This window comes from Perognathus longimembris, chromosome 21 (genome assembly GCF_023159225.1).
Source record: "Perognathus longimembris pacificus isolate PPM17 chromosome 21, ASM2315922v1, whole genome shotgun sequence".
NCBI lineage: Eukaryota > Metazoa > Chordata > Mammalia > Rodentia > Heteromyidae > Perognathus > Perognathus longimembris.
The window spans coordinates 31,009,052-31,080,434 of NC_063181.1; the positions used below are offsets into that span (position 1 = coordinate 31,009,052).

The window sequence follows — 71,383 nt, forward strand, 5'->3', positions numbered from 1 at the left end:
AGGATGTGGGGACATTTCTTCCTTCAGAAGGAACAGTTATTCTGGGGTTCAGATGACAATGATAATCACAATAAAAGTAAACACAGGAGATGGTGGTGAGGATTATGCCAAGATTTAGAGAGCAGCCGGTTATGCATTTATGGACTCAAATGGCTACAAACCCCTTTATACCAGAGGAGCTAATGCAGAACTTGGAAAGCAGTCCAGGACTGAGTGGCTCTTTTTGGGAAATTGTTATTTATGGAGCTTTCTAGTGTGTATTAAGCAATTTGGTGGTCTAGACTACAGTTAAAGAAAGAACAAAAGAGGCTTGAAGGACAAATTATGCTTTTCCGGTGTGTGTGTGTGTGGGGGGGGTGGGGATGGCTTACTTGTAACAGTCTAAGTGTTAGAAGCATTTGGTAAAAGGCCCCATTTGTGCTGAGAGATATTCAATCTGATAGAGTGTGAGGGTGCTGGACCGGTACCCATACTTCTAGACACACAGCGTCTGTGTTTTACACATGGGGAAGAAAGCCCTGTCTGTTGGGTTTCTGGCGGCTGCAGCCAGCCTCCGAGCAGCCTTCTTGCCCTTCTTGTGTGACACCCCAGTGGCTGCCTCCTTAACAAAGTTGCCGGTTTGCTGAATCTTGTTTTTATTTATTTATTTACTTACTTATTTTTGTGGTACTGGGGGTTGAACTCAGTCTTGTGCTTGCTAGTCTATTACTTAAGCCAAACTTCTAGCCCTTTTTGCTTTACCCTATTTTTCAATAGAACCTCAAATTGTTTCCTTTAGAGCTGGTTTCCCACCATGATCCTCCTACCTCTGCCTTCTCTTATAGTTGGGATTGTAGACATGCATTGCCATGCCTAGCTTGGTCTTTGAGATAGGGTTGTATGGATCCTTGGATGTGCTGGCCTTGAATCTTGATCTTACTATCTCTACCTTCCTTTGTCCATTCTTTCTGCCTGAGAACTTGATTTCATTGGTTGTTGGGGTGCTCCATGCTTAGGGAGAGTGATGGACTGCTTTGTAACTCAGTTTCCTATTCTGAAGAGTGAGGGCTAATAGAACCCTCTTCACAGTGGGATGCTAAATAAAGGGGTATATGTAATGACACAGCCAGTGACACTTGGAAATAATATCATGGATGGAAATCAAAGGTGGCTATACAAACCTCCAGGCCCAGGGAAGTTTCCCAGGGGACAATTCTTTTTTTTCCCTCAGTCCTTCTTTTATTTTGTTATTTTTCACATAAGGTATCATTTTTTATTGTCAGGATGATGTACAGAGGGGTTACAGTTACCTGCTTGAGGTAGCGAATACATACACATTTCTTGTCATACCAATTATCCCCCTCCTCATTTTTCTCCCTCTTTTCCTCCCCCCAGCCCCTCACCCCACCCCTTTGCTTTCTTAATTACTTTTTCACAAACCAAAATATAAAGTAAAATAAACAGAGATCTTATCCTTAATGTCCACTGTCACTCTAGTCTACAATGCTTATGTCCTCTATGATTAGTAACTGTAAAACAATTCCTTCCAGATCGGGTGATATATACATATAGATTTCTTTTCTTTTGCTTCATGTAATCTGTTCCTTCTGTTTCTCTAATTTTCCCCCCTCCCTTCTGCCCTTGAGTTGCTTAGTTTGTTCTCCTTAGTGCCTGTTGCAGCTGTTTGGCGCTTTCTACTGTAACCCCCCCCCCCCCCATTTTCCATTCATTCTGTGTCCTCTTTCCAGCTACTTTCAGATGTGTACCTGTGTAGGGTACAATTCTTGATCTTAAAGAAGGAAAGAAGTCCATCGGGAATCTCATCAGAATGAAAATTAGAATTCAGCAGGTCTGGAATAGAACCGGTGAGTCTGCACTTTGCTGGTATGCTGGTGTGGAAACCTCATCCGGAGTAGCAAAGTCCTGGGAGATGCTAGACATTGAATCTTCAGTGCTTGACAATGGTCCCGGGAGGTGATACACACTGGATCCTCAGTGCCTGACAGCGGTCCCGGGAGGTGATACACACTGGCTCCTCAGTGCTTGACAGCGGTCCCGGGGGGTGATACACACTGGATCCTCAGTGCTTGACAGCGGTCCCGGGGGGTGATGCACACTGGCTCCTCAGTGCTTGACAGTGGTCCCGGGAGGTGATACACACTGGCTCCTCAGTGCTTGACAGCGGTCCCGGGGGGTGATACACACTGGATCCTCAGTGCCTGACAGCGGTCCCGGGAGGTGATACACACTGGATCCTCAGTGCCTGACAGTGGTCCCGGGAGGTGATACACACTGGCTTCTCAGTGCTTGACAGCGGTCCCGGGAGGTGATACACACTGGATCCTCAGTGCTTGACAGCGGTCCCAGGGGGTGATACACACTGGCTCCTCAGTGCTTGACAGCGGTCCCTGGGGGTGATACACACCGGATCCTCAGTGCCTGACAGCAGTCAGAGGCTGCTGTAAGAGCCTCTATATGGGAGATCAACCATTTGCATTGGTTACTCACTTCTTGAAAGAACATTCCACTGAGAGTGCCAGAGAGTATAGATCGTGCCTAAGAAGAACTTGGGGTGGGCAGCTCAGGACTGGTAACCAGATTCCTTTTGAGCTAGGCTCTTTCTAGCTTTCTCTTTCATCATCCTTGTGCATGGGCCACACATACTGTGCTACAAGACAGCTACTGTATCTGAAAGTCACGTCTGATTTTCAGGCAGGAAGAAAAGGGAAGAGTCATGCTTTCTGTCATCTAAAGATATCTATTTTGAAACATGTTTTTGCTTACAACCGCTATCCGTTCTCACTGGTCAGAGGGGGGCCATAGGCCAACTTCAAGAAAGTGACTCATTCAGTCAGTGCTCAACTATTGTGCATCTATGTCTCTGACAGGGGCTGGGAAAGCAAAAGATAAAAGTGACATGATATATTTTCTCAAGAAAGTTCTCCAGACATTTAACAAAGGCAGTTTAACAAAGGCAATCAGGTCTTTTGCAAAGTCAACAGGATTTAGCACCCCAGATCTGTGTTACTGACCTGAGACTGGCATCCTCCCAGTGCTTTGCTAACAGGGGTGCTAAGGTCTCACCACTCTGAACCTGTCTTCTGTCAGACAGAGATACTGAAACTCTGCTCCTTCAGAGGCTGTTTATGAGGCTCAATTGTGGTATTGCACAGAGTGCAAGCCAGAAATGACTGCAGATTGGCAGTTGGTTACTGGACAGGACATGATGGAATTCTGTGCCTTAAACTAGGTGAATGATACTTCTCCGCGGCACAAGGTGGATGCATTATTCAATTATTCAGGCAGAAGCATGCGTGTGCATGTGTGCGTGTGTGTGCACATGCGTGCGTGTGATGTGTGTATGTGTATGTATTAGTGTGCTAGTACTGGGGCTTAAACTCAAGGCCTAGGCATTGTCCCCTGGCTTTTTCACTCAAGGCTGGTACTCTATCACTTGAGTCACAGCTCTACTTCCAGATTTTTGGTGATTAATTGGAGATAAGAATCTCACAGGCTTTCCTGCTCAGGCTGGCTTTGAACACATGCTCCTCAGATCTCACCCTCCTGAGTAGCTAGGATTAAAGGCTTGTGCTAGTAGCCCAGATAGTGAAATGGTGAGGGAGAGTGTGTTCACAGCTGGAGCCAGGAGGAGGAGGAGGAGATGAAGATGGGTACTCTGCTCCCCGCTCTTGCTATCCCCTCATTCATATCCCAGTTGTGCTCTAATTGAACCCCAGAGGAGGGCAGTCCACCTGATATGCCCAATGAAGGCTTAGACAAGCACAAGCATCCTGATGCTGATTGCCCAGGCCTGAAGCAGTGGTGGTGGATTTATGGGCCTCCCATCACTAAAGCATGTCCCATTTCACTCTCGTTGCTTGGAGACAACCAGAGAGAAGGGGCTTCCCACAGGCCCATGTCTGCTGCTCTGTGGCATGAGAGTGAAGCTTTGAACTCTAAAGACAGAATGTAGAGCCAGGGGTCATGTTGTAGACTCTCCTTTGTCCATTCTTGCTTCTCTATTTGCCAGCAGAGGCTTTTGAGACCCTCTAAGCATCAGTTTCAGCTTTGCTTTCCTCCCAGAACTGCCTCTGCATTCACCCACTAGCCTCCCATGCTCTACCAAAGAACCTACTCCAGGGCGGCCCTGGGGTCCAGGCTGCCTTGGGCATGGCCGCTGTCCAGAGGCTTGGCTCCATGATGGGAAGAGAGGCAATCTGATTGCCCTATACTCTACAGTCCTCATATCAGGCCCCCATGGCCTGAACTAAGCAAAAACCAAGAGAACTAGGAGTTTTTCATGCCTTGGTTCACAGAAAACTCAGTGCAAAATCAGCATCCAAGTACAGTTCTCAACAAGCCAGGGGTTTCACACATTTTCCTCCCTCTGCCACAGACTTCCCCATTTCCTGGGGTAGAAGGCTGATTGGACATTCAGCATGTGCCTGGCACTGTACTAAAGGCTGGGGTTACAGGGATATGTTAGAAAAAACAAGTACAGGTCTTTGCTCTTCTAACACTCATGGGTATATAACATTTATCCCAAAGCCAGCAGGTTTAAACAATAGACATGAGTGCTATGATGATTGTGCCAGTACCCCGAGCACAGGGAGAAGCTCGTCAATCAGACCAGGGATGGAGGAGTGAAGTGATGGGCAGCGAGACACTCAGGTATGACTGCCTGGAGGAGGCGATGCTTTGAGGAATCAATGGGTTTGCCAGATAAAATACAGGACACCTGGTAAATGTGAATTTCAGAAAAATATTTTTTAGTGTAACTATATCCCAAATAGTATGTGGGATATACTTAGGCAATCCATTTTTTCTCATTGCCTATCTGCAATTCACATTTTACTGGGCATCCTATATTATTTGCTAAATCAGAAAACTGTGTGAGTGGGGTTTATATAAAGGCAGTGGAGGGCATCATAGAGAAAACCACAGGTAAAGGTGGACAGCAAACAGGTGAGCGGGGCTGGGAAAACGTAAGCATTTCCCTGAGACTGAAGCCTGGCGTTGTGAGAGATGAAACCAGTGGGGCTTCGTGTGACAAGGCCTTGACTTCCTCCTGCAGCATGGGCTCCAAACGGCAGGCACCCAAGGTGTGAAGGTCTGAATCAGAAATACCGTCCTCCTTTCTTTCTTTTTTTTTTTTTTTTGGCCTGTCCTGGGCCTTGGACTCAGGGCCTGAGCACTGTCCCTGGCTTCCTTTTGCTCAAGGCTAGCACTCTGCCACTTGAGCCACAGCGCCACTTCTGGCCGTTTTCTGTATATGTGGTGCTGGGGAATCGAACCCAGGGCCTCATGTATACGAGGCAAGCTCTCTTGCCACTAGGCCATATCCCCAGCCCCCGTCCTCCTTTCTTGAAGATAGTAACGTACTCACAGTGTATGTGCTTATAAATAAATGATATTCATGAATAAATAAAACTTCCTTTTTTTTTTTTTTTGGCCAGTCCTGGGCCTTGGACTCAGGGCCTGAGCACTGTCCCTGGCTTCTTCCCGCTCAAGGCTAGCACTCTGCCACTTGAGCAACAGCGCCGCTTCTGGCCATTTTCTGTATATGTGGTGCTGGGGAATCGAACCTAGGGCCTCGTGTATCCGAGGCAGGCACTCTTGCCACTAGGCTATATCCCCAGCCCTAAATAAAACTTCTTAATTCCAGTTTAACAAAGCCTCCTCTGAGGAGTGAGGTAGCTGTGCCCATTTGGGCAGAGAGGCAGAGCCGTTGGCCATAACTCGCTATCCAGGGTGTGAGGAATGCCGCTTTTGAGAGGTCACTGCTGCGGGTAACTAAGGGGAGGCACTCATTTTGGGCAGATACTTTGAGCCATGAGAGAGCCCTCCTCAGGAAGTGTAGAACATTCTAGTGGATTGCCTCACTGAGGAAATAGGAGAAGCAGAAGGGTCCCATGGCGGCAATGGGGGTGACCAGCCATGCCACATCAAGAATGGCACGGAAGGGCATGTGCTTGGGGAGGAGGTAGGGTGGGGCTTGGCCTTCTATTCTAATTGCTAAAGATTCTTTCCTGCCCTTTTCAAATAAGGCTAAATTTTAAGAGCCAAGGGCTTGAGATTGATGGCTCATGCGTAGATGTGGATAGGAACTTCATCAGAGCAAGAACCTCACTTCAGGGTATCTGCATCGGATAGTGTTTGAAGATTTCAGTGTGCCCTTAGATGCTGGGAATTTATGCTTTATTTCAGAGGGGAAGCAAAATAAGTGATGCGAGTTCTCCTTTAGAGATGAAACCTGAAGGGAGCGCAGTGGAATGAGTTCCTTGGGAGCCCCCGCCTGTTAGGCTGGAACCGAGGCTGGGTCTGTGTTTTCTGACTTTTTGTCAGGAGGCTTTTCTCTGCCTTGTACCGGATCCACCACTGGCCAGCCCTGCGCAGGCGTCCCTCCAGTCTTCTCAGGGCTGCTGGAGGACGGAGAGAAAGCTAAGTGTGTCTTTGGAGAGTGTCCTAAAAACCCTGGCACAGGGGAAGGGCATGGGCTGGGAGGGAGGGGAGCTCCTTCTCTCCCAGGTTTAAACTCTGTGTGTGGGACAAGCCCACCAGGTAGGCACCTGGGAGGCCCCTCAGTGACCCTGCTTGGCCTGGCAGTCAGCTTTGAGCATGGGGAGACTGACTAATGCCTCCTTAAGCTAGTGCTATGAAGCAACAGGGAATGCATTTCCAATTTTCATGTACAGGCATCTGGAGGTGTGAGGAAATCAAGAACTTCTTTGAAATGAGGAATGATTTAAATCTTTATGTCTCCTATGTTCATTTAAACCACTGGAGCTAGGAGGGAGTCACAGGCTTCTCCTGGCCCAGAATTCTCCTAGTCAGGCACTCTAGTTTCTGGGAGTGTGGGAGGGTAATAGCAAGCTAAAAGAGCCTTTGTTCTAGAGCATTCTCCTGTGCGCATACACACATTCACACACATACACACACACACACACACACTTGCCATCACAGAAATGGAGATTGGAATTCGATCTAAAAGGACTGGACAACATGAGAAAGGACACAGTATGTCTTTTGCATCTCTGAAACAGAAAGAAGATTCCAGTTGCTCAGCAGTGTGTAAAGTGAACTGCAGTGAGTCTCCAGCCTTCCCCATGTGGATGGACATCTATCAGTGAAAGGAGACTCAAGATCTTCCTTGCTAGCTGAGCCTTGGAAGGAGTCAAAAATGTAGTGGGTTTAGGACTTTGGGGTATACTAATACTGACACTTTCTATTTGACTTGGAGCAACTCTGTAGCAGGGTGGCTACTGGGAGGAATGTAGTGTGGATTGGGTATTTGGGGTGACCATAATCAATGTGGATGACCAGACATAAACAAAATTCTCCCACAAGTGGATATTGTGAGGTTGGCTCCTCATGAGCAGAATTTTATTAGTGACCCAAGTCCTGAATACGGATCCAAGTCTTCCTGTCATTTGTGACAAATGTACAAACATGAGTGAGGTTTTAGCTAAGTATGGATTTCAAGTTGAGACGATGTTATCTACAAACATGGAATCTCCAATCAGTGAGTAAACAGACACATTTGGCTTGGGACTTAGGGCAGGCCAGAGGAGAGAGAAGGACCCCCTACCAACAGCATTTTCCCCTAAATGACCTTTGAATTCAAACTCAGTTGCCTGATCTCTTGCTGTCTAGGCTCTGTGGGGAATGTATACCTTAGCTCCCCAGGCTGAGCATTGTCAGCTGCTATGGGATTAACCCTTGGCCATCCAAGCCTTGCTCTACCTTCTTGTTTCCTCATCCTGCCTCCTTGGCTTCGGGCAGCTTTTATTGGTCTGGAAAGGAGAGAGCATTGGGTGACCTGAAGATGCCTCCTACATTGCTCTGTGAACTTGTAACCTCATGTGGCCACACAGCTTTAAAAAAGTAACCCCGAGTTGGGTGTGGGTGGCTCACCCCTGTAGGCTCAGCTGCCCAGGAGGTTGAGAGCTGGAGATTGTGGTTCAAAGCCAGCTCAAGCAGAGAGTCTGTGAGACATTTTTCTCTAATCAACTAGCAAAAAAACTTAGAGTAGTCATGTGACTCAAGTGGTAGAGCATTAGTCTTGAGCAAAAATAGTGCAGGGACAGTGACCAGGCCCTGAGATCAAGCCCTAGTACCAGTGCGCATGCGCACGCACACATACGCGCGCGCGCACACACACACACCCCCCTCAGAGAGTCCTGGTTCTTCACAAACTAGGAAGTTTTATTTGGAATCTGTCCATCAAAAAATTAGGCCTGCAGAGTCTAAAGCAAGCTTCTCTAGTGCTTTTAAAACAAGCTGGCCCAGTAAGACAGTACTTCCTAGAGTCCAAGGCTGTGGTCCTGTTGCCAAATGGGTGACAGCACATTGCTCAGATGGGAATTTAGCATCCTTGGCATGGCTTCACCCACACTTAAGGACCCAGGGAACATGACTGCTTGTTGTCTCATGCCCACGCGCCTCACTCTCTGGAACTTAGTCCACCTTCTCCATAATAGTTGAAACATATAAAGATTTCTCGGGATCTGGGAGGTTGTAGGTGACAATTAGACTTCTCTTCCTGGATGCTAACTGAAACTGGTGAGCTAGTGCAATACTAGTGTGAAACTAGTGAACTAGGGTGATGCTGCTCATGAGGGACCTGTGATTTTGACTTGAGGTTCTTGGACTGGGTCTGAATGTGGCACATGTGCTTGAGCAATGGCCTTCATATTCACAGAGGCCATGCTGATAAGTTTCCACATGTTTTTAATATTTCAGCTTTCTGCACCATAGGCACGTCAATGTGTATTACGCATGTGCACAGCTAGACGTGCTGTTGGTCAGCCAGGACTTGAGTGGTCTTTTAAATTTTTATTAAAAAAATTAATCTCTCCTCCCCAAAGTAAAACTTTTTATTGTGTGTGCTAGTACCTGGGCTTGAGCTTAGAGCCTAGGTATCTTTTAATGTTTTCACTCAATGTCTCCACCATCTAAGCCAAGAAGTTTCTGGCTTTTGTGTGTGTGTGTGTATGGTTAATTGGCAATGAGTCTCATGGAATTTCCTGTTCAGGCTGACTTCAAACTGCTATTGTCATATCTCAGCCTCCAGAGTAGATAGGATTACAGGAGTGAGCCACCTGTGCCTGGTTCTTAACGCAACTGAGGTCACACTGGTGCACAGCTTCTAAGGTTAACACAGTCATGAGCAACATTTCCTATAAGGAGCCACTTTGACCTAGTGCCTAGGTGGCATTAAGGACCACCTTTGTGCCACTTGGATACAAACTGCAGTGTGGACACCACAAACAAACCCAAGTACCACCTTCCTGACCACTGTGTAGTTCCTAGTGAGCTCGAGAGCCATCAGTTATTACCCATTAGCACACAGAACAGAACCATGGGGAGGGGGGCGGCTAGTCTGGTGTGTTGTTGCTTGAAATTAGGGGGGGAAAAAAGAAAAAAAAGTCAGTTGGGCACTGATGGCTCACACCTGTAATCCTAGGCCACTCAGGAAGCAAAGCCACTCAGACCTTTATCTCAAATGAACCAGGAAAAAGTTGAAAGTGGAGCCGTGGGTCCGAAGGCCAGCCTTGAGTGGAAAGGCTACGGGACTGAGCCAAGGCCCTGAATTCAAGTTCCTACCCTCCCTCACCGACACCCCCCCCCCCCGTCCTCATAATTTCGTGAAATCTGTTCCTTGCTTTCTTTCAAATTGGCCCGAATTAGCTACAGTGTCAAACCTTCTCTTTCTCTGTTCCACACGTCTGGCCACTCCTCCACCGCGTCTTTCCTTCGTGTTAATTTCTTTCTTGGTTTTCTTTATTTACTTGTTATTATTGCTTTTTAAGGGGTGTTGACCTGTGTCTAGCTCAGTAAACCAAACCCCCTCGTCCAGGGAGGCGATTGGTTAATTGCGGGGCTGACTGACCGGGTAATGACTGTGGCTCGCGGCAGGCGGGAGCTGATTGGCTGCGCGGGCGGCTCCGCGGCTCGGCCACCCGAGCACCGCGCACTCCAATCCGGCTACGTCGGGAGTAGGAGCCGCGCGCTCGCCCGCAGCCCGCCGCCGCGCCTCCGCCAGCGGACGGCACCGGGGCCCCGCGCCTCGCCCCGCTCCAGCGCGAGCTCCCTCGGCGGCTCCCGGGCAGGCCGTGGGCTGCCACTCGCGGGAGACCGAGCCGCAGCGCGCGGTCGCGGAGCCCGACCGGGCCGGGGGGCTGCGCCTTTTGTCCCTTGGAGATTGCTGGAGTTGGCGGCGGGACGCGGGCGTGAGGGCAGCGCAGGCAGCCCCGACGTCGCGGGAGCGAGTGCGGGGAGCCGGCATGAGCGGCGGGCGCAGCGCGGGGGGCCGCCCCGGGGCCGCCGGGGGGCTGCTGCTGGCGCTGGCCGCCGGGCTCCTGGCCGGGGCTTCGGCCAGCGAGTACGACTACGTGAGCTTCCAGTCGGACATCGGCTCGTACCAGAGCGGGCGCTTCTACACCAAGCCGCCGCAGTGCGTGGACATCCCGGCCGACCTGAGGCTGTGCCACAACGTGGGCTACAAGAAGATGGTGCTGCCCAACCTGCTGGAGCACGAGACCATGGCCGAGGTGAAGCAGCAGGCCAGCAGCTGGGTGCCCCTGCTCAACAAGAACTGCCACATGGGCACGCAGGTCTTCCTCTGCTCGCTCTTCGCGCCCGTCTGCCTGGACCGGCCCATCTACCCGTGCCGCTGGCTCTGCGAGGCCGTGCGCGACTCCTGCGAGCCCGTCATGCAGTTCTTCGGCTTCTACTGGCCCGAGATGCTCAAGTGCGACAAGTTCCCCGAGGGGGACGTCTGCATCGCCATGACGCCGCCCAACGCCACCGAGGCGTCCCGGCCCCAAGGTAAGGAACGGGGGACCCACGCGCGCTCCCTCCCCGCTCTGCGCGAGCGCCCGGGCTTCCACGCCCCAAGGTAAGGAACGGGGGACCCACGCGCGCTCCCTCCCCGCTCTGCGCGCGGGGACCGGGCCAGTGCCCGGGTTTCCACGCCCCAAGGTAAGGAACGGGGGACCCACGCGCGCTCCCTCCCCGCTCTGCGCCCGGTCCGCGGGCCGCTCGCGACCACCGCGGGCACCGGGCGAGCGCCCGGGCGACCACAACCCCGTCTCGTCCCGCGCGGCAGGGCAGAAGCGCTGCCAGACGTGGCCCGCAAGGTGTGTGGACGATGGAAAGTCCCCCGTGTGCTCTGCGCCTCTCGCGCCCCCGGCGCCCCGCGATGGTGCGTGGAAGCGGCTGGGCGCCCCCGCTGGGGCGCAGGCCCGGGCCGCTCCCGGGAGCTGCGCTTCCAGGGGTCCAGGCTCGCCTTTCCCACACCTGAAACAAAGTCCCGCGCGTAAAGAAAAGGTGCGTTCTCCTTGCTGGATTTGTTTAGCACCGCACTGAGAGATTCCCATAGGAAACCCCAGAAAACCAAGCGAAGAGCACGCCCACAGGGGAGCAGGCTGTGCCCGTCGACTTGTTGTTGTTGTTGTTTGTTTGTTTTCAATACCTCTAGGTCGAGCGGCGGCTGCAGAACTGGCTGCGGGAATAAAAAGTTTACAAACGGCGGACATGTGTATTTTTTGAACTCACAGTTGTGAGATCGGGAGATTTGGGGGGTGGAAAATCTCCGCACTGTATCTTTGCATGCCCCTCCCCTCGCTCATTCACACAAATCCGCAGGTAATTAGAAAGATAAAAATGTAATTAGCGTTTTGTTTATCTCTTCCAGTGGGGGTAGCAACCTGCAAATTGGACTTTGCAAATTTCTAATAGCCCTGGACTGGAGGTGCCTCTTCAGGCCCCTCCTATTTAAGAGGCAATTAAAGAGTGAGGAGGGAAGAAAAGCTGGAAACCAGAAAACTCACCACCAGCTCAGTCTGGTAGCTTGCTTTTATAGGAGTGAATTCAGCCTTGAGTTCTTCCAAAGCCGGGATAGGGCCCAGAGACATGCAGGGAATCTGGGCAGGAGGCTGTGATCCAGGTTTTCTGCAGTGGTGTGTGTGTGTGTGTGTGTGTGTGTGTGTGTGTGTGTGTGTGTGTCTGTGTGTCTGTGTGTGTGTGTCTGTGTGTGTGTGTGTGAGAGAGAGAGAGACAGAGAGAGATAGAGAGACACAGAGAGACAGAGAGAGAGACAGAGAGAGGGGGTTTACCCCTTTTCTTTAATTTGTTGATGGTCAAAAGAGGGCTGGGCAGTCACTTGCCCTTGCCCCATCCAAGTGACCATGGAGGTACTTGTGGGCATCAGGGAGCTCTCTGGATACCCCTGCTTACATTAGGGGGAACACCAGTCTCTGGGACCCACACTGCATGGCCTGTCTAGGCCTTGGGTGGTTTGTGGCAGTAGCCTTCTATTTGCAGTGTTCCTTGGCTCTCAGAATGCACTTCCCTGAAGCTGCTGTGCTTTGGGAGGGAGAGGGGTGCATTCACTCCCCCGAGGTGATCCCGTGGTGTAGTGCAGGTGTGGCGCCATCTCCTCAGTCTTCCTTCTCTTGGTCCTGGCTGCTGGTCAGCCAGGCTCTGCCCAGAGGCCATATCCAATCTTCTTTGTACCGGGGCCACTCTTGAGGGTCTGTCACTGTTCCCCTTTTCTGGGACCATTCATTGGTTGGCATAAAGAGGAGATCTCTGGGGAAACAGTCTTATGGTAAGTTGGTGCCCCAGGGGACCCTGCAAGGCTCTACCTGCCCACTGTGTGAGAGAGAGAGTGTGTGTGTGTGTGTGTGTGTGTGTGTGTGTGTGTGTTTAGGGGGCAGGCAGAGACATATCAGGCCACGGGTCCTCGGAAGCTTACGGCCAGTACTTTAGGATACTTCTTATTACATATATTACTCTTACTTGCTTTTCCTCTATCCTTTGCATTCTTCGGCATTAAAACCAAGCTTTCAAAACAATGTCAATCTTTGCATACACTAAGTAGTTTCTTTTATTTTTTCTCAAATTTTTATTATCAAACTGATGGACAGAGAGAGTAGTTTCTGTTCATGTTTGGGCACCTTGAATTTGAAGCATATTGGGCAGCCCTTATAGGCTTCATAGTGAGAAACGAGTCAAAAGCCATTTCCCCAAAGGCAGATGCCTGGGCTACAGGGGCTTCTGTTACAGGAGAGGCAGTCACTTCTTTTCCAGGAAAGTGATTTCTAAATCTTGCTTCTACATTAGACCAGTCCAAGAAATTGTTTTTCCCCTTTCTTGCCAGGTTTAATGATGGGAGTGGTAGGAACAAGCCTGTGTAGTGTTTAGTGCAGTTGTGTGGTTAGTCATGTTGTGTTTTAAACTTGCCTGGATGTTTTGGGTACCGCTTGCAGAGGCCATCATGCCCCCCCTATTTCTCCTAGCTCCTTCTGTAGGGTCCCTCTCTGCTACTCAGTGGTCTGGCCAGGGAAGATCTGGTGATCTGGTGTGTGTGTGTGTGTGTGTGTGTGTGTGTGTGTATTAAATGTTTGTATGCATATATTAGAAAGAAACCTTGTGTGTGAGACAGATTTTGTATATATGTGGGAGAGATCATGTGTGTGAGCGATCTTGTATATGTATGTATGAGATCTTTGTGTGTGAGATCTTGTACATGAGAGAAAGACCTTGTGTGTGTAGGTGTGTGTGCGAGTTCTTGTGTGGGGGAGAGATCTCACATATATGGGCGAGAGACATTTGTGTGTGAGAAAGATCTAATGGTGTAAAACAGATACTGCTTGTGAGAGAGAGCTCTCATGTATGTGTGTGTGAGAAATATCTGTGTGTGAGAGAGGAGAGAAGGGATGTGTGTTTGTTATGTGTTAGTTTTGAGTGGGTTAAAGGTCTTGTGTGCATGTGTATGTATACTCATACAATAATTATACTCATACAATAATACTCATGCAATAATTTTAAAAAACTTTTAAAAAGTAACATAATCCTGATTCAAATCTTTGCTTTCTCCTCTACTCTCCTTTAAATATTTGTAAAATATGAATATTAACATTATCCCAAGCTTTTTAGCTTTTGTTCATATACTCTAAGCATTGTTGAGAATATACCTCACAACTGTAGATTTGTTCCCTTCTCAGAGGAGCTAGGCTGGATGTCCCTGGCACAGCAGCCTGTGGGGGCCCCCCACCCACACAGGAGCACAGATAAATACTGCCTTACACATTCTACTTCCTTTTTCCAGCTAATACTTCTCAGAGCTGGGTCTGGCTGGGAGAAGATGGAGGCTAGGAAGAGCCATGTTGAAGTCTCATAGCTCCCAGTAGGGAGTTCTTGCTACAGAGCGTCCTTAACATCCAGAGGAAATCCATGCCCCTAAGAAAAACCTTTATGGGGCTGCCAACAGGATCCGAAGGAGATGTAGTGAGTGTGTATGGAAGGTTCCTAGGATGCTTGGCTTTATATTCACATGGCTCTGACTTGGGCCAATCTTATATTCCTAGAACCTTGAGGTGTGATAACTTCTACTTACAAAAACAAAAGCAAACACAAAACCAAGGAAACAAAGAAAACCTGAAAGCACACTTCACTCTCCAGGTGGCGGTCAGGTGATCCTTTCCATGTTGCAGCATTTCTTGCCCCCTTTTCTCTCCTTGGAAACAAGGACTGTGATGGAAAATTCTAGGTAAGGGTTTTCTTTGGTCATAAAAGTTCTGGGTGCAAAGTATAGTCCCAACATTCAGCCTAAAGGCAGTCATGCCAACCTCTGGAGTGCGGTTCTTGCTGCCCCAAGAATCTGAAAGGTGTTTGGATCTGGATACACTGTAAAAGTGACAGCTAAATCTGTGAGGCCAGGGGCAGGGCCTCTGCTAGGCCTTACAGGAGAAGGTCTGGGGAGAGGGTCTATCCTGAGTGGGGCAGTGTCCTGGGTGGGCGGTGCAGCTCTCTCCTTTCCTACCTTGGCGAAGAGCCATAGAGGAGTTCATGGGGAGGGAAAGGATGTTAAGTTAGAACCACAGGAAGAAGAAGAGGATAAACAAGAGGTGCTTAGCTCACCAAACTTGGTTGGGTCTGTCCTGCCTTCTAGCCCCTTGGTGTGCATCTTAGGCAATTGTCCTGTGCTCTTTTGTTGCAGCCCAGCTCAGCCTCCTCTGTGTGTGTGTGTGTGTGTGTGTGTGTGTGTGTGTGTGTATGTGTGTCTACTTTTTAAAGAGTATGTGGGGCTTTTCTGGGTCCTTGATGAGCACCAACTTTAACAGATGAGTAGAAGGAAGAAGAGGTGGTGGTGGTGGAGGGGGAGGAGGAGGCCAGCCATGACAAGACACTTCCATTGGCCCCGGAGGACTCTAGCCACATGTGCTCTCTGCCCTTCTGTACGAAAGGAGGACCTCTTACCCCCTCCCCCAGCTCCAGCAGCACTTTAGCTTGTGGGAGGCCCCTGGTTCTGGCTTCAGATGTCTCCTCCCCTGGGGCCTAGCCACCTCCCAGTGGCCTGCCTGCCTGTCTGCAGTCACCTCTTCAAAGCCCCTCCCAGTCCCTTCTGAAAGAGCCTTTAAGGCCCCCTCCCCTTCCAGCTCTGTCCTCCCATTTGGTGGCCCATCCCACACCCCCACTGGGATGCTGGCTTTCTGCTCCATCAGGCCACTGCTGCCATGGGCCTTGAGGGCTCTGGGGCTGAAACGGATGAGTCTGCTTTTCTCCTGGCTTCTAGAAAGCTTGTCAGATGATGAGCCAATTGCTTAGTTGTCTGCAGGTGGGAAGGGGGGCAGGAATGGGACACAGTTATTTAAAAAAAAGGGGGGGAAGGACAGGAAAGAAAGATGAATTGTTGTTTATAAGCCAGCTTTTACTAGGGACTCACGGCAGCCTTGACTGCATCTACTTTTTGCAGTGGTAGTTCAATTAACTGTGCTGTATTCAGCATCGCTAGATCAATACTTTTCTTTTCTTTTTTTTTTTTTTACAACAAATAATCTAATTTCTTTATTGTTGTTTTAGAGGTGATATACAGGGGGTTACCTTTACATACATCAGGTAATATATAAACTCCCTTCCTTGTGCGTCGTATCATCTTTTCCCTCGTTCTCCTCTATTCCCTCCTGCCATCTCGGCCCACGAGTGGCACTGTTCACTTTCATCAATTCCAGTGCAGCCGGGGGGCTCTGCTGCTGCACCTTTTCACTCATTCTCCATTGATTCTGTGCCCTCCCCCCACCTTCCCTCAGATGTGCACGTGTATAGAATACAGTCATCAGAAAATGAGACAAATTAAGGAAAGATCCTCTGTTTCCTTATCTTTGGAGTTCATTTCACTGTGTATATTATTTTACATACCTATGAAGAGGTGCTTGGGCATCACAACTTGGTGATTTTTCACTGAAGACTAAACTCTTTTGGTCTCATTATATGTGAGTGTCTAGAATCCTGTATAATTTGTCATATCCTAAATTGGACTTCTGCATATCAGGGAGAACATGTGCTGTTTTAGACCAATGCTTTTCAAGGAGCCATTCCCCTACTTTGGACCCTGGGTTTAAGGACCCTTCTTTCTTGATTTGCAGGACATCCTCCAGAAATTCTAGAAGACCTGTAGCTACTTTGCCTGGTCCTCAAGCCAGTTTCTTCCCTAGTGCTCTCCAGCCCCATAATTTACAACTTCTGCTTCTTTCTCTTTTTCTTCTTAGGTACAACCGTGTGTCCCCCGTGTGACAACGAATTGAAATCTGAAGCGATCATTGAGCATCTTTGTGCCAGCGAGTTTGGTAAGTCTGCATTCTTGGCCACTTCTGGGGCCTTCCCTGGGGTGTGTCTCCAGCGAAACACAGTGCGCCTCAATGGAGCTTTTCCTTCTCTGCCTCCTTCTTCTCCAGTTTCTGCTTTGCTCAGGCAGATGGAAGGCTCTGGACAGGTAGAGAGTAGACCAGTATGGGTCACTGTACATATTTTGGGGAACCCTCTTGTGTGGTGAACAGAGACAGATTTAGAGACAGGAAGCAGGAAACTCACCAAGTCTTCAGAACCCCTTCTCAGTGCTCCAGTGAAGCCTTGGTGGGCTCTTTCCTTGGGGTTCACTTTCACATTCACCCCTAGGAATCAGCCCTGCTCTACCCAGGGTGTCCTCTTAATAGGGGAGATTTCCATGCTTGGGATTTAAAGATGGGTGGGGGCAGTCAAGTTCTCCTAGGCAAAAGACATTGGCATCCCAAGAGTGGAATTTTCCTCCCTTCTCAGGGTTGAAAGAATTCCCATCAACACCTGCAGCTCCAGCAGCAGAGCTGGTCCAGGTCTGGGGGCCAGATCCAGGCATAGTCCTGCATAGGGACATTTGGAAGACCTAGTTCCAAACACCTTGGCATCTCTCCTCTGGGAAAAACAAACATGAATGGCATCATCTTGGAGGGCCAGCTTCTTCCTGCTGTCTCTGCTTTTCATGGATGCAGAGAAACAGCCCAGGACAGGGGAAGTTTACCAAAGGACAAGTTCAGCATGATGCTGAACAACACATTCCTCCTAATTTCTTCATTGTGTCCCTGAGGTAGGATTTCTTACAAAATTCTTACTAGGACAAACATAAAGGTAGGTAATGGGAGTCCTCAATCAGATGTGATAAAGTACAAGAAAGAGTACTAGTAAAGTCCCATGTCTGGGTGAGTCACATACATGTGGGAGCACACATGAGACAGAGGACATTGTACACCATGGCATGCACACACCCAGTGTTTGCAACAGAATGTAAGGTTGGAGAATTCAGATTGAGAGCTGACATCACAAAATGGAGTTTCTCTCCCTTCTCCCTCATTGCTCTGGGTTGAAAGAAAATTCCCATCAGCACCCACAACTCCAGAGAGCCTCAGGGGATTGTACCTTGGTTGTGGCTTTTATTTTGACATTAGGTGTCCCTGCCTGCCCCTTGGGTCTTGGAGGAGGATAATACCTCCAGGAAAAAGTTGGTCCCCAGCGCATTCTACTGCTGAGATTTGAGTCACACCCTTTCCTTGCTGACATTCCTTATTTTATTTTAAAAATAATTAATTATGTTTTTGAGACTTGCTCTGTTTTCCAGAGTGGCCTTGAACTTGTGGTTCTCCTGCTGTAGCCTACGGAGAGCTAGGATTACAGGTGTACACTACCGTGCCTGACTTATTAACATTCAAAATGAACTCAGAGTTGAAGACATCTGCAGTGATACATGTAGTCTGATTGTCCTTTCATGTAACTAATGGTCCTACCATTTCATTTACTTATCTTTCTTTCTGTGGTGTGTGTGGAATGGGGACGGGGGTCTGTGTATTGGTACTAGGGCTTGAACTCAGGACCTTGGTGCTATCCCTGAGCTTTTTCACTTATGGTTAGTACTTTACCACTTGAACGAGAGTTCCAGTTCTGGATTTTTGTTGGTTACTTGGTGATTAGAGTCTCATGGGCTTTGCTGCCTAGACTGTCCTCAAATTTTGATCCTCAGATCTTAGCCTCCTGAGTAGCTATGATTATAGGCATGAACATGAACCACTGGTACCTGGCTTAACATTTTCTTCATAATGTTCACACTTTTGTTGCATTGGGCTTCCCCAAACCGGGCTGAGTCAGGCAGGGCTCCTGCTCAATAGTCCGTGGGCACACAGTTGCATACTATCTCAGCAATAAGCTTTTCATCTATCAAGGTATAGTGGCTTCTTTCCCAAGCATACATTTGAACGTAGAGGAAACAAAGCCACAAATATATCTCTCCAGTATCCTGGCAAGAAGCCTTTTGTTACATGACTATGGCAGGAGAGTGAGCCCAGTTATGGATGAGATCCCAAAGGATAACTGAAGGACAAGTAAAGGGCTGCTCTTTGAATTTCATTCATCTTCAAACATGGCAAATCATAGCACTCACATTTAGAACTTGGCCCCCTGACATTTTCAAAATCCAGGAATCATATTTCTAGGGAAATTGGGAGGTCATGAATGCATTAGTGGGTGCTGCTTTGTGTTCATGTAACTTAATCAGGTTCAGCTCATTGGGGAGGAGTGACAGAGGCCCCTGGAAGCCAGTGTATGGAGGTGACTGGCAGGTGATGAATTTCCTGTCAGGAAACTCAAAATCCCATGTGTCTGATCATTTCTATGCATATATCCCTTTACTCAACATTTTTTGAGTACAAAACATGCCTCAATGCTATGGTCCCCAAATGCCTAGCTACAAGTTAAATTTTAAGTTTTTTAAAGTCTTTTAAGTCTTAACCAAACAGTAATCAGGGACTTGCTAGGTATTTATGACAGTTCATAACCCAGGCTGCAGATAGGGTTGTGGGAACTTAAGGCCAAAATTGGTGTTCTGAAGCTGAGCAAAGGTGCTCCATGAACTAGGTACTGGTGGTTCATTCCTAATCTGGAGGACTGCATGTAGAAGAGAGCCTGGGCTGAAAAACCTGGGAGACCATCTCTGGCATAACCAGCAAAAAGTTGAGCTGCAGGCATGGATCAAGTGGTAGAATACCAGCACCCACTGAGCCTAGCAAGGGTAAGGCTCTGAGTTCAAACTCTAGGACCTGACCAAAAAAGAAAAAAAGAAAAAGGAAAAAGAGAAGAAAAAAAGACCACCAGATCTTTAAGCTCAGAATCTTTGTCTGGAACTTACCAACTTACCAAGCCCAGTTGTCATCAAGTCTCCCTGTCTACCGAGGGTTTGTGACAGTTAAAATAGATACATTTCGTAGATCTTGGCTGAAGAGCTTGAATGCGTTTGACTTAGAATTTAGGGTAGTAGGCTAAAGAGGGCTCTGCTAACTCACCTGGGATGATGGACAATCTTCCTTTCCTCTTGCTGGGGAGCTACCAGGTACTGCGAACCAGAATGGTTAATGTGTGTGGTTAGCTCTGGACTGTGTCCAGAGCATTATTTCCTTCTTTAGCCCAGGCATTATTTCCTTCCTGGGGTCATAAGGTTCTCTGGGATCTTGGGACCATCCTATCAAGTCCTCTTTTTTGGTAAGTGAGGAGTCTGACATTTACCTAGAGTTTTTTCACTCACCTTGGGACTGCCTTTCCCGCCTCTGAGGCGATGAATGTGCTGAGAACTCACCATTGATGTATTTCCTCTGCAGAATGGGAAGATTGGGTGTGCTAGGCTGCTTTGATAGACACAAACTCTCTTAGGTTTGTGCTTGGGAGATTCTTTTCTGTGTATGTGCTAGTACTGCAGCTTGAACTCAGGGCCTTGTGCAGTTGCTTGGCGTTTTTGCTCAAGGATGATACTCTACTACTTGAGCTACACCTCTACTTCTTCCAGCTTTTTTCCCCTTTCTGGTTAATGGGAGATAAGAGTCAGATTTATCTGCCCAGATTGGCTTTGAACTGTGACCCTCAGATCTCAGCCTCCTGAGTAGCTGGGATTACAGGCATGAACCACCAGTGCTTGGCTTCTTATGAAAGTCTTAAAAAAAAACAGCACTTTGAATTCCCCTTCCCCCTCCCAGTTTCTCATCCCTTCTTAGGGGTTGAGCTTAGTGGTGTCTTTCTTAGGACCCTAGAGAAGGCAGCCTTCATTTTAAGTAAGCAAGGTAGTCAGCCACACGGGTGAGATTCAGTTAGGAAACACTGATATTTGGAAATAGAGACACAACAGAGAAGAACAAGAATGTTTGACCCCCCCGCAGCAGTGGCCTTGCAGGGGTTGGGGGGGGCATGGGTTACTGGAAGGCACTCTGTGAGCTCCAGAAAGAGGGAAGTGTGTTCCTTAGGGGTCGGCATGCATACCAGCCAGCACATTCTCAGATTTTCACAGTCGCTGTGTGGTGTGGGCATGCCCAGCCCATTTACTTTCTCCCTGGGCAGTGTGATTTTTCAGCCCTTTGGCAGGATTGTCTGGCCATTTGTCTTCTCTCTACCCCTGCGCTCTCTCTACCCCTCTGTTCAGGGCACATTTCTTTTCCCCAGCAGAGGAAAACAGCAGCAGCAGAGCCTGTGCACTGATGCTCAGAATGCAGCTGGATCAGCTTGGACCAAACACCCGATGTGGAAAGCCAAAAGTTAGATGGCGCAGTCTCGGGATTCAACATGGTGTCCAGCCTCCTGCTGTGCTTCAGTCAGGGTGCACAACTCTGCTTTTTGTTCTCTGCTTTTTCCTGCTATAGGGCAGCAGGGTTCCCTGTTGGCTTCTTGAACAGAATTTGCAAGCTGCCACACTAATCATCTTGCTGTTAACAGCTCCGTGCCCACAGCCCCCTTCACTGCCTCCTTCCAGCCTCCCAGGTTCGCTGACCTTAGGGATATGAAGATCAGATCTATAACTGCTTTGAGGTTAGAATCCTGCCACCAGCCACGTTCTGGAGCTGCTTCTCCAGTTCCTGTAGCCCCCGAAGCTTTCCTGGTAGACATTTTCTTGATGAAATATAGTGCTTTTGCTAAGGGAGACCGGCCCCTTTAGTTTTTTGAGCTCGAAAACTCATATGGTAACTTCCATAGTCCAGTATTTTCTTGCTGTGGAAAAGATTTCTTTGCCCCCAGACATTTTCCTTGCCTTCTGGAAGGACTTTCTTTTTATATATTCTATATATTTCCTCATCAAGAGAAAAAAAGAGCTGTACTTTGCATCTTAAAATTAGTCAAATAGGAAAGAAAAAAATCCACTTTAACAGCCAGCATTTGGGAGCATTTCCTAGCAGACATGTCCACTGGGGTCCTAGCACCTCCGCGCGCCTGTCTTCACTCTGCCTCACAGGTCTCTCAGGATACTTGGCTTAGCTGCTGTGTGAAAGACAGAGCCTCACTCTGCAGAGCAGCGTAACCTGCTCTCTTGCAAAAAGTAGGCTCAGGCTTTCCAAACCAAACCTTGCATTTCCTCTCAGGGACGAGGAGCTCCACTGCCAGCTCAGTAACTGAAGCTGCTGTAAGTTACTTGAGAACAAGCTCTGTGTCTCATGCTATATTTTACCTGATGGTAGATGCTGGAAAACTGTGAGATGCAGGATTTGATTTGCACCACTGACAAAGAAAACATACTTAATGCTAAATGTGAAGCAAATCTGAGTCTTATGGTGAACAAAACAAGGCTTATTTGTACCTAAATAGGCCCTGGCACAGTGTCTCATATGTGATAGGTATAAAATAAATTTGTCACAAGGGCATGTGAAGGACAGGACATGGCAGGGACTTGGACATTGGACTTCCTTGTTTGTAAAGGAGAGAACTCCTTTCCCAGTGAATATTGCATTTGTTTGTTAATTTCAAGGAAAACTGACTGCCCTGTTTGGGGTATTTCAGCGCTATGTGTATATATGAAAAACAGCCCTGACATCTAGCAATCTAGTTAGGTCAAAGTAAAATGAAATAGATAGGGAAGAAGGAATTACCACCCTGCCGTAGAGATGGTAGACTGCAAACAGTTGGGTCTTACAGTCTCTGAAGATCTATAAAATAACTGAGTACCATTGGCTTCTGCCTGCAAACTTAGCTAACTCCACAGGCTTGAGGATCACGATTCGAAGCCAGTCTGAGCAAGAAAGTTTTTAGGACTCTTATTTTCAATTAACTACCCAAAATCTGGAAGTAGAGTTGTGGCTCAAGTGGTAGTACACTAGCCTTGAGCAAAAGAAGCTCAGGGACAGTGCCTAGGCCCCAAGTTCAAGCCCCAGAACTGGCACACACAATTAAAAACACATACCCCTCCCATTAATCTGTGAATGTCTGGGCAGTTGTTATGGTGTTGTCTGTATGAGAAAACATGAGGTTGGCAACTGGAGATGGAATCTGTGGTCCAGGTTGAACAGCTTGTTCTAAATGGGCACCGAGTGTGGAGACAGTGCGAAGACTCTAAACTCCTCAAAGCTTTCAAGTGGGCAGGATGTTTGGAAGGTTAGTTTCCTGCCCACCTAGGGGCTCAGATTTCATAGTGGGCCCCAAACCTGGGGTCCAGCCCAAGGAACAGATCCCTGGGCTGTTTTTGCTAAAGTCACACATAAAGGAACCACAAGGGAAAGCATAGAGAGCCAACCAAATGCCCTTCTCTGGTGAGCCTAGGGCATTCTTCCTCCATCACTGGTCTGCCACTAGCTCCTGAATCTAACTGGTTCAATGAGCATTTCTTTGTTTTACTAGCATCTTTAAAATGAGTGGGAGTGTAGTGAAGGGTAAGAAAGGACATAGCATCCAGGACCCATGGATGGGCTATTGCATCTTCTGGAACTAAGTTCCATTTTCTTTGGCTTCCTTCCAAGAGGAATCTGCATGCCTACCACAATGCAAACCTCTTTATACTCGATTTCCCACAGTGAGATGGTAGCAGACGCCCAGGTGGGGATTGCTGTAGGGGCCGATAAGATGACGTAGTACCTCACAGGCTGAACCCAGAGCCCTGGAAATGGAAGTAAGTGACCCGAAGTCTGTTCTGGCAGATGAGGTCTCCTTCATGGGTTTCACCAAAAGAATGAGGGGCAAGTTTTAGAAGTATTGTCCTCTGTGGTCAGCATTTCCACTCAATTCTCTTTTCACTCCCAGCATCATGCTGGAATGAAGGCTTCTCTGTGTCCCAAGACAGAGTTAGGGATCTTGTGATCAGCGGACACCTGCCTCCTACTGTCTGTGGCTAAGTCCAGGTCTGATAAAGTTGTTTCTTGGGATGGATAGTTGCCAAGTAGTATGGTCTAGGTGTCTTTGGAAGGTTCGCCATCCTGCCGTTCTGTGATTCTCTGGTCATGAGTAGTCCTGATTCACTGCATACATAGCCTGGGCCTCTCTCCCTCCCTGCTTCCCTCCCCTCCTCCCACACTCACTTCCTGCTTTTCTTGATGGTAACATATCTAAAATGTACAATTTTGACCATTTTTAAGTGTTCAGTCAGTAGCATTAAGTTCATTCACATTATGGAACAACCATCTCCACCATCAGTCTCTGGATTTCTTATCATCAAGACTGAAACTCTGTAACCATTCAACATTAGCATTGCCCTTCTCCCCAGCAGCCTCTGTTTCTGCCTCCTACTACTCTCAAGAACCTCATGGGGATACAGTCATACAGTAATTTTCCTTGCATTTTTGGCTTATTTTACCAAGCTGATCTCTTGATGTGTCCACTAGCTCTCATGGAGAAAAACAGTAATATGAAGCATTTACCCCCATGTACACCTTTCTCTTCTGAAGCTTTTCTGCTGAGGGTGAGAAGGCTAAGGAGCTGGTCACAGCCCAGGCTTGCTGCCTACGTCTTTGGTCAGTGTTGTTTATCTGTAGCAGCTTGTCACTGCAGGGACAGGCTGAGTTGAATAAGACCTCGAAGATCATCCAGTTCATGCTCTCCTGTACGGACAGAAGGGTAGGATGAAGGAGGTAGTCCTTTGGTTGACCAAGGCTGCTCCACCTGGACCTCTGGCAGCTTTTCCTCCTACAGCACTGCCCTGCAGTTAGGCCAGATCTCAAACCCTCTCACCTTCCTGTGCTCTCATGCATGGCACTTCCTGCCCTGCCAGGAGTGGGGAAGTCGCTCCTAGTCAAGGGGCATTTGCTCTCTGAGTGTGGAATTTAAAAGGACTGATGCCTGTGTCTCACACACTGAAGGAACTCAGCCATCGTTGGATTTCTTCTTGGTAGAGAGGCAGGCAGGCTCTGGGCCAGACAGACTTGGATCAAATCCCAGTCCTTCAAGCTGAGCGACCCACCAGAAAGTCTCTTAGCCTCCCTGGGCCTGGTTTCACCATTTGCAAAGTTTGGATGGCAATTCCAATGTTACTATGTTAATTAATTAATTAATTCCAGTTCCTGGAATATGGCTGCTATTCAATTCGTAATAATGATCTCTTAGTGAAAAGAACTATTTCAAGATGAAACCTAGCTAAGGAAGACGGAGAATAAGCGCTCATGGAATCAGCTTGGAGGGGGGGGGGGCACTGAGGTGGATTAAGAATTGGAATGGAATGTTCTGGTTAATTCCATGGTCAGAAGAAGATTAAACTGAAGGTCCTTTAAAAGACCCCTTTGGAAAACATTTTTAAATTTCATGCAGCTTTAAGGTACTGTAGTTAACAAAAACAAACACCAAAACACAAATCCTGCCCCCACGCCAGGCTGCCCTTTTCTCCCCTGCACAGCTGGATGCGAAGGAGGTCTGATTTTAGTTAGATGACACTCTTAAATCACCCTACAACTTAGAAACCATTAGACAATTAGGCCAGAACCTATACCAGTTCCAGGACACGCCCCCTGAAGTTTTCTTTGTGTTTTTGTGTGCTTTTAAGAAATCTTAGACCTAATATATTTCCCTCATAATTTATTGGGGTCTGTTTCATGGAGGGTTTAGAGTCCTTTTGTGTTGCTGTGCCTCTCTCTCCCTCCCCTTTTTCTCAAGCAATACCTTGGGGGCAGATTTCCTTTTCTTTTTCAACAGCTGCTTTTTGATATTCAACCCCCACCCCCCAAATAGACTATATTCAGAAGCAAAGGAGCATTTAAATTTTGGTAGTTTTCATCCAGTTTTGCAAAAATGAGCCAGAAGCTCCAATCTGAACTTTTTTTTTTTCCCAAGGAGAACAAATGGCTAAAGAAATGTCAGGCCCTTGCCCTGCCCCAGCCTGCTCGAGCAGCCAATTAAACATGCATTAGCTTTGGAAGGCTTCTCAAAGGCCTATGGATTTGTGCTTCAAATCTTTGTTTAGTCTTTCAGGAACACTGTCACACGGATGATTTATCAAAGAAAGTTGTTTATCTGGCAGTAAAATAAACTCTGGGCCTGTTCAGACTAAGATTCCCCGTGAATTTCTACCAAGGTAAACACTAGTGACTGACAGGTTGCAAATTCCGTGTGAAAGCCAGACACATACAATAAATATTTGAACTACAGCTTCGCCATGTAAGAGGCACTGTCTGTCACTAGAGCTGTCATTCCCAACGTGGCTTCCTGGGCAGACTGGCACAGTCGACCCTGGCAGGAGCTGTTCCTACGGCGTGGGCCTTCCTGAGGCTGAGGGCCACTTAGTGCTGGCCTCTGGGGCTTCCTGGTTCCGAGGGGGGCTGGGCCTCCAGACCGTCTCTGCAGCAACACAGCCAGGCTGTGATGTGGTTTGAGAGAAGTGAACCAGAAGTAGCCAGCTTAGGTTTCTTTGAAAACAGACATTTGTTGAATGAAATTGGCAGGGGGTCGGGCCTGCTGAGTGATTTGGAAGGTGGGGCCTGGGCACAGGGACTGAGAATGAAATCACCTGCATTCTGCTGAGTTTGAATTCTAATGGCAAAAAGCCCTGTAGGTATGGGTGGCTCACATCTATAATCCTAGTTACTCTGAGGCTAAGATCTGAGGATAGCAGTGTGTGGCCAGCCAGGAGTGGAAAGTCTGTGAGACATTTAATTGCAAAGTACTACCAAAAATCCAGGAGTGGCACTGTGGCTCAAGTGGTAGAGTATCAATCTTGTGCAAAAAACTGAAGGACAGCCAGTACCCAGGCCCTGAATTGAAACCCTAACACATACACAACACACACACACACACACACACACACATACACACACACACAGAGGCACTAGCACTACACGTGCTTCCTTGAGTCTCTGGCTTTGCTATGTGATGGTTTTCAGAGGTTTCTGTGAGAATGTCCGAGGCAGGTGGTACTCTGAACAGACAGAAGTGATTGCCCGGGACACCTTGAAGAGTGACAGCATGAGTGTGATGATAGAAAAGACAATAGACAACTGCTTGTTGTTTTGCAGGGAGGGACCACTGAGCAACAAGTTGTGCATTCCCTGGCATCCCAGATGCTGCAGTGCTAGGATTACATGAGTAATCCTTTGCAGTCCTTATTGTAGGACCAGATTTAGAGATGGCTTGGGTTCCTCCTGGAACTTACACTCTGCCCTGATGCTTCTCTCTAACGCCTTGCTGGGCAGGGGAAGAGCAAGACTGAGAGCCGAGCTGATACTGCATTTGTTGCAGGTGGCTATCCAGGGTAGGTGCTGGGCTCCTGTGCACAGCCACTGTTCTCATGGTTGGGTCTTAAGAATAAAACATGCCTATTGCTGGGCCCCAATGATTCATATTGTGATCCTAGCTCCTTAGAAGGCTGAGGCATGAGGATCGAGGTTCAAATCTAGACAGGGAAGAAAAGTCTGTGAGACTTCACCTTCAGTTAACCAGCAAAATGCCAGACTGGAGATGTGGCAGAAGTGTTAGAGACTAGCAAGAAAGCTGAGTGAGAATGTGAGAGCCTGAGTTCCAGTCTCCATAGACACACACACACACACACACACACACACACACACACACACTCACTCTTGGGTTTATAGAGGAGCTGCAGATGTATGAGATGAGGCTATTCTGAGGAACAGGTATGCAGTTAATAGGTGTTTACTGGCTTACAGATATTGGGGGGATAAAAGGTTTGTTTTCTTTAGGGGAGAGATAGGGGAAAGCATTTACAAATTCTGAAATGGTGTCTGTGAGTTGTGAAGAGGTGCCAAAATAGTACTCAGGCCATAGAGTTGCCTTCCTAAACCAGATTCTCATTCTTCTCAGGCAGGGTTATGAGGGCTTTCCTCACTTGCTTTCCCTAGTCCTACTGTCAGTCTTTTCCACAGGATATTTCCTCTTGAAATTGTCTTAGAAGTGTTCCCTTCACTTCTGTGGCCCTTCAAAAATTAATTCATAATCCATACTGGCATCTTTTAGCTTTGGGAAATAGCTTATGGCTGAAGGAAATCTTTACCTCCACACTTGTAGCTTCTGGATTAGAAATGAGCCGAGACACAGCGGCTACTTGAAGGTGAACAAGGTCCCGTGGAAACCAGCTGCAGTGGTATGGCCACGCCAGCCCGCCTCGTGTGGCTCCTGAACTGACAGATCGCCCACATCCTTCCCAGACTTCCTTCGCGCTCAGCTCCGTAAATGGAGCTTTATTGCCCAGGAGTCCCCTACAGGGCTGAGGCAGTTCTGGGGAATGCTCTGGAGGAGGTGAGTAGCTACCGATCCTGTCAAGTGCCTAACAGGAAAAGTCACAAAGTCTATTCCAGGAATCAGAAGATGAAGGCAGCAGGAGGAGTTAGATCCCAACAAATAATGTCAAGATGACATTATTACCTAAGCATGCTCTTTCGTACCGTTGCATCTAAGCTCATACCTAAGTGTTCTGCCTGTCAGGAAATAAATGTCAGGTTGTCATTTGTCAATTGTCACAACTAATTTTTGTACTGTCCTAGTTATTCCTGGCCAGAAATCTTGGACAATTGAGGGGTGACAGAGGGACTGGATGGTCCTTCTGATTCCTGGTTGCAAGGTGATGAGGTCCCAGAGACACTGGACCTTCTGAAGCGGAGCCAGCTGAAGTGAAAAGCACCAGTAAGGTTGTGGCTTGAGTCAGAGACGCAGGCAAGTAAAGCCGAGCCACAGCAGGCGGGCAGGTGGGCGGGCGGGCAGGCGGGCGGACAGGCAGGTGCTTGCCAGCTCCCAGCAAGCTGCTAAGGCAAACTGCTTGGAAGGTTAAAGCCACCAATACAGACAGCCTCTGGCCTTTACAGTCTACAGCCCAAGCTGCCTCTTCCCAGAGGGAGCAGCTGACTGGAGTCAGGGCTTTTGTTCCGCTGTGCAGGGTCTCAAAGAGGCCCAGACGCTGCAAGGTTCTGAATGCCAGCTAGCACTCAGCCTCCTCCAGTTACAGATTCTTTACTCTTAACATGCATTGTTGTAAAACAGGTGTGTGTGTGTGTGTGTGTGTGTGTGTGTGTGTGTGTGTGTGTGTGCATACACTCAGAGTCCAGGCACTCCTGTGAAGACTCAGTGAAGCCAGTTTTGGGGCTTCTGTGGAGTAGAGAGGGTCCTTTGCCTATGCAAAATCCGATAACCTAGCACCTCCACCCCACCAAAAGTGGCTTTGGATGTGCACACAAAACTAGTCATATCTTTGGGGCTCAGGAAAGAGGGGTCACAGCCGGAGCCCAGCAGAGCAGTTGTCAGGTCAGTCCTGTTCACAGTAGAGTTCTGACACCCTCCTTCTCTCCAGGTGCTCTGAATCCCAAGGTCTGCCCTGGGCTTGGGAGATAAAGTTCTTGTTGGCCAGACATACAGTGCCCACAGGAGATTTGGGTGGCTGATTCTCTCTGGTGACAGGTTGCTTATTAAGTTGTGTTATTGTGCTGGGAGTGTGCATCCCAGCCGACAGCTGCCCAGGGAGGCGGGAGGACCCTTGTCAGTGTGTCTCGTGCTGGGAGCTGGGAGCGGGTAAGGTCTGGCAGCGAGGATGACAGCTCTCTGGGGGTAAGCTGTTGTAAGGACCACGGCAGCCGCTCGTGCTGCCATTTCCAGGGTCAGCTTGAGGCAAAGCTTTGAATTTACCAACAGCTTTCTGAGGTGCCTCTGTTCTGCAGCTCAGGCTCCAATGCTTATACTGCTCTTTGTGGTATTTTCTGTTTTGGAAGCCATGTGTCAGGAGAAACTTCAGCACACAGTGTTATTGGAGACTCGATGCCAGTGGATTGGATTGTATGTATTGTGGGTGAGGGTCACCACTGGTTAGTGCATGTAGTACACAGAATTTCTGTGCAAACACAGAAATGAAGTGCCTGTAATAGACAAGAGCTGGGCTCTAGCAGTGTACAGAGCAAATAATTCTTCCTAGGAAGGAGCCCAAGGTGGAAAAGACGTAACATGCATCCTGCAAGGAATTGCAAATTTGTTGAGCAGAAAAATGGGCACAGGAAGATTAGAAGGCCAATTAGAGGTCAAGATGAAGGAGGTGGAGGAAGATGGTGGAGGTGCAGCTGGGGTCTCACTGAGCTCTCTCCAGGAACCCAGTTTTAGTGTCCCAGGGAAAAGTCCACAGCTAGAGAGGCACACCAAGTGAGCCTTCATAGTACAAAGATTTTGGTCAGAGAGGAAAAGTTCAGGCAGCCTGCTTAAGGAGACAGAATTGAGCATGTTTTGGTGACGGCGGCAGCGGCCAGATAAAGCCAGGACAAAGGCACCAGAGACAGGGTGTGCCCGGCTTTTTACTCACCTCCAGCACACGCTGGATGACTAGGAGTGGGAATCTATGTCCTGCTGCCCACAGACAGACGTAGAGGTTAAGATGTGGAGGTCTGGTATTGTGTTTTTGGAGAATGGTGAGTTTCTTTATGATCAGGTCATTTGGTGGTAAGTGTCTAGAAAGGAGCATAAAAATTCAAACCAATGCAACAGTAATACTTACAAAACTATATGGTATAAACCAACTGTACAACTCATGGGGGGAGGGAAATGGAGGTAGGGGGAGGCGGGGGAGAATGAGGGATAAGGTAACAAGTTGGATAAGAAGTGTACTCACTGCCTTACATATGAAACTATAACCCCTGTGTACTTCACTTTGACAATAAAAAAATGGAAAAAATAGATAAGAAAGTAGGCAAAGATCCACTCAGGAAGTGTCTTGAGTGCCATGCTAAAGAAGGGAGGATCTTTTGGGTGTCAATGGCTCATACCTATAGCTACTGTGAGCTGAAGATATGGAGGATGGAAGTCTAGGCCAGTCCTGGCAAAGATGAAGCCTAAATCCTAAAACATGGGTTGCAGGCATGACCCAAGTGGTAGAATACCTGAGCTCAAACTCCAATGCGAGAGAGAGAGAGAGATACTGTGGCTCATCCCTGTAATTTCAGCTATTCAGCTATGCCGGAAGTATGTCAGAAAACTCTTGGTGGAGGCTGGCCTGGGAAGAAATAGAAGACCCTATAAAAATAACAGAATAACAGCAGCAAAAGAGGTTAGAGGCATGGCTCAAGTGGAAGATCACTTGTCTAGCAAGCTTGAGGCTCTCCCTGAGTTCAAAGCCCATTATTGCCAAAAGGAAAAAAAAAAAGCTTTATAGGCAATCAGAGTGTAGCTCGACTGTTACTCATCCCTTCAGAAAAATTAATAAAAGGAAGAAGAGGAGGACGTGGTGGTGGCAAGCCTCCAGCAGCAGTGGGGCAGATGTATTAGCCTGTGCAGGGCAGTAGGAGGCCCACGAATCCTGTCTCTGAAGAGGCTGAGTCTGAGCCAGTTCCAGGCCACCCACCTGAGGAGGCAGGCCTGATGAAGTCAGCATGGCTGTCCCAGCAGCTGGGGGAGGGCCAGGGGCTGTGATCAGGGCCCCAGGAAACCTCCATGCAGGGATACTGAGCAGGAGGCAGGTCCCATAACCAGCTCATATCTCTGTCACCACAGAGATGATCATTACAAAGAGTGGTTGTCGTTAGGAGCTGTCGTATGGCGCCCTCTTTGCCCTCCCAAGCTTGTTATTTGCCTGAGTAGGCAGCTAACATAGAGTGTGTAGAGCCAGCTTTCATAGTGGCTGGACTGGTAATGACACTGGTCAGGGCTGAGGGACTGGGTCAGCTCAATTGTCTGGGGTCTCTCTGGAGGAGGGAGGCAAGAAATGCTGAAGAAATAATGAAGAATGAGGGTACGAGTTTACAGATGGTGCCTGCATGTGGTGTGTATTTATGGCTCTGTGGGGTTGTGGTATGTCCATGAGATATGCTGTGGATGTATGTTCATAATTGCTGGCCGTGTGCACAGGCTCTCCTGTGTTTGTGAGTGTGGGCACAGTGTATCTGCCTGGTCGCATGGCCTTCCCAGCCAGCTACTTGGAATAGCTAATGGGAATCTGCCTCTTACAACTAGCTTGGTCCTGCCAGGAGCGTGGGCTTTATCATGGGTCCCCCAGGCTTACTTCTTACCCCAGTTGCTTCATGGGGAGAGTCCTTAGAATGTGTTGTTAATTTCTCCCTACTTAAGAAGGCCTTCACAAAAGCCTGTAAGAGATTTCTGTGCAGTGAAGCCTTTGTGCAAACCAAAGGCCATCTTTATGAGTTTGGGGAGCACTCCCATTGGCTTGGGGCTTTGTTTATTATAAATCCAAATGCCAAACAGGCCTATTGTGCATAGATTTTAGTATTGTGACAACAAATCCATCTTAAACTGCTGGCTCTCTGGGCAGGAGTGGCTTCCATAGGCAGATGCCAGCGGTGAGCAGGAATTGTCATAAAGGATGTGGTGTAATCCCCAGAATTTAAAAAGCATGTTGGCAGAGCACATGTAAAATTAACAGTCAGATGACGAGTGCAGAGCCTGGGTCTACCACCTACTTGTGCTGGTGGAGGCGAGTCAATCTCTCTGTGGCTCAGCCTACCTGTCAAAACCCCAAAACACATATCACTGTGTTAGGAAATAACATATATGACAGAAAATAGAATGAATTCTGGTGTGATAGGCTCTAATTCCAGCCTTGGTAGGAGCAGCTGTGTGGCTTGGGTCAGCCTGGATTGAACAAGTTCAGCAAAGTGAAGGCCATTTCTATAGCTCCTTCTGGCTGGACAGATAGGATTTTATTCTGCAACTCTGTTACTCTTGCTTTTCCAGCGCCAGTACTGGGGCTTGAACTCTCTGATCTTCACCCACGGATACGCCAAGGCTTGAGCTACATATCTACTTCTGGCTTTTTGGTGTGAATTGGAGATAAAAGTCTCTCTAATTTGTTTGCCTGGGCTGCCTTTGAACCATGGTTTGGAGATGGCAGTCTCCTTGGTAGGTAGGATTATAGGTGTAAACTACCTGTGCCTGGCCAAGTGGATGCAGTATCTTTGTGGGCTCCTTCCCACTCCCTGTGTTCCCAGGGGATGCCTGACCTTCCTCTCAGCTGATGTGGAGGGAAGCCTGTGTCTGCGAGGTGGACACAGAGGAGGAGAGACGGAAGACACACTCACTGGACAGTTGAGGTGAGCTGGAGCTGGGGCGTGTGTGCACCGCACACCTCCAGACCAACACTGTGTGCACAAGGTGCGTCCTCGCCTCAGCCCCTGGCCTCAGGTTGTCCCATACATGGGGCCCCCGTTCCTGACTGCATCTTGGGCTTCTTGGTTCTCCCCTCCCTGTGATACTCAGAAACCCACAGGCAGGACGTGGGCGCCTGTTCATCTGTTGGAGAGATGGAGCTGCTTAGGGAAGTCATCGGAGGCATGGAACAAGTAGTTTTTAAGCAACAGCCTTCTCACTTTAGAATTCCACTTTAGTTCCAGTTCCACAACGTACCACGTGACGTCAGTTAGGAGCAGTTTTCTCATCTGCCACATAGGAACGCGCACACATCTAGTTCACCCCAGAACGTTGTGCCCGTGTCCTGGGAAGTATAAAGTACTGTTTACTTCCCGAGGCAGCAGACCCAGCGGTCATCTCACAGCTTTGCACAGAACCGTGTCCTGGGATTTCCTCTTTGGACGGGAGCCCTTGTCACACACCACATGGCTGTCTTTCCCTAAAAAAACAAACAAACTGCATTGTCCTTAAAAAAAGAAAATTGAGGCTTAGTGGTAGTACTGCATAAACAAAAAATAAATAAAAGAAATAAATTAAAAAAAAAAGAAAACTGAAAAGGACGAATACATATTCCAGCCATTTTCCCCTTATTGGAGGAGCTTAGAAAGAATTTCTCTCTCCCGTCCTTCCTTCCTTCCTTCTTTCCTTCCTTCCTTCCTTCCTTCCTTCCTTCCTTCCTTCCTTCCTTTCTTTCCTTCTCTCCCCCCCCCCCCGCTCTCTCTCTCTCTCACATCAGGGTCTTGCAATGTAGCCCAGAATGACAGGACCACCACACCTCACTCCAAGTCATTTAAACACAGGCTGAACGAATGCGAGCTACCTCTGTGAGCCCACAGGGGTGTGAATATTAATCAAAGACTTTGACATCACCTGGCAAGTGGATGCTTGTAAAATCCAGGCCAAACGTGCCTCTAGCAAAGGGACAGTGTCCAGAGCAGACCTGGGCAGGTGTGACCTGGGTTTCACTGACACCCCGAGCCTTGAGATGCCCCTGGAGGGCATGTCCAGCAGCCCATCCTGGGGTGACCAGCGCAGGTATTTGCTGCAGGTTCAGTGAGCAGGAGACGTGGCTGCCAGACCCAACACATCCAGGCTATTGCTGCCTGGTCAGGCGGACTACTCCTCGTTTTCCACAGGGTCTAGAGTTCTCTTTTCCACATCCTCCCTTCATGGCTGAGACTTTCATGTCAGGATGGCTGCCTTAGGAGAGAAGACAGAGAGCTGAGGCTTCCGGGAATGGGAAGACTTGTTCTGGACGGTTCCTACAGAGCATGACATGTGGAAGAAAGCAAATGTTGCTGCACACAGTGAAGGGCCACCTTGTTCAGGGGGGCAGCACCTCGCCTCCCTACTAGCAGCGTTCAAAGCCTCCCGTCCAGATCCTGGGACCTGACCTTTGGTGGAAGCCCCAAGAAATCTAGCCCCCTCCCACGGCCAGTCTGAAGGGCAGCTTTTTGTGTGTGTATGTGCCAGTATCGGGGCTTGAATTCAGAGCCTGGGCACTGCCCCTTAGCTTTTCACTCAAAGCTGTTGCTCTGTCACTTGAGCTACACCTTCGCTTTGGGTTTTTGGTGGTTAATGGAGACAAAGGTCTCACAGTTTTCCTGCTGGGGCTAGCACGATCTTCAGACCTCAGCCCCCAGAGTAGCTCGGATGCCAGGTGTGAGCCACTGGTGCCCTGATGGTGCTGTGTATCTCCCTGTGGTGGCCTTCCCTCATGGCGGCGGCTTTGTGGGCATAGATAGTCCCTAGCTTATCAAATTGCTACTAGCATAGGACACCATCCCCCTTCCCTCCCAATTTCCCCAAACAAATGTGTTTTTCTGGCCTCACATGAGCAAAAGAGAGAGCCCCAACGGGGCAGAAACGGGAAGGCCGCTGAGTCGAGGCCGTTGCCGATGAAGAGCAGATGGCCGGGGCCCTGTCTACAATCACCGTCCCTTGTCAGGAAGGAGCCCCCAGAGTTCTGCAGTGAAGCCCAGCCCAAGGCTGGCCCCCTTCCTCTCTTCCAGCCTGTCCTTTCCCCAAGCAAGAACTTCTGGGCCCGCCCTCCTTCCCCGTGTGCCTCCCTTGGTATCAGTTTTCCTGGTGATTTTGAAAAGGCCAGTTTTTGCTTCCACAGTTGTGTAACTGTGTGAGACTTGGGAGGTGGGGAGAGGCCCAGCTCAAGGCGGCCCTTCACCGGGAAGGAGTAGAATCAACACATTGTGTTGCTTTCCCTGGTGACTGACAGCTCTCTGCCCGGAGCCTTCTTCTCTTGCAGACTTAATGCATCTTCTGGCAGATTTCCTTATTTGGAGCCAAACACAGGCAAGCCAGGACAGCGGAGAGGCTTTCCCTTCCTCCTGTGCCTGGTCCCATTTCCTGGTCTTTGGGAGCAGGACAGTGCCAGGCACCTGGCCACCTTTTGTCCTCCACTCCCTTTAAAACAAGAAACCTGGCTTGTAGTTTTGCTGTGTTTTTGTCTGTTTGGTTTTTGTTTTGTTTTTTGGTGCAGGTCCCAGGGCTTGAACTCCAGGCCTGGGAACTGTTTGGAGGAAGTTTTTTTTGCTCTAGGCTAGGGCTCTACCTCTTGAGCCACAGGTTTACTTCTGGCGTTTTGGTGGTTAACTGGGGGCAAGAGTCTCATGGACATAGTTGCTTGGGGTGGCTTCTAAGTGAAATCCTTCAGTCCCAGCCTCCAGAGCAGCTAGGATTGCAAGTGTGAGCCACTGGGGCCTCCTGGCCTGGCTTGTAGTTTAAAAGCTGCCTGCTTCCCCAGTGGGTTCTTGGTCTAAAAGGCTCTGAGGGATACACAGCTCCTAAACTCCAGCACAGAACACCAACTTCTGAGGTGGCTTGGACGAGTCCTGGCCAGAGGACAGGAGGGCAGGATCCGAGAGGGCAGGAGAGCCAGGGAGCTCTGGAGGCAGTGCTGGACTACTTCTCTGCTCTCCTTGATCCTGACACGAAGGAGGAGCCCCGTCTGTGAATTCAGTGGGGATATGGGGAAGGGGGCCTCTAAACTTGGCTTTCTTCCTGTACTGCGGCAAAGACTTATCTGATCATGAACTAGGGTTGGACTTCTTGAAGCCTGGAGTGGGGCATTTTGTTCTGGCACTGGGATGGGAAGAAATCTGCTCACATTTGGAAGAGCAGAGGAATTTGAGCCTGCGGTGCTGACACTCGAAGGTCTTCTGGGACAGTGTGTGTGAACGGGGATTGGAGGGAAGTGTGTGTTAGGGAATGAGAGGAGGAGGACAGTGGTGGCCACAGGGGTGCGAGGCCCTGGTCCCGATCCTGACCCTGGGGCCTACTTAGCTGCTGGAGGCTGAGCCTTGAGGTTCATCCTCATTTCTTCTCACAGCCTCAGTCTTCTCATCTGCAAAATGGGGCTTTCTTATATGGCCTCATTTCTATTTTTTGGTTGATCATGGCACTTGAATTCAGGGCCTGGGCGCTGTTCCTGGGCTCTTTTTGCTCAAGCCCAGTGTTCTACCACTTTGAACTACAACTCCACTTTTTCTCATGGTTTTCTGGTGGTTAATTGGAGATAAGAGTCACATGGACTTTTCTACTCTGGCTGGTTTTGAACTGCAATTCTCAGATCTCAGCTGGTGGCAGGAGCCTGGCTTATATGGCCTCTTAAATCCCTTTGCTCTAAGACTCTGCACTGTGTTCTAGGTGTTCTGTAAATGCACTGGCCAGGCTGAAGGTGTGGCTCAGTGGTAGAACATGTGCTCTGTATGTGCAAAGGCCCTGGGTTCCATCCCCTGACACCAAAAGACAGAAAGTATACTTTTCAAAACACTCACTGGCCACAAAGCAGTGTCTTTTCTTCAAGGAAAAAAATCACACACTGGAATCCATTATAGAAGACCAATCAGCACCAGCCCCTAAGTGGGAAGAAGAGGGAGACCGAGGCAGGGGGTGTGTCCACTGCTTGCTTCTGGGCTTGTCTGTGGGACAACTGGTAGTGTGACCTGAGGAAAGACAGATTATTCAGTGACGCACTCTGTGCTTCCTTCCCAGATTGAACTCCAGGGCTCCTGCCAAATAGTTCCTAGCTTTGCAGCTTGTGGGCAAGAATGATGACATTTCGGTGCCCAAACCATGCTAGTCTGTTGGCCTGTACTTGCTCGCATTGGCCAATTGCTCTCTGAGGGCTCCGCAGGGTAAGGGAGACTGGATCACTGTGCTGACATACAATGAGAAGGTTGAGGTGGAGCTCACTGATGTCTGCTCCGGGTTGCCTCTCTGAGCTGCGGTCTCCATTGTGGCCGCTGAGCTTTCTGCTGGTTTATTGGAGATGGAAGCCCTTGAACTTCTCTTCCTGGTCAGGTATCAAATCTTGGTCCTTCAGCTCTCATCCTCCTGAGCAGTTATAGCAGTGAGCCAGTGGCACTTGCTATGGCAGAGATGACTTTATAAAGGAAAGTACTCAGTCTTCTACAGAGCATAGGGCCAAGGACTTCAGATTACAAACTGGCTTTGTCACTTCCCCACTGGTGTCTTTTGGAATATTACATGCCTATCATGCTGGCTTTAAGAGGAAGAGGGTAGTGGTGCTGACTTAATGAGAGTTTGGTAAGGACTGAATAGAACAGTACTCAGCACCTGACCACACCAGGGGTCCGGGAGGCAGCCTCTGCGAGGCCAGCAGGGCGAGGATTCTAGGGAGATGGAAGAAGGCACTGCCGGCTTGGGGAAGTCAGTGCTGTGGTGTGAGCCATGGGAAGGGCTCTCCTTTGCTTTAGAGAATTCTAGACACTGGGTGACAACCCATGGGATGCTATATCACAAGCTGGCAGGCCTGGCTTCTAGAAGCCCCTCTGAGGCAGGTGGCTGTTCTAAACAGAGCCTGGAGCCCTGCTGTTCAGTTATTGTGCCAGGAGCGTGTTATAGGATCTAATTCCTCCCTCCCTCCCTCCCTCCCTCCCTCCCTCCCTCCCTCCCTCCCTCCCTCTCTCCCTCCCTCCCTTCGTTCCTTCCTTCTTTTTGTTCTTTCTTTCTTTTTGTAACAAAGATCAAGTGTTTATTAAGAATTAAAAATACTGTAAATAAGCCATACCGTTCATTTCACAGTAAACTAAACCAACCTTTTTTTTTTCTTTTGTTTTTTGGCTTTTCTTTTCTTTTCTTGGAAGGGCAAGATGGCCATGAAAGAATAATACAGCTCCAAGGGCAGGGATACAGCAATCAATCAGAGAGACACAGTGCCCAGATCCTCACTGACAGAGGGGTGGCCCACAGCAGGCCCCTTCATCCACACAAACCTGAAAGATTCAGCCTATACTCCTGGGGGCGGGGTACCCCATTCTTGTGTGGACAGCTAGCAACAATTTCTCAAAAGCCCATCCATGTATCGTTGGGTAGCCTTCCTAAAAGCAGACCCTGATCTGACCTGGGACAAGGACACCAAAGGCACTGGGCCTCTTGGTGCCGGACTTTTAGGATCTAATTTCTAACATTACAAGCATGCTCTGTAAACGAGGCCAAACAAAACCCAGAGCCAATGAAATCCATGCATCTGTACACCTGAGGGGAGAGGAAACCAGAGAGCTGCAGAGGCACCCACAGTTACCCCAAGGGGCCAAGAATGCTGGTGTTGGAGGGCGATGGGAGGAATGGGATGCAGGTCACTGCTGTGCCCCCGGTGATAATTCTCACCTCACACAAATCAGGACCCTTTAACAGCTGCTCTCTTGTAGTGTGTGCAACTGCCAGAGAGATTTGGGGGATATGGGCAGAAGGGTGGAGGACAGTAGAGAGGCAGAGGCAAGGCTGGGAGAGCTGAATCTCCCTACTGTGCCTCTCTTGGTTGGCATGTGAAGAAAAACCTGCTTCATTCCACAAGCGGGGAAGAGTGGGGAAGTGGGGGGAGCCCCCAAACTGCACCCAGCCCCTGAGCTGGCGGGAGTTGAACCCTGTGTGCCTGCTGTCTGTCTGCTTCCACAGCAGACCTTTCATCCATGGCAAACAGGCAACACGGCTGTTACTGAATAGTGCCCCATCTGGCCACAAATGATGTGAACTTGTCTTGGTGCTGTACCACCCGTGACAAGTGGCTGATGACTTCCTGCCTTATCTGAGTTTTGGATGGTGGCTGGGAGCTGGAAGGTTTTGTGTTCTAGGTAGTTTTGTTGTCAAACCACTTTTTTTTTTAATTTAAATTTTTATTGTCAAGGTGATGTACAGAGGGGTTACAGTTACATAAGTTGGTGAGTACATTTCTTATCAAACTTGTTACCTCCTCCCTCATTTTTCTCCCACCTTCCTCCCTTGCCAATCCTCCCCCCCACCAGTTGTACGGTTGGCTTACAATATATTGGTTTTTAAGAATTGCTGTTATGGGCTGGGGATATGGCCTAGTAGCTAGAGTGCTTGCCTCGTATACATGAGGCCCTAGGTTCGATTCCCCAGCACCACATATACAGAAAATGGCCAGAAGTGGCGCTGTGGCTCAAGTGGCAGAGTGCTAGCCTTGAGCAAGAAGAAGCCAGGGATAGTGCTCAGGCCCTGAGTCCAAGCCCCAGGACTGGCCAAAAAAAAAAAAAAAAAAAAAGAATTGCTGTTGCGTTGGTTCGCCTTTTACCTTTTGTCTCCCCATTTTGATGTTGCCCTTCCCTTCCCTGATTCAAACAAACATATATACAATACCCAGGGTACCAAAATCAGATACAGAGACAACAGGGACTAAACCATAGGGAAGATAAACAAAGGAAAAAAGAAATAATTTCACATAATACATTAAAAATAACAACAACAGTGATAAACTGCTTGTTTCCATAACTTGGATTTCATTTTGCTTAGCATCATCTTATGTGATCATATGTACATAGCTATTGAGCTATTGTGATCTTCTGCTACACTTATACTAATTATTACCAATGAGGGAAACCATAGAGTCCATGTTCCTTTTGGTCTGGCTCACTTCACTTAGTGTGATTTTTTTCCCCCAAGTCTTTCCATTTCCTTACAAATGGAGCAATGTCATTCTTTCTGATAGAAGCATAGAATTCCTTTGTGTATATATAACACAATTTTTTGATCCATTCATCTACTGAGAGACATCTGAGTTGGTTCCATATTTTAGCTATGGTAAATTGTGCTGCAATGAACATGGTTATGCTGGTAGCTTTAGTATAGCCTTGTTTATGATCCTTTGGGTAAGTGCACAAAAGTGGGGTTGCTAGGTCATAGGGGGTTCTATATTTAGCCTTTTGCGGAACCTCCATACCACTTTCCAGAGTGGTTGAACAAGTTCACACTCCCACCAACAGTGTAGTAGGGTCCCCTTTTGACCACTTCCGACCAGCATCTATTGTTATTAGTTTTCTTACTGGGGTGAGGTGGAATCTCAATGTTGTTTTGATTTGCATTTCTTTTATGGCCAGTGATGTTGAGCACTTCCTTATGTGCCTGTTGGCCATTCTCATTTTCTCTTCAGAGAAGTCTCTGTAAGTCTTTAGCCCACGTATTAATGGGGCAGCTGTTTCTTTGAGGATTTGTTTTGGGGGAACTTAATTTTTTGAGTCCTAAATATGTTTTAGATATGAGGCTCTTGTGTCTTGTATGGCCAGTGAAGATTTCCCAATCTGTGGGCTTTCTATTTATCTTGCAAGCTATGTTCTTTGCTGTGCAGAAGCTCTGTGGTTTGATGCAATTCTATTTGTCCAACTTTTCTTTGATTTGTTGTTTCTGGGTCTTTATTAAGAAAGTTTTGACCTGTGCTAAGAAGCCCAAGTGTTTCTCCTATTCTTTCCTGCAATGTTTTCAGAGTATCTGCTTTTACCTCGAGGTCACTGATCCATTTGGAATTGATTCTGCTGCAGGGTAATATCTAGCTTTAGTTTGTTACAGGTGTTTAACCAATTTTGCCAGCACCATTTGTTGAAGAGGCTGTCTTTCTTCCATCCTATTTTTCTTAGCTCCCTTATCAAAGATTAGGTGGTCACAGGTCTTCAGGTTCATTTCTGGGTCTTCAGTTCTATTCCATTGGTCCTCAGGCCTGTTTTTGTGCCCATACCAAGCTGTTTTTATTACTATAGCTTTGTAATAGAGTTTGAAGTTTGGTAATGATATTTCTTCAGCCCTGTTCTTCTTGCTAAAGATTGCTTTTGCTATTCTGGGTCATTTATTGTTCCATATGAATTTTTGGATTGCTTTCTGTATTTCATTAAAGAATGGTGTTGGGATATTGATGGGTATCGAATTGAACTTGTAGATAGCCTTTGAGAGTATTGTCATTTTCATGATATTAATCTTCCCGAGCCAGGAACATGGGAGGCTTTTCTACTTCCTTAGTTCTGCTTTAATTTCCCTTTTTCAGGTTTTTAAAGTTTTTATCATACAGGTCTTTCACTTCTTTGGTTAACATTACTCCTAGTTTTTATTTTTTTATTTTTTGAGGCGATTGCAAAAGGAGTTGCTTTCCTGATTTCTGCTTCACTCTTCTCATTGTTGGCATTGATTTTTGAGGATTAATTTTATATCCTGCTACTTTGCTAAAGTTTCGGATCAGCTCAAGTAACTTGGGAGTGGAATCTATGCAATTCTTTTTTTTTTTTTTTTTGTAAGTCCTGGCGTCTGAGGACTGTCCCTGCCTTCGTTTTGCTCAAGGCTAGCACTCTACCAGTTAAGCTACAGTGCCACTTCTGGCTTTTTCTATGTATGTGGTTCTGAGGAATCGAACCCAGGGCCTCATGTATACGAGGCAAGAATTTTACCACTAGGCCATATTCCCTGCCTCTCTGCAGTTCCTTAAATACAGGATCATGTCATCTGCAAAGAGAGAGAGAGAGTTTAAATTCATCTTTCCCTATTTGGATCCCCTTTATATCTGCCTCTTGCTCTTTTCCTCTGGTTAGGAATTCTAGTACTATATTGAAGAGTAGTGGAGAGAGTGGACATCCTTGTCTCACTCCTGACTTTAAAGGAAATGCCAAACCACCTTTCCTGTTCAAGGTGGCATTCATGTCCCAGTGTTCACTGGCCATGCTGAGGAAGTGAAGGCATGGAGTCTCATTTCTCTTGCATATTTGGCATCCTGGATTTCTCTGGATTTGTACCAGGAAAGCTTGTGAGGTGGGTGAGAGGGTACTTCACCAGCATCTGCAGGAGGTGGGTACCCCTGTGTGACCCCACTTGCTTCCTGTGTGGGGAAGATGCCTTTGGACAAGATTCAGGAGCACTGGGCGGGTGTTGGGAACTGGGAGGGGCTGCTCTGTGAGCCAGGAATGCTTCTCCTCCTGGGGGCGTTCACAGTACTCAGCGGTGGCTCTAACTCTGGACTTCTGCTTGTCTTCAATAGGAAACCAAGCACTATACAGGAGGGCACTGATGCTCATGAGAAGAAAATCTGTCTGTAGCTACTTGGGAGGTAGGGATTAGGAGGATAAGGCGATGGTTTGAAGCAAGCCTGAGCAAAAGTTTTGTGAGACCTTATTTCACTTAAAGCTGGACATGGTAGTATTTGTAGTAGGAAGACTGAGGTTTGAGGTTAGTTTCAGGCAAAATGTAAAACTACCCCTAGAAATAAACTCGGTACTGGTGGCTCATGACTATAATCCTAGCTACTCAGGAGGCTGAGATCTGAGGATCATGGTTCAAAGCCAGCCTTGGTAGAAAAACTCTGTGAGACTCTTATTTCCAATTAGCCACCAAAAAAAAAAAAAAAAAAAAAAAAAAAAGGCTGCAGGCAGAGCTGTGGTTCAAGTGCTAGAGTGCTAGCCTTGAGCAGAAAAGCACAGGGACAATGCCCCCATGTCCTGAATTCAAGCCTCAGGACTCTCTCTCTCTCTCTCTCATATACACACCAAAACAAAACAAAATATCTCTACCCTAAAAATAACTAAAGTGAAAATGTCTGGAGGTATGATGGAGAAGGAAGAAAAATCCTGGATCATGGTTCAAGGCCAGGTTGGGCAAAGAGTTAGCAAGTCTCCATCCTAACCAACAGGCTATAAAATAAAGGATCACATCTGTAACCCCAGCTACTCAAGAGGCAGAAACAGGAGATTACAATCTGACATGTGCCTGGGCAAAGTTAGCATAAGAGCCTATTTGAAAAACAAACTGAGAGCCAAAGGACTGGGGTCTTGGCTCAAATGACAAAACACTTGCCTAGCAAGTAACAGGCCCAAAGTTCAATCCCCACTCCCACAAAGAAAACAAGAAAAAATTCCTAGAAAATAAAGACAAGGCTGGTCTTGAGACAGGACTGGTACCAACCAATTGGCTCTCACTAAACCCATTTCAGACCACCAGCAATTCCACCTTCCCGAACTTGTTTTGCAGATCATAAATTGCCATCCAACCCAATGTGCACGTTTCTGTTGGGCCTTATCTGAGTGGTCAATAGGGACTCATCAGTGCTCTGCCCTTCTCACTGTGTCTCCTCCCACCTTCCCAGTGACCTGGGTACTCCCAGTCTAACAGAGAAGGAGTATGTCTGGGGAAGACGAGTGTCCTAAAGCTCTGGCTCAGTTTGGACTTCTGTGCTTGCCAAGGGCTGGAGTTGAGGCAGGCTGCCAAGGTGACTCCCCGGCTATCCTTCTGTTAGCACAAAACCCAGAAACACTGAAAGCAAACAAAGCCAGCAGGTTTGAATGGAGACGTGGAGAAGATTCTACACATATAAAGCCAGAAGCTTTATTGGTGACTGCGATGCTCTCAGGGTGGCTTAGGTTGGGGTGGAGGGAAAGAATGAGGGACCTGGGACACTGGCTTCTTCCTTAGCTGCTTCCCTCCCTTGGGAGGGAAAAGGAATCCTTGGTCCCAAGCCTGTAAAGGAAGCCCCAGGGAACAAGGCTTCCCTTCTGTGTATCCAGCTCATGTCACCCTCCGTATATATATATATATATATATATATATATATATATTGTGTGTGAGCTCAGATCTTAGGGCCAAATTCCAGCTCCATCACTGACTCCTCGCAACCTGAGCTAACTACTGGAATATTTCTGCTTAAGTTTCTTCATCTAGACACTGGTTTATATTCCAAAGTATCTTCGTTGAAGACTTGTTAGAGAACATGTAGAGTTTCTGTATGTACAAGTGCTCAGGCCAGTGTAAGAAGCAGGTGAGTGTTCAGGACCCATTGCCCATGGTTATTAGCACTGAAGAGCATGTTTGTGTTAAAGAGTTTGAGTCCCACAAATGAGGCCACGAACTTCAGGGCAATGACTATGCTGTCTACATGTTTTTTATTCACTCATGTTCAACAAATGCTTACCTGAGCTCTCTGGTGGGGGTTGCATTGCAGTAAGTAACTGGTCAGGGATGGGCGGAGCTTTGTGTGAACACTTGTGGGGAATCATGGTAAGAAGCTATGCTGACTCCAGGTTCGGACAGGGTAGGCCATGAAGGTTAAGTGTGGACCTGGCTGGAGGCTTCCAGAGATGATGGACTGAAAGTAGCTATCTTTGAAGGATGGGTAGGAAGAGTGTATATGTCTGCTTGTAAGTGAATCAGACTGGAAAACTCATTCAAGGAGGAGAGTGGAATGGTGCCTGCGGCCACCATTGTTCCGTGCTGAGTCATCGTTTCTTTAGGGAATTCTTGACCTGGTTCTCTTTATGCCATCTGTCAAATGGGACCACATGAAAGCCCACTGCACATGCTTGGAGTGTTTGAACCTTTTCTGGAGTTGAGCTTAGACAACTTCATCATCAAGACGCTACTCTTGGGTTATTGCTTGAGCTCACCCAGTTGGGCTTGGGTAGAGTCAGGCGAAGTCCTTTGGAGGTGGGAGCAGGCAAGGGCAGCCTGGGTTTCAATTCTGAATTTGAAAGACAGAAGAAGAAAATGTGATTTTGATTTAGAGGGCCAGTGCTAGAACAAAAATGGAAATGAATTTATCCAACACCTTCACACTACAAATGGATGCAGGGATACCCAGGGAAGTGAAGTGATTTATTCCAGTTTATGCAGGAGCTCTGATGGGGTTGGCCAGCCGGGGTTGGTTGACCCTGGTCCTGGATTTTTCTCAAATATGCCACCTCTTGCTGCCACAGCCTTTGTTTTCTGTCTCTGCAGGTGTCACAGCCACAGAACAGATAATTGCACAGAAAGTTCTTTAACAGCCAGCATGGTCTTAGACACACTCATACCAGTCTTGCTGCTTCTGTCTGAGTTCCAGTGGACTTGGGGCTGGGGGATAGGGTAACTTCCAGAAAGCTGAAATATGACCCACGAAGAGTCCTTAAAGTTCTGTCATTAGCCAAGGTGACAAATCCAAATGCCCAACCCCTTTACCCCATTTCCTTAAACCAAAGTTGGTGCTGGGCTTACTCCCAGTCCAGCAGCTTCGATGTCTCTGGAGAACCTGTCAGAAATGCAGACTCTTGGGCCTCATCCATTCATTGCTACTGAATCAGAAACTCTAGGGTACAGCTCAATAATGTGCTTTTTTTTTGAGATAGAATCTGGCTATGTAGCCCAGGCTGGCATGGAACCCTTGGTCCTTCTGCCTCAGCCTCATGAGTGCTGGGACCACTATGCCCAGCATAATCTACATGTCTTCCTGGCAATTCTGATACTGCTGCTTTCAGGTATTTATCAGAGCTAGAGCAGCTCTGAATCCCACTTCTCACTCCCCACTCATTCTAAGCGATCACAACATGCTCCAAGTTGCCATTTGGGGGCACACCAGGAGGTGGAATGGAGAGGGGTGGAAAACTGGGGACCCCGCGTTGGGAACAGATGTTTGCCTTGGCAGGTCTGCCTAGACTTGGAGCCAAGATCCAGTCAATCCCAGTGATTGACTTCATTTAAGCCAGTCTTCTCTCCTCTGCCTCTCTTGGCATTGATAGGTGGAGGTGGGCGAGGTGCACTCTGGGAAGGGGAAGAAGGACCCAAGCTTTGCATTCTCCCTATTCTGAGGCCGAAAGCCTTTTAAAGAGCAAGGAGGATTTTCATTCTATACCATTGGCTAAATCAGTGGGGATTTGACATAGGCTGTGAAGGCAAGCAATTAGGCAGTGGCATTCTGGGGGCTGCTGAGAGAGGGAGGGAGAGACAGTGGGAGGGGTAGAGAGTAGGAGGGGAAGGACAGGAAGGAGAGAGGAGAAAGGGAAGGGAGAGGGGGTTGGGGGCAAATGTCTTCCTGCCTGACCATCTCCCTGAGGTGTCTGGAATCCAAGAAACAGGACAACTTTAATGAAATAATTTGCTTCAAATTATTTTACTTGAGAGCATTTTTTGCACATGCTGCCTTTTGTAGGTAAGAGGGCAAAAGGAAAGCTGCCTTCAATCTTCTTTTTTTTTTTTCTTTTTGCATTTTTTGGTAGTGTATGTCCTGTAGTCAGCATACATGTAAATATGCAGTCTGTGGTTTGTGGTCGGGAGAGTCTGAGTTACTGTGACCCAGTGCCAGCTCCTTTCTTTGCTAAATGCATCAGTGATGCCAAACACCAGCTCCTGCTGGGAACAGAGGGTTCTGCTAAGCTACCATTGGGAGGCCTTTGTCAGTAGGATTCATTGAGGCCCTTGGACCACAAAGCCATCTCTCCAGGGGGCCAAGACCCTCTGCAGGGTGCAGCTTCTCAGAGCCAAGGCTGATTTGTACATTCACTGGGAATTATGCTTTCTGCGCTGGCCCTTGGAGAAGCCCACCCAAGAGATTTGTGAACCCGGTAGGTCCCTCTGCCTTCATGACTTATGAAGTGTTCTTATGGGACCTTTTTGATTGGGACAGAAACCCAGGGGGCCCAGGCATGACACTTCCTCAGGCAAAGAAAGGGCCTGTAGACTCTGAGACAACCAACTCTCAGTCTACTTGGGAATTTGGGACCTCTTTGAAAGAGAAGGGGGTGGGGAACCAGATATCCCAGGAATCAGGTATACAGTCAGATGTCTGCTCTGTTTGACTTTTGTTGTTGCCCATAGGAAGAGATAGTATCCATGTGCTGACTCAGCAGTTCCCTGGCCTCTCATGCTTCAGGTGGACAGAGTGAATAAACTACATTCTACTTGAGTGACCACATGGCTTTAACCTGGAAAATCGTGGCTGGCCACAGACCAGATCTGTAGCCTCTTCTTCACTCTCCCAAAACACATCTGAAAAGCAAAAATTTTGTATTGGGGCTTGATGAGGGCCTAGATTTGGAAGCTGCTTTATGATCCCACATTTTGTGATTCATGTAGATTGTATATTCTTTACTAGACTATAAGCTTTTGTAAAATTTAAGGACGTTCCCCCCTTTCACATTAAATACAATTTTAAGAGCCAAATAGAAATAAACTGTCAATGAAAACTGTACTTTGCTCTCCACCTTTGATACCCACCTCCCCGCAAGTTCCCATGAACCAGGAGCAACCATTTTCAACTACATTAGCTATTTTTTTTGGTGATATTTAGCAAACTGGAGCAAATCCATAACATGTATACATAGCTTGATTTCTTCATTTTCATGTTCAAATATTATTTATTGGAGATTCTGTTATTGAAGTTGAAGATAACTCCTTTATATTAGCTTCCTGCTGTAGTAAAGTCCCATATTTGGCTGGGTTAATTAATTCTATTTTAATTTCCTGCCTTTCACATGCTTCATCTATTCTTGAGATGGCCGTTGGCTCATTTCATTTGCAGTTCTAATGCTGATGTTAGGTGCTCAGTCCCGGATGCTCAGATGTCCCTCCAGAGCTCGTTCCTCAGGCTATGTGGGAGATATCTCTTTCTTAACCCCTTTATGCCTGCAGATGTCTACTGTGCTTTCACAAGTCACATGCTGACAAATAGGTTCCATTCAGAATCCCACTGGGAATTGTTTTTCCTTCTTCAGTTCAGGGGCCAGAACTCAGAACTTCTCTGTTTGCTAGGCAAGTGCTCTACTACTCAAGCTATATCCCCTGCCTCTTTTATTTTAGTTGTTTTGTGGATAAAGTCTCACACTTTTTGCTTTGCCTGCATTTTGCTGGGGGCCAGCCATGGGTGGGCCATCCTGCTACCTTAGCCTCCCAGTAGCTGAGACTATGGACTGTACCCACACTTGGCCCCATTTAAGAACTTTAAAGGCACTCATTCTTTATCTTAATCTAATAAAATGCTGCCATCAATAAACCAATTACTGCTCTGATGCCCAATCCTTTGTCTTAGACATATATTCTCTGTTTCTCTAGACGATTTCAAAAGTCTTTTTTTTTTTTTTTTATCCTACTTCATGTTTCTCAATGTCATCACTCATGGAGTCAGGCACTGTTTAACTTATTTAATAAAACAAGAAGAAAACTTTGAAAGAATTATTCCTTTGTTGTTTTCTCCCATTCATTTTCTTTATTCTGTCTTTTTATAACTCCATGTATTCAGATCCGGAAACTAGATTGAGAAGAGTTTGGCATCCTCTTTGGCACCTCAGGAAATTTCTTCAACTACATCTGAGCACATTTGTTTTGAATTCCTTATTTCTCCTCCTATATTTTAAATGTTCAAATATTCTTGTTGGTTTTGTGAACTTTCGCATTAGTACCTTTCTGTTCTTGTTTTATGCGCACAATGACTTGTCTAACATTACCATTTGGAAAAGTTTTCTTATGCTTCTTGCATTGTCTCTGAAGTCTTTTTGTTTTTTCTTCTTCCTCTTCTTCCTCCTTTTCTTCATTATTATTCCTGTTGTTGTTATTGGTGCCGGTCCTGGGTCTTGAACTCAAGGCCTGGGTACTGGCCCTGAGCTTCTCTGCTCAAGGCTACTATCTACCACTTGAGCCACAGTTCTACTTCTGGCTTTTTTGATGCGTAATTGGAGATAAGGGCTTCATTGGCTTCCCTGCCTAGTCTGGCTTTGACCCATGATCCTCAAATCTCAGCCTCCTGAGTAGCTAATATTACAAGAGTGAGCCACTGGTGCCAGCCCTCCTTATTTGTTTTGTATTTGCATTATCCCCTATCATTCATACTCAGCAGCTTTCCTTCAGTGCCTGCCAGTATTAGGCTGTGCATTTGAATTTAAGAGCAAGGCATGGGATTGGAAGCTCCTTGCTTATTTTCATGGCCTATGATTGTTTTTTTAAGACATTTTAAGAGGTAAAAGATTTTTTTTTCTTTTGAAATACTAGTTTCTTTGGAGAGAAACTATCTTACCCACTGGCTGGAAGAGTGAGTTTCAGTGTTCTGAAATCTGAGGGCCTCCCTCCGTGCTATGCAGACTTTCTTTAACCCTTCAGTGACTGTATAGCACCTTACTGCTTTCCTCTTGTATATCTGCTGAAAACTTCGCTATAAAATAAACCCCTTTGCCCCTGCTGGAGTTGGTGAGAGCAGTCCCTTGGCTTTATAGCCCAAGGGAGAGGGTATGAGCTCCCTGTTTAGGTTTCTCAGCAACGCCCACACTTAGTACAAGCTCTGTAATGGTGCACAGGCGCAGCAGCGTGTGGGCCAGACCATGCGTCCCGCTGCAGTGGGGGTGAGCAGCTGGCCTCTTACTGGACCTCTACCTGTGAGTATTCTCTCTGTCAACACTGGCTCCTCCCATTCCATTTGCTTTCTGTTATGCAGAATGCGGGCGATGTGCTCTTTTTCTTCCATTACTATTTTCATGCACGTCACTTTTTTTTTAAATTGTGATTTTTAAATTGACTTAAGGACTGATTGGGAATGACTGTATGTGTTTGGCCAGGAATACTAACTCTCCACAGACATTCAGGAGTCTGGTGTCTGTGTGCAGGGCACATTTTCATTTCTATTTCCCACTGTTGTTAGCTTTCTGGAATTTGCCTTCGCTGCTTCAGAGCCTGGCCATCCACAGGTCAGCAGTGACCTGCCAGTCACCAAAAGATCCAGTTTCAAACTCATTCCCATGCTCCCTGGCATTGGGCCTGGGGGAGCAGGTCTTCCATTTGATACTCTTATTCTTGTGGGGTTCATGACACTGAACTGCTGGACCTTTCGTCTTTGCCTCTGATAACTTTTACAACAACTCTTTTCCTCTCACTCCAGTAAGTATTTCCCGAGGTGCTCCTTTTTCTTCCTCCTTTGTTCTTTACCTCTGTTGTAAGTATTATCTAATCAGGTAAGTTACAAATTTGATTCCTAACTGTGCCTTATTCCTACTTTTCCCAGCAGGTTCTTCTTAGAATCCTGCATCAATTCCAGATTATTAGTTGTTTAAGTGGTTGGTCCTTGGCCGATGGCTGTCTTACAGCTAAGCACCATGTTTAGTCATTGGAGGAATGAGAAACTGTTAGTAGAAGCAGGCAAGTCACGAGGAAGAGAAGATTCTGGAAGAAATGGGTGTAATGGCTTTCTGATTCTCATTGCAGCCTCAGAAATATGGACAGGCTTCTTGGGGAGGTTGTCAAGGAAGTATAATTGTGAGCAACAAAAGAGAATTTGAAGCTGGGCACCCCGGGCTCACACCGTAATCCTAGCTACTCAGGAGGTTGGGATCTAAAGATGGTGGTTTGAAGCCAGCCTGGGCAGGAAAGCCTGTGCAAGTTTTAGCTTTAATTAGTTATCAAAAAGCTGAAGTGGAGCTCTGTTCAAGTGGTAGAGTGTCAGCCTTGAGTGAAAAAGCTAAAACATCACTCAGGCTCTGAGTTCAAACACCAGTGTCCATGTATACACACACACACAGACACACACACACACACACACACACACACACAACATATACACAATGATTTGAGTGACTGAAAATGGAATGCAGCTTTGGTGGTCTATTTGAACGTCGAGAGTATTTGTTTTAAGATTGCTGAGAAACACCCAGACAGTCTTTAGTTGCAGCCCCAAGTTTTGGGTTTTCAAGGTTTTTGAGTTTCTGAATTCTTGCTGGCAGTAAGGCATGAATTGGGAGAACATTCTACTTTGGTGGGGACAGGAGGAAGGAGATGTTAAAGTGTGACTAATAAAAAAGGAAAAGTATTTTGTTTTAGTTCTGGGCTGGTTTGTTACAGGTAGAAGAGATGGAGGGCCTAAGATAGAGTGATACCCATCAGAGCAAGCAGGGAGCACTAGCAAGGGAGGGAGGCGGGAGGGAGAAAAAGAGGGAGGGGAGAGAAGCCAGAGTGGAAAGCAGTGCTAGAGATGACCGGGGTTGCTTTCCCAGTATCATGGCTGGGCTTCTGGGTGGTGGTTCTGCTGCCTGGCAGTCATGCTGGGCCTTCCACCTTGCAGGGAGAAAATGAACACACCAGGCCGCACAGAACCCAGCACCTACTCTGCTGCCTGGATGTCTCAGTATTGCTCCCTACCCTCACAGTCTTCTCCTCCTTGACAGCTACTACATTGCATTGGAAACTCAACCAAGGATGAAATCCCTGGGGCCCGGCATGTTCACATGATTGGGAGAGGCAGTGGTGGTCAGTCCTTGGCTGCTCTAGGCCAGCACCCAATAGCCTTGGATATGGCATGGTGGGGGGTTGCACATTTACCCACAAGGCATGGCAAAATCAACATGGGACAGGTAATTGCCTATGCAAACATTGTTGGTAATCTGTACCCCTAAAGTAAACTCTTGAAAGATGGAAAGATGTTAGCAATTTCTGACCACATGTGCATTTGTCCCCACTCTCCCCACCTCCAAAAAGAAAGTGAGCCAAATGGCAAGAAGGAAAGCTTCTAATGCATAACACATTTCCATCATCTGATTTCCCACTCCCCTCGCCGGTCCCCACCTATGTAAACTAAATTCCTTTACACGGTCATGGCAAAGGGAACGTTAATTTTTGATTTGAGTTGTGATTAAAAGCAACACAATCAAAAGAGTGAAATAGTTTCCACTGAAGCAGTGTCTTTTCAAACTGAGTCATGGGTAGGAGAGCGAGTGTGATCTTTGCATTTAAGCATGGTTCTAGGCCTGATTGTGTGTCTCACAAACTGTGGCCTTGTGTTACCATGGCTTAGTCGGGGTTCTCTCTTTGATTGTAATGAAGTAATTATACTGCCTACTCAACTTGGTTGGTATAAGTAGTGAACCAGGACTCATGGTAGGATGAGCACCTACCCTGTGTTTAGCTCGAGAGCCTGGCATGTGGTAGGTACTCTGTAAAATGGTGGCACCCATCTTTGCAGAAAAGAGGGTCTCACATTGTCAGTTGGTACATGCATCGACTCTCCTGATGACATGTGTTATTACTACCAGAGCAACGCTTGGTTCAAAGCCTTAGAATTTAGGGATTGGCTTGGGATTTACCTAACAACCTGGGGCTTCTCTTTGTGTCCTGTGAAATGAAAAGATTGTTCTTTCTCTTTTGGCCCTATAATAATCTGCATCTTTACTTTGATGACTGGTGTGTTAGCTTTTTGTTACTATAACAAATACTCAAGATTTATTAAGCGCAAGGTTTCCTCTGGCTCACAGTAGGGAGATTCTAGGGCATTCTTAGTTGGTCCATGGCTTTGGGTGAGGCAACATCTCATGACTGCAGCAAAACTGCTCTTTTTTGGAAACCAAAAAGAGAGGGAGAGAGGCCTTGCGTCTCCCAATGTCCTTCAAAGGCACATCTCAATGGGTCCTACTTCCTAAATGACTTATCTCCATCTAAGAGAGCCACTCTGGGGACCAAGCCTTTAACATATAGGAGCACTTGAGATCCAAACCTAGTGAGTGTTTTCTCCCACTTGCACTGGCTCAGTGCTGCAGGGAGGGTGGGGGTAGAGGTGGGTCCTGACTCTGCCTTGGTCTGGGTACCAAGTCTCTGCTTGAGGGCCTTTCACTCAATCCCACTGAGAACTTTCTGTCCAGCAAGCCACATACTACAACAGGCAGTCTTTTCTCAAGTGAACCACTAGGCTCAAGGACTGCCAACCAACAATGGAGGCTGAGGCAGGTATGGGCCTGTTTGGGCTTGTCATGGGCCTGTGAGAGGTAGTCTTTGCTTTATATGTACCATACTCCTTCCTGCTGGCTCCTGCTTGCTCTTTACCATGGGGGTGAGAGAGAAGCAAAATCAGAAACACTGAACTTCAGGTAGGGAAAGAGTTTGATAAAAACAAACCAACCAACAAACTTACTGGAAAATTGTGCTCAACTTCCATGTGTGCTAGCATCATGGCACAGCCTAGAGGTCAGTATTAATCCTCAGGCAGGGCCTGTTCTTCTTAGTGTCCAGTTCTGACCTTTCTGCCGTGCTGGGTGAGGCCTTTGTCAGGCCTGGAGTATTATATAGAGCTTGAGTTAAGTAGGCTCCAAGATGTTCTTTCATCAGAAAAAGAGAACAGTGGGAGAGATTTTAATTTCCTGACTTTGACACATTCATTAAAGATTTGTTCCTAGAACTTTTTGCCCTCTTTACTGGTGGGTTAGACAAGAGTGTGGTTTTCTAATCAGTTGAATATTAAATGACAAGACCTTTGCAAACAGCGTTCTTGTTTGGTTAGAGGAACTTTGACTTCCTCATGAAAACAATCATTGTAAAATACGGGTGAAGCTGAGAACAGAGTCTGAGTTTCTTCTCTTTTTGTTTGTGGTCCATGTAATGAATATTCTAAGTTTTAAGTTTATTATAAATAACTTTGGAGCCTAGAGACAGCAAAGACAGCATGGCGTCTGAAAGCACGTAGTCATACATAGCTGGATAATTGCTGTGCATAGGCCATGTGTTGAAGACTTGGCCTCCAGCCTGTGGCATTATTGGGAGGTGGTGGAACCTTCAGGGGGGAGAGCCTAGTGGGAGAAAGTTAGGTCACTGGTTATGTGCCCATGAAACGAATGTTGGGGACTCCTGCCCTTCTTCATTCTCTTTTTACTTCCCAGCTGCTAGGAAGTGAGTATCATGTTGTGCTATGATGTGCTACCTTGCCAGAGACCCAAAGCAATGGGGGCAACTATTCATTTACTGGAACCTACAAAACTATGAGCCAAAGTTGATCATTTTTCTTTGTCATTTGGCCTATCTCTAGCATTTGTCACAGTGATAGAAAGCTGACTAATGCACATGGGTTTAAGTTTAGCATTAATGGTTTGAGGCAAGCCAACTTAATTCCTTCAGCTACCCGTTTGCTATATGGGAAAATAACTGTACCTTCTTCATGAAGTTATAAGGATTCACTGAGTAAATGTATGTCAGAAACTTAGTATATTACCTGGCATGCCGTGCACTTCCACAACTGCAAGTTACTGTCATGAGATTCAAAATTAAGACTTCCCTCATAGAATGTGCATAGAAGTTAAGTTATTCCAAAGAGGGCTTTGTAATTTTTAATTCAGAGGATGTACAAATTATCTGTGGACTGGCATCTGGATGATGATTTCCAATCCCTAAATATCTGGGGTTGGCCAGTCATTGGGAGAGATTGATTGTAGCAGTGACATCACGTGCTTAGTGTACTTACAGCTTATTGAGTATCTTATCAACTGTGTGGTTAGCATGGAGGACCAGATCCAAGGTTGTCAAAACAATGTTAAGGTCTGGGGCTGTGATTCATTGCTAGAATGCCTGCCTAGAATATGGTGAGGCCTGGGATCTGGTCACAGTAACACACACACACACACACACACACACACACACACACACACACACACACACACACACACACACAGCAGAAGCCAGTGAGGGAGAGAGCTAGAGAAGCAGAGAGGGAGAGAGAGAGAATTTACAGAGACAAAGAAAAGAGGAGGCAGAGTTGAGGTACATAGTGTTTTTCTCTTTCTGCTGCCAATTATGCTGAGACTAGAAACATCCCTGGACTGAATATGGTTTGAAGAGATCGTTACCTGGATATAGCCACTAGGATTTCCCCAGGACCTGCTCTGAGCTGTCAGAAAGTCCTTGTGAGCAGGGCTCTTCAGCTAGTAGGACACTGGTGGGAGGTGGGTTCATGATAACAAAACATAAGCACTGCCTGCTATCCAGCTTCTCTGGAGACAACGTCCTAAGAACTCTGGTTCTACCCATGTGGAGATTCAGAGGCTGAGCATGTTGGTGTTGAATGCACCCAAGCATGTCAGGGTGCTGCTCAAAATTGCCCTTGGTGCATGTGCACATCCATTCCCGCTGCCTTGTTTACAGGACCCAACTTTCAAGGAATTTGGGGTATTAAAAACCCAAACCACAACTTTCTCTTATAAAAAAAAAATCAGGCTAAGTTTTTCCTCCCTTGGAATGCTGGGATCTGTAGCATTAGATTATATGGATTAAATTGGATTATATGAACCCCTCTGTCAAAGTACTGTATGAGATTCCAAATCACTGACTTTCATGAAAGAGAAATATGATTTGGTTTTGAAACTTTAAGAACCTCGTGGTAGCCTGTGATGATTCCTGAGATGCTTTTAGATACCACAAAACTAGGGAGGCAAAGTTGGTAGTAGGCAGCAATGAAGACTTTTCTTCCTTTTTTTTTTGTACTGGTACTGGGGCTTGAACTCGGGGCCTAAGTACTGTTCCTTAGCTTTGTTTCTCTCAAAGATAGCACTTTACTACTTGAGCCAGGCCTTATTTCCAAATTTTTGGTGGTTAACTGGAGTTAAGAGTCTCATGGACTTTCCTGCTTGCTTCAAACGGTGGTCCTCAGATCTTAGCCTCCCTAGTTGCTGCATTACAGGTATGAGCCCCTGGCTCTATGCTAAGCTACTTAGGGTGGAGGGACTATTTCCAGGACTGCCTGCTTATTTTACTCTCTTTCCTTCCCCTCCTCTGTGGCCACGTGTTCAGGTAACTGTTTTCAGATGACGTGTTCTAAATGCTTTCTCTTCCCTTCCCCTTCTCTCTGCTCTTTTCCCACCATCCCTAGCACTGAGGATGAAGATAAAGGAAGTGAAGAAGGAAAACGGCGACAAGAAGATTGTCCCCAAGAAGAAGAAGCCCCTGAAGCTGGGGCCCATCAAGAAGAAGGAGCTGAAGAAGCTGGTGCTGTTCCTGAAGAACGGCGCTGACTGCCCCTGTCACCAGCTGGACAACCTCAGCCACCACTTCCTCATCATGGGCCGCAAGGTGAAGAGCCAGTACCTGCTGACGGCCATCCACAAGTGGGACAAGAAAAACAAGGAGTTCAAAAACTTCATGAAGAAGATGAAGAACCACGAGTGCCCCACTTTCCAGTCGGTCTTCAAGTGATGCTGGCGGACAGGTTGGGGAGGGAGCTGTGGGCCAGAGGAGCGCCGGGGAGAGCAGAGTCTGGGCCTCCCCTGTGCATGCGCACTGCACTGCCACACCGCCCCTGCCCTTAGTGGACCTCGTCACACAGTGGGCTTAGTCCTCGCAGTATCCTCCCCCCTCCCCTCACAGCCACGCTCCAGACCCCAGCACAGCCATGTCTGGTACACCCAGGCCATTTAGAGTAGGAAGGCATTAAAGATCTGCAGCGTGGATCAGCTGTCACGGTGCAAAAGGATGTGCAAAAACATTGCACCCGGAGAGGCAGTCTCCAAAAAGAAAACTTACCAATTTGGAGAAAAGGTTAAACAAAAGGGATTGTGGAAAAAGCGAGAAAGACAGAGAGAGAGAGCGAGAGAGAGAGAGAGAGAGAGAGTCTAAGCTGTGTGTCTGAGTGTTGATACAAATTGCTCATAGTTCCTTGGCTAATCTATGCCTTTTTTTTTTTTTTGCCAGTCCTGGGGCTTGAACTCAGGGCCTGAGCACTGTCCCTGGCTTCTTTTTGCTCAAGGCTAGCACTCTACCTCTTGAGCCACAGTGCCAATTCCAGCTTTTTCTGTTTATGTGGTACTGAGGAATCGGACCCAGGGCTTCATGCATGCTAGGCAAGCACTCTACCACTAAGCCACATTCCCAGCCCCTAATCTTTGCCTTTGGAAGTAGAAAATTCTAACTGTTGGTAAGTCATCTGGCTTTCAGTCCCAGAGTAATTCCTCTGTCTGTTTTAGATAGAAACACACACACACACACACACACACACACACACACACACACACACACACACACATTTGAGACCAATTCTGAAAGTGATGGGGTAGGAACAATACCAAAAGCTCAGTATGCAATAGTGAATACACATCTGTGCCCTCACTTTTACTACTAGATTCTTCTATATGAATTCATCAGTGAGTGGCAGTCTGCATCAGCTCAACATACGATCTTCCAGATTTGGGGGGGGGGGGTGCGCAGTGCATACCTGCTTCTTTGTAAAGAAAAGGAACATTATAAACATGAGAGAATTGAGGATTTTCAGGCTGAGAAGGCAGTGGTCAGTGACTTTCAAAACACACAGTAAAAAATGTAAAAAGGAAACAAATAATAGAATAGTCCAATAAGGGTGTATTGTGAATGAGGAAAAGAGGCTCATATCAAGAGGCTCATATCCTAATTTAATCTGTTGCATGTTTTAAAAACAACAATGGGAACAACAATGACAACAAACCTCCTAACTTTTTGTTGGTTGGTTGGTTGTGGGGCTTGAGCTTGGGGCCTGGGCGCTGTTCCTGAGGTCTTTTGCTCAAGGCTGGAGCTCTACCACTTTAGCTCACAGTGCCCCTTCCAGTTTTCTGGTGATTACTTGGAGAGAAGAGTTTCACCAACTCTCCTGCCCGGGCTGGCTTTGAACTGAGATCCTCAGATTTCAGCCTCCTGAGGCGTACTAACTTTTTTGATTAAAAAGTCTACACTGAGAATCTGAAAGGTGAACCACGACAAAGGTCTCTCTTCCACAGGAAGCAGTTAACAGGCATGCGCAGCAGGTAGGGCAGCCTCGTGGGTCCTCCTCCCCTGGGAAAGCTCAGCCTGGAACCCACAGCACAAGCAACCTCCACAGCAGCCCAGGTGCTTTGCATTTCTGTGAAGGGGTTGATGCCTTTCCATGTGATTGCCCGTAGATGAAGGAGGTTCAGAGCTAGCTGCCTTCCTGACCCCTTCACTTCCTACCTTTTCCCCATCGCTGCCGAGGCAGTGTTGAAGTGAGTGTCCATGCCCAAGGAGAGAGTTTCAAAGGCAAACCTATCCTTGAATTTGCTCCCCAGTGCTGGAAGATAGGCTTCAGGGCTGTTATACTTGTGAAGCAATGTAAATAAGCTGGTTCTCTTCAACAGTTTTACTCCTATTGTCCAAGGCTGAGGAACTAGTTTTTTTTTTTTTTTTTATAAATGAATGTTAATTTCTTCCACGAAAGCCTAATTCTTCATACTCTATCACATTTCAAGGTTCTTCACTGGCAGTCCCTCTGCACATCTAGTCTGCAGGCAGCAGTGAGGCATCAGGAATCACCAGGAGGAGATTCTGTTATCTGAAATCCACATGCCCATGTAGTTGCCCACTTGAGTCATCCTGACATAACTAACCTTCCATAGTCGGCAATCCCAGCATTATAACACCTTCTGAAGAAATTTTCTCTGACCTTTAATTATAAAGATATTGGGGGAACTTATGAGATTTTGCCTGGAATTTGGGGTGATTTTAAAATGTGTGTATATAAATATATATATTAGTAATTAGCAATATTCTACTTTGCTATTGGTCAACTAAGATTCAGAGCAGTTTCATGAATGAGTGGAGCTGGACCTTGATTTTGATGAAGTCAAGCCTTCAGTGTTCCTATATATCTGCTCATTTTGATAAAGTGCATTATGCAGCCAGGCTCTCTCCACAGGCTGGGGCCTGTAGAGAGGGTCTCATCCAGGGTATTAGTGGTTCCCACAGGAAGAATATGTAGAATGGTGGCCAGGCAATGAAAGGGCTCTCTGAGTGAGTTTATTCTCAGGTAGGAAGCCACATCTCAGAAAACTTTGCTGCAAATTGGTGAACTGGAAAGGTCCCTGGCCTTTGAGTCTCACTGTAACTATTAGTTAGAGCTTTAGACACATACCACATCAGCAAGTTTAGAACAACGAGAGGCTATCTATGGGTGCAAAGCTGCATGACCACCAACCTTTGTTTTTCTTAACAAAGGGCGTAATAAAACCAATGTGCAGACTCATTGGCTTAGTCATTGACTTCCAGAAGAGAAAGTCCATTGGTGGTTTAATATATTTTGCTAGCACAGAGGTTGGATTTGTAAAGCTTTAAAATATTCATTCTGGAGCAAGGCCATTGACAGAACTTGGCTAAGTCTTTGAAGAATATCAGTAGCCATCTTAAAACAGAACGTGAATTCCAAGCATGAATTTCAAGGCATAATCCCATCAGAGCTTCAGTTTACATTTGGAACTGTAAACTACATACATGGGATGGCCTCCATGATTTGTTTTAGAAGCATGGCTTAGGCAATTTCTTGGGCCAAGGGACTAGCCACTCTGACCCATACCCACAAATCAATAATAATGGAATTCCTGCTTCCCCTGATTACTTTGTGGAGGATCCCTCTTCTAGAGACTAAATCTTTTATGAAAGCTTTGAATACTGTGAAAATGTTTTACATTCCATTTCATTTGTATTTTTAACTGCATTTGACCAGATGTTTTGATGTTATCACTTATGTTAATAGTAATTCCCATATGTGTTCATTTTATTTTCATGCTTTTCCTGCTGTGTATTCACTTGACTAAAATCACTCAATTAATCAACGAGTGTGGATTGTGACTTCCTCTCCCACGGTGCCCACTCACACACAGACACGTGAGTTGTTTCCACAGTCTCAAAGGCCAACTAGGAGTGGTTGGAGGGGGCCCAGGGAGCCGCCTTGGCCTGCCCTGTCTTCTCTTCCCATTGACCATTGTCATCTCTGAATAAGTGCCTGAGTCACATGGCTCCAGACTGTTCAGTTCAGATCACAGAGCAGGTTAAATATTTGCTCCATGAGGATGTGGTTTACACCCTGCTGGGGCTTCTCTTAGTGTCAGGTTGCAGAGGTTCATTTCCCTCTGACCCAACTCCACATTCCGATTGCAAGCTGGACCTTGGGCACTGGAGTGGTAGATCAAGATGTCTTCTTTGTTTGCAGATGGAGACTCTAAGTTGAGATGTGTCTGGGATTTCACACGGGACCCTAACTTAGCCAGAACCCCTGAGTCCCAGCTGTGGTAGGCACAGGGTCTGCATTGACTGCTGGCTTCCCCTTCAGACCCAATGTTGCCCTTTGCTGAATCTAAGCTGTTTCTTATTAGGTTGCAAGCTTCTTGCCTAAGGAATTGTTCCAGAGGACTTTCAATTCTGTAAGCAGTTGTAGTGCTCATACCACCTGAGGAGGCTCCCAATTCACAGAGCACCCTCAAACCCGATGCAACCCGTAGCTCTTCCAACAGTGAACAAACAGCATCAAATCACCCCCAAACCACACATAAGCACAGAAATGGTACTCTCTTAGGTAAAGTAGGAAGACTTGTATGGTTTTGTTAAAGTTACTGCCTGACATTGAAAAACCTTCACTTATTCTTGTGCCTGGCTTGCTGAAACAGACACTGGCCCAGCCATGCAGAATATCTTTGTTCCCAGTGGTTAACAAGCAAGGGTTTCCTTTGGACTGCATGCAGATGTCCTTGTCACCCCCATAAAGGCACCACTGCCATGATCCTTCATTTCCCATTGTTGTTTAAATTGTCAAAATGGTGTACAGAGGGGTTACAGTTTCATAGGTAAGGCAGTGAGTACATTAATTATCAAACTTATTACCTCCTCCTTCATTTTTCTCCCATCTTCTCTCCTCCTCAGTTCCTCCCTCCCAGTTGTACATTTGGTTTACAGTGTATTGTCTTCTAAGTATTGCTGTTGCATTGGTTCACCTTTTACCCTTTGTCTCTTCATTGTGATGTTCCCCTTCCCTTCCCTAGTTCCTATAAATGTATATATAATACCCAGGGTACCAAAATCAGTTACAGTGACACCAGGGGTAAAACCACGGGAAAGAAAGACAAAGGAAAAAGGGAATAATTTCACATAGTACATTGAAAATAACAACAATGATAAACCACTTATTTCTATAACATGGAGTCGTTTCGCTTAGCATCATCTTATGTGATCATGTTCCTATTGTTGTCTTGAGTTTTATTTCAAGGTTACTATACTTTTTGAACTTGTTCTTATTGGCATCAATACATTGTACAAAGAGGTGTGTGCCTTGATCAGACTCAGCCCATCGTCATTCTCTCTTCTTAATCATTGTTTCATTTACACATATGTACATATTTTGAGTATATTCACCTGCTTTATCCTCTCTGGTCCCTTACTCATCTCCCCTTAGCACCTATACCCTAGAGAGGACATTTTCACCTTCCTAATATTCAGTGTTTTGTTAAAGTTCATGTTAATCATTCAAAGAGGCTTAACCATGGCACCTCACGCATACATATACCATGTCTTATTCAGATTTATCATTTATATATATCTTTTAGGCATACATAGCACCCACATATGAGAGAAAACACCCACATATGAAAGAGGATGGTCTCTAGATCCAGACATTTTTTTCTGCAAATGACATAATTTCATTTTTCTTTATGGGCAAATAAGACTGTATTGTGTATATATAATCACAATTCCTTGATCCATCCATCAGCTGTAGAGCACCAGGGTTGTTTCCATTGCTTGGCTATTGTGAATAGTGTTTCAATGCCTGATTTACCTTCTTTCTCATAAATAACAAGAATGGCACTGCTGGGTTGCAGGGGAGTTGTAGTTTTCATTTCTTGTGGAACCTTGATACTGATTTCTGTAGTGGTTGCATTAGTTTACATTCTCACCAGTAGCATATATAAGGGTTCCTTTTCCTTTCCATCCTCCAGCATTTATTGTCATTTGTGTTCTTGATGACCATTTGGGTTGCAGATGAAATTTCAATTTTGAGAATGATGGGGAAAAAGGAATGATCTCCACGTAGCCTCTCACACATCATTCTGTAGATTATTTTCATTAGGTTTTAGTTCATAGAAGTTACTTATGGTAGGTGGTTGCTGGTCTGCCCAGCACATGTAAGGTAGATGTGCTCCAATGGATTCCATTAGTATCTTTGGTGTGATGAGTCTCTGGGGTTCGTATATAGAGCCCATTGCTTAGGGACTTAAAATATGAGCCATGCTTTGGGTTAAGAAGTCAATCCAGAGAATCAGAGCTGGTCATAAACCAAAAATGAGGGTTTATTATTCTTAAGACATTTACTATATTGTGTGTGTGTGTGTGTGTGTGTGTGTGTGTGTGTGTGTGATTAGGAATAAAAAAACAAGGCCTTGCACATGCTAGGCAAGCACTGTACCACTGAACTGCACCTAGAACCCTAGATCTCAATTCCTTCATAGCATGTCTTCTTTCCCCCCAGATACTGCTTGTTCTGGGTCCCCATGGATCCCATCAGCAAGACTTTCGCTTCCCTCACAATCTCTTAATATCCTAAGCAATGTCCTCTCCCAAATGTCCCCATCCCCAGCTCCACGGTGCTTGTCAGAGGTAGCTGGCTGCAAGTATTTATTTATCTGGACAGCTAAAGTAATAGAGGAATTTGACAACAGAACTGGGGCTTTTCCTATTCCTTGTGTTCACATCTGGGCAGTTTCAAACTCAGGTTACAGGAGTAGCCAAGAAAGGGGGAAAAACTGAGACATTTGGAGAGAAATCCCACCTCTGATAAATTGAGGACAGCCTGCTGAGTAGAGCCGATTTACTGGGGAGTGAAGGGTATTAGGAATTTCTGTCAGCAAAAGCCAAACAAGGATGCTTTTTGTAGGTGAATGAAGATGGGTACCAGAACAAGCTCCAAATAGGAGCAGAAAGCGCCTGTGTCTTCATACATCTGTGGACTATTTAGATAAGAAGGGACTGCACTTAATCACAGAGAGAGCTGTTTGCTTAAATGAAGGGAGGGAAAGTTGTATGTATGTGTTACATGAGAGAAAGAGGAGGTGAGAAGGAGGAGAAAGGATCCAGCGATTTTCCACAGCTGAACCTCACCACGTGGTTTTAATTAGGAGGAACGTCCCATCACCGGAGTGTCAGGACACACGAGTGGGGGTTGATGGTAAAGGAGATTGGAGCAGTAGCACTTCCCTCTGGCATGGTGCATTGACCTGTGACTTGGACCAGGCTTGGAGGGAGGCCTTAAGCAAGCTTCCTTGCAGAGGAAGAAAAAGAAGAGAAAGCAACCAGTAGTTGGCTAGAAAAAAAAAATAAGCATTGCCTATATATTATAATAGTGGTCAGCGTGACATATGCCCCAGCCACATGTAAATAGCCCACATCGCCCCTTTTGCCTCAAGCTATCCTTGACTGCTGCCCCCTGAGTTTTGGATGCCTTCTCTCTAAAGAGCTGGAACAGGCAGCTACCTATTAATGAGATGGAGGCCGGAGGTGGGTGACAATGACATCCCGTGTCTACACCTTCTCCAGAAGTTCTCAGACTGAATGTAAAATGCGTCCTTTCTTCTTGTCTGACTCAGTCTTTCCTTACCTGCTGGATGGAAATTCATTTGTGTAGAAGACCAAGTGGATCCGTTGCAAGAGAAAGGGATTCAGCTCCTAAGTCAAGTCAAATAAAACTCGTGTTTTAAAAGGCACACGACCACAGCAGAGTCCTCTTGAGCTTAGAAACAGTGATGCGACTCCACTTCAGGAGGAGTATTTCTCTCAATGTGCAAGCTGCCCTGTTTGTATGTCGTTGCTGTGGTTTAATGATCACTGCTATGTGTTTGGAAGTGTGAGTGGCTTTGGGAATGTTTGTTCTCATAAAATTGCTTGTGTCCTACTGAAATTTTCATGTCAGGCCCTTTCATTGTTCTCAGTATCGCCTGTCTCCCATTCTGTTTGACTTTGGTATCCTTGGTATTGATATTGGAGCTGGTGTGGCTGTCACGTACGATGCTGGTTCAGGACTTAAGAGCCATGGACAATCTCTAGCCCTGTCCCAGCCAAGGGCTGCCAAGGAACTGTTTCTAGTTGCTTGGCCGAACATCAGGAAGCCAGGAGACTTGACAGGGGTCTGGCCTGCCTCCTGATTTTGGATTAGGAAAAACTTGGAGTACGTTTTACACCCCCACGCCCAAGTATGTCAGAGGAAATGTGACCTTGGTGTCTCTGATTCATGCTCACTAAGCTCATTAAAATGCTGATTTACAGAGCACGGGGCATGTCCAAACAAACCTGGAGCCTTTTTGTCCTGGCTTTTTTCAAGCCAGTTTTTTTTCCCCTGCTGACTTTGTGGGAAGAGCAGATAGGAAAACGGAATCAGACTTCAGGTCGAAGCTGGGAAGTTGCATTTGGCCAGGAAAGAAGTGTGTACCTGGTAGGCAAGGACAGTAGCTTTGATATCTGGAATTCACTGGGCCCTCCACTTGCTGAACTGTTTACTTTCTGGCCTCATCAGAACCACCTGGACTTCCACAGGCCCAATAATGAAGGCTTCAAGAAGCCTGTGAACTTGACCTGTGCTGAAAATAAGCCAGGGTACCTAAAAAGGAAGACAAGCATACATTCACCAGAAAAAAAGTACATATACAGAGAGTTCTTAAAGTTCTGCAACGGCCATTTCAAGCTTGACTCTTCCCCAAGTTCCAGCAGCTATCTCCCACGAATACCAACTTACTCTTTTAAAACTTCCCACCAAGCTGGGAGCTGGTGGCTCATGACTGTAATCCTACCTGCTCTAGAGGCTAAGATTTGAGGATTTCAAAGCCAGCTGGGGTGGGGAAGTCCACGTGAGTCTTATGTCCAATTAGCCACCAAAAAGCCACACGTGCTGCACGTGTGTGGTGCAGGTGAATATCTGTCCGTGTAGGTGGCAGTGTTGGGAATATTTGCTTGTGTTGGTGCTGCTGAGTGTGACATAGCTCTTACACTAGGCTGCTAGGGTTTCCTCTCCTAAAGGCCTCTCCTGGGAACCTTCATCTTACTTATAGCACAATAGGATGCCAAGTGGTCAAATTTGTTTCTCAGATCACTCCTGTTTCTTGAAACCGCCCCACCCCCCCACCTCAGTACTGTAGTTTGAACTCAGGGCTTCATGTTCACTTGGCTTGCTTACTTGACTATTACTCTACCATATGAGCCATATCTTCAGTGTGACGTTTTGCTGTTTAAGTGGAGATGGAGACTAACAGACTCTTTTGTCTGGGCTGATTTTGATCTTCACTACTCTAAGTCATAGTCTCCTGAGTATCTAGGATTATAAGTATGACTCACTGGCACTTGGCTCTTGGGTTTGTTGTTGTTGTTGCTGCTGCTGTTGTTGTTCTCATACTAGAGCTTGATCTCAGGGTTTTACACTCTCATTTGAGGTTTCACTCAAGGCTAGTACTTTACCATGTGAGCCAGACCTGCTCTTCTGTTTTGTTTGTTTGTTTTTTGCTGGTTGCTTAATTAGAGATAAGGAGAGTCTTGTATTTGTTTGCCCAGGCTAGCTTGGAACCTTAATCCTCAGATCTCAGCCTCCTGAGAATCTAGGATTATAGTTAGTTACCAGGACCCAGTTTCAACCTATCAGTAGGCACCAGGAATTGACTGTGACTGTGGTAATATCATTCTGTGTCATCTTCCACAGCCGCCATTGCCTCAGCCTGACATGTGACTTTAACATTCTTTGGAAGAGTAAGAAAGAAGAGGATTGGGCAGAAATGTTCAGAGCCCAAGGTCCGGTAAGCACAGCTTACTTGGGACCTCCTGGGAGAAGGACAGTGTCTCTGACGTAGCAGAGGTTGCCCAGCATCTCCCCAGCTTTGCGGTTCCTGCCTGGGAGCCCCTTTCTCCTTTCCAGTTGGCCCAAGTGGGTCAAAGTCATGGTCCATTAGACTAGCAGCATTTCCCGTATGAGACAAAAATAATGAGTTCATTCCAGCAGATTTGTAATTTTGAAGAGTGGTCTGGCATCATAGATGATGTCCACTGGATGCTGACACACCAGCTTTCCCAATCTTCTTGGCAAAGGACCCAGTAGTCACCACTGAACTGGAATTAGGGCTCATAAAATGTGGAGCCAGGACCCATATGCCGAATGCTTCTCCTAAGAGGCTTTCACTGCTTATCTCCCAGAACAGTTAAATGTCTGCATTTGGATCACCCTGCTTGGGACCATTAGTGACTTTATAAGGTGATCTTTTCTGCAGTCATGATACAAGCTGGCTGGTAAGCCTGGGATGTTTTCTTCTAAAGAAGTGGCTTAGTTTGGATTTTTATTAAAAGTTCATTCTTCAAGGTTCCTTGTTATAGGACCTAAAAATCATAGTTAGAAGGCAAGGAAAAAACACACACACAAAGCAAAGCAAACAAAACCACCACCATCAAAACAAAGCCCAGCCAGACAAAACAACAACAAGTCCAAAATGCAAAACCTTCTGAAACTTTCTGTTTAGCATACACTTCCAAGGGATGGACTTACTCTAATTCTTTTTTCCCTTTTCTCGTTCTTTGCTTCTTTTATTTCTCTCTTCTCCTTCCCTCCCCTCCCCTCTCCTTTCTTTCTGCTTTTGTAAGCTCTTTGTTCTTTGTGTCCTTCCTTCCTTCTTTCCTCCCCCTCCCTTCTTCTCTCTTTCTCTTCCTCTCTCCCTTCCCTCCACTGTCTTATTTTCATTTTCTTTTTTTTTGGCCAGTCCTGGGGCTTGGACTCAGGGCCTGAGCACTGTCCCTGGCTTCTTCTTGCTCAAGGCTAGCACTCTGCCACTTGAGCCACAGCGCCGCTTCTGGCGGTTTTCTGTATATGTGGTGCTGGGGAATCGAACCTAGGGCCTCGTGTATCCGAGGCAGGCACTCTTGCCGCTAGGCTATATCCCCAGCCCCTTCATTTTCTTTTGTAGTGCCAGTGCCAGGGCTTGAGCTTAGGTTTTTGCATTCTCATTCAACTTATTTGCATGGCTGCTTCTCTACCACTTAAGCCATGCCTCCAGTCTGGCATAAACATGTGCTGCTACTGGGGCTTGAACTCAGGATCGAGGTGCTATCCCTTAACTTTTTCATTTGTTCAAGGCTGATCTACCACTCCAGTTATATCTCCACTTTCAGCTTTTTTCTTGTTAACCAGAGATAAGGGTCTCATAGACTTTCTGTCTGGGCTGGCTTCAAATCTTGCTCCCCTGAGTCTCAGCCTCCTAAATAACAAGGATTACAGGTACCAGTCCCTCACTCAAAGAAAGTGTTTCTGATCATGTTAGTACAAATTCAGGGAAAGTTGTGGGCGCTCTCTCTCTCTCTCTCTCGACTTCCCCTCGCTTGGGGGGGGGAAGGGGCTTGTCCGCCCCTTCCTGGGTGGTCCATTATCGCTCACGCGAGAGAGATGGCCACGGGTAGGTAGCCTCGGTGGCGTGTGGTCGCAGGGTGCCCCAAAGCCGCCAAGAACGACACGGACGCGCGGGTCCCTGGAGAAAACCTCTAGGGCTTCTGTTTATTCAAATGAGGAGCCTCCCAGATATACTCCAAAGGCGGGCACAAGAGAGGGGCCCTGATTGGTCCCAAGGGGCTGTCCCTCAAGTGATGTCAGACTTTCTTCTCTTCCTGTTAAAGACAGGAAGGGGAGGGACAGGCTGAGGTCAGCTGTGGCCCCTTAAAGGTGCAGCTGACCCCAACAGAAAGTGACTGCTGCGTGGAGGCAGGTGTGATACCCAGAGGCATACACATTACAGTACTCAGGGCAGAGGATTTTATCTTGTTTGTCTTATACTTTCTTTCAATGGAATACCTAGAGGAGCCATAGTCTAGGAGTTGGTTTAAAATATGGTTTCTTACAACCAACAAAAGGAAAAAATATATAAGTTGGATCACCTCAAAAAAAAAATTAAAGTTTTGCACACCCAAGGAAAGAATCAATAGAGTAAAAAGCCAACAAATGGGAGGGAATATTTGCAAATCATATCTCTGATATGCACTTACTATTTATAACTTATTCAACTTAAGAAAATCATTTCCAATTACTAAGAAAATATGAGGATTGCTAAAGGCGATTGCAGCAAGTTAAAAAGGTTCTGCACCCCCACACAAAAACCAAATTATCAGAACCAAGAGAAAACCTATTAGATGGGTGACAATCTTTGCCATCTCTTCATCAGATAAAGGATTAATATTCAGAATATATAAAAAGAGCTCCAAAACTCAACACCAAAGGAACAAATAGCCCAACTAATAAATGGGAAAATGAATCAAACAGTTCTCAGAAGTATGAATGGCTAATAAAAACATGAGAAAAGGTTCAACATGCCTGGCCAGGAAAGAAATGTAAATCAAATTATATTGAGATTCCATCTCATCCTAGTGACAATGGTAATCATAAAGAAAACAAACAATAACAAATGCTGGCCAGGATTAGAGGTTTATATACTGTTGGTGGAAATCAGTATGGTGTTTCCTCTAGAAACTAAGATGAGAACTACTATATGATGCTGCTCTATCATCTCTGTAAAACATTTTATGTGTTTATTAGTTGTTGGATATCTAAGCCAATTCCATTGCATGGCTATTGTGAATAGCCATGTAAATGAACAAGGATGTACAAATATCTCTATTGTATGCTGACTTAACAGTCCTTCACAAATACGCCCCCCCCCCACATACACACTCATGCACAATGCACTAGTATACTATTCAGCTCTAAAAAGTATGAAATTATATAATTTTCAAGAAAGTGGCTAAAACTAGAATCATACTAACTGAAATAAGCCAGATTGGGGATGATACTACATGTTGTCTCTTACATAAGAAATCTAGACATAAGAAATCTTATATAAGAAATGTAGATTCTTCTTTCTTTTTTTGTTGGTTGTGGGGCTTGAACTCAGGGCCTGGGTGCTGTTCTTTCTTTCTTTTCTTTTCTTTTTTTTTTTTTTGGCCAGTCCTGGGCCTTGGACTCAGGGCCTGAGCACTGTCCCTGGCTTCTTCCCGCTCAAGGCTAGCACTCCGCCACTTGAGCCACAGCGCCACTTCTGGCCGTTTTCTGTATATGTGGTGCTGGGGAATCGAACCCAGGGCCTCATGTATACGAGGCAAGCACTCTTGCCACTGCCATATCCCCAGCCCATGGGCGCTGTTCTTGAACCACTCTGTGTACAAGGCTAGTGCTGTACCACTTAAACCACATCACTACTTCCAGATTCTTCTTTCTTTCTTTCTTTCTTTCTTTCTTTCTTTCTTTCTTTCTTTCTTTCTTTCCTTCTTTCTTTCTTTTTTTATTGCTCAAGGCTAGCACTCTGCCACTTGAGCCACAGTGCCACTTCTGGCCGTTTTCTATATATGTGGTGCTGGGGAATGGAACCCAGGGATTCATGTATTCGAGGCAAGCACTGTTGCCACTAGGCCATATTCCCAGCCCCTGGATTCTTATTTCTTATGTAAGAAAAATGTAGACAAGGAGAGAGAGAGAATTTTTGTGTAAAATGTTTAGAGAAAGAAATAAGTGGAGGGCAAAAGGAGAGGGTTGATGTGACAAATATGACTTAGGTACTTTATATGCATGTGTGAAAATGGAATCGAGACCCATTAAAATTGCTGTAAAGAGGAGGAAAAGGGAGATGAAAAAGGAACAATGAAGGTGGTAGCGAATTCTATCAAAGTATAATATATGCATGTATGGAAATATCACAATAAAACCCCTTTGTTCAGTTAGTATAGCTAATAAAATGTACGAAGGACTTGGATAGACATCTGTCCAAAAAGACATACCAACATCTAATAAGCACATAAAAAGATGAACAACTTCACTAAACAATGAGAGACCATTTCATATCCATGAAGACACCTATTATCAAACACACAGAAAGTAGCGGATGATCCTGGGGCCACATCTGTGGCGCCAGCACTCAGAAGGCTGAAGTAGAAGGATTTCCAGACTGGCCTGGGGTTTGTAGTTAGCCAGTGTATCAAAAAGCAAATAAGACAAAACCTACAGAAAGTAGCAAGTATTGGTGGGGATATGAAGAACTCAGAGTCTGCCTGCACTGTTAGAGGGGATGCAAAATGGGGCAGCTGCTGTGGAAACCAGCAGCGTAGCTTCTTAAAAATAAGGAACAAAATGATCATATGATCTAGCAGTGTTGCTGTTGAGCATATACCTAAAATAACCAAGGACAGGCTCTCAACAGGTATTCGTGCACCCAGTCCATACTGGTATTATTCCCTAAGTAGCCCAAAGCAAGTGAGTGGAAAGCAAAAGGATGTACATAAACTGCACACGTTATTCACTCTTAAAAAGAAAGAAAATCCTGATATAGTCCACAACTTACATAAACCTTGAGGACATTGTGCTATGAGAAAATAAGTCAATCGCAAAAACATAACCACTACATAATTCCAGTTACATAAAGTGCTTGCATGTACTCATACAAAGTATAGGAGTCAAGTTTCAGAGGAAGTAGAATAAGGGGGTCAGGTGGATGTGGAGAGAAGGAAAGTGGGGAGTCTGCAAGATGAAATGTTCTGGGCATGGGATGGGGGTGATGGCTGCACAGCAATCTCAATGTACTTCCACTGAGAGAGACCCTTAACAAGGGCTCAGGGACTGCACTTACCAACAAATGGAGCAACTATTGTGGCTTCTCTCATTTCTGAGACAAAAGTGATTTTTTCCTAAGTCTAGGACTATGTGAGTAGAGAGCTGGCCCTGATTTCTGAATTGCAAAGTCAAGCGGCCTCTGAGTGGAAAAAAGACTTCATGGAGTGTCTTACCTCCTGCTCACCACACTGAGGACTGCAAGAGAGAAACAGACACTAAAATTAAGTGATCAGAGCTCTCACAGAGTCAAGGTTTTCCTACTTGGGCAGGAAAACACATCACACACACACACACACACACACACACTTTTCAGTCGGCTGCTCAGTTTAAGACATCAGGAACATCTGTGCACATTGTTGGAGCTGCCTTTCTATACAGTTCCTGTCCAGTACCCTGCTCAAAACCTTAACTCTCAGGCCTCCTATCCCCAACTGCAGACTCCTTCTGGGAGGTCCTGGCACCATGCTGGGTAGAGGGACCAATTCTGGGACTGTCCTATTCTGAGGTGTGACATGGCCAGGCTGCATGTCGAGTATGTATCCCACTGTGAAGATCAGGTACCTTCAGAACCAGGCAAACCAGCTGAACACTGCTCTCTTCCTCAAACCTCTCAATCCTCCTTTCCGAGGAAGCTGGGGTGGGGGAAAGATGGGGTGTGGGGACAGCAGATGCACTGTGGTGAGTGGGTTACGGCTAACCTGCTAGATTGGCTACAAATGGCTTCTCTGGAGTTAGGAAGTGTGGCATATCTTGCCCACATGCTCCCCTTCTCCTATGGATCCTTAGATGCAGGAAAGAAAACAAGCAGCAATTGTTTTCCAGCCAGTGGCAAATTCCTTCCAGAGCTCATCACTCTGTAATCTGGCCTTCTGCTGCCACAAACAATGGGGGTCCCCAAGCAAAATAAAACCCAACACCAACTCGTCTTCCATCTGCCAACTCTGCTTCCCCATTTTGGCACAACTGGCACTGAGCTCTGATACCCTGCTAGGCAGAAGAGTTCTGAGGGAGATGAGAGGCCAGGGCCTGCTAGTCTGAGAAAGGGGGACAGCTGGTATCCTTGTTTTCTGAAGAGCTTTGAGAGGCACAAAGCCCTTCTGAAGAGTCCACTTAGCAGCCAATCTTGTCCCCTTGTGCTGAAGGGATTCCCTGGCCTGAGTTCACTGAGGCAGGGCCTTCTTGCTTCATCCAGTGTAAAGGAGAAAGCTGTTGTGCTTCAGTCATGGAGGAAATGTCCAGTTTATTGGGCCACCCTGTTCTAAAAGAGGCAACAATGTAGAAATGAATCCTGCTTATTAGGGCCTTGTAATCTCACAAGGAAGGGAAAACATGGTCAGAAAGAGCCACAGTTCTGCCTGGGCCAGAACCGCCAGAGAAACACTAATACACAGGAAATATGTGCTCACCTTCAGAGGAAGGGCACCTAGGAGGCTGGAAAGGGAGAGCAAGCAGCGCTGAAATAGCCTAGAGAAAAGGCCACAGAGGTGTCTGTAAGCAGGCAGGCGGGCAAGAATGCTGAAGCCCAGAAGTAGCACTGGAACCCACACTGGGGCCCAG

General features: G+C 46.7%; 1 protein-coding gene across 1 annotated transcript; it reads left to right on the forward strand.

Moving 5' to 3' along the window:
- The first annotated feature begins 9,975 nt into the window (after nt 1-9,975).
- On the forward strand, nt 9,976-56,133 carry Sfrp1 (secreted frizzled related protein 1). Its single transcript, XM_048330643.1, has 3 exons — nt 9,976-10,809; nt 16,536-16,613; nt 55,286-56,133. The coding sequence occupies exons 1-3, from the start codon at nt 10,266-10,268 to the stop codon at nt 55,606-55,608; spliced, it is 945 nt and encodes a 314-aa protein (XP_048186600.1). The 5' UTR covers nt 9,976-10,265; the 3' UTR covers nt 55,609-56,133.
- The last annotated feature ends 15,250 nt before the right edge of the window (nt 56,134-71,383 follow it).

Coding starts and splice junctions, on each gene's coding strand:
- Sfrp1 (XM_048330643.1), top strand. CDS start 10,266: ATGAGCGGCGGGCGCAGCGCGGGGGGCCGCCCCGGGGCCGCCGGGGGG. Junction 10,810..16,535: donor CGAGGCGTCCCGGCCCCAAG/GTAAGGAACGGG, acceptor TTTTCTTCTTAG/GTACAACCGTGTGTCCCCCG. Junction 16,614..55,285: donor TCTTTGTGCCAGCGAGTTTG/GTAAGTCTGCAT, acceptor CACCATCCCTAG/CACTGAGGATGAAGATAAAG.